Here is a 69887-nt window from a genome sequence, read left to right as displayed (position 1 = left end):
CGGAAAAATCGATCGTTTGGCTACGACTGGTTCTCTCAACTGTGCATTATTAATTATTGGCAGTCTCAGAGGTCGGACCCTGGGGGGTAGGGTGGGTGATGGGGCGTGCTGTAACATTTCGAGGAACTGGGCACATTAATAGGTCCTCTGTGGATTCTTTCAACTGATTGGCTTTTTTTTCTCATTCCAACTAGTGCATCACAACTGAAGAAAGGCCGTGGTATGTGCTTTCCTGTCTGTGTCTCTCAAAATATCTATGTGGTCGTTAACCATATGTCCGACGCCATATAACCGTAAATAAAATGTGTTGAGTGCGCCGTTAAATAAAACATCTTCCTTCCTTCGGTTAATCAGTCATTTTCTACCGCCCCAATCAATGTCCCACGATTGGTACACATAAAGACCATAGTATGTCCTATTTTGTCTACAGAAAATTATATCTAAAATAAATATATGACTGATATCCGGTAAAAGGTATATTAAAATAACGCACCAAATGGTCGTAATTTAAAATATGGAGGGGCAGAGAGACTGGCCTTTCAGGGGTGTTTGTGCGCGCGCACGTGTGTGTATGTGTGTGTGGTTGTGTGTGTGTGTGTGTTCGCGGGCGCGTGCGTGCGTGTATGTATGCGTATGATAATTATTATTTACACACACATATACACGTTTTTCTATAAAATCGTAGAAATGCTCACAAAATAACATGTCTGTTCAAAACAGTCCTTTATTACAGAAGTCATGGCACTGACTTAAAGACAAGCGTTGTTTTCATTTTTTAGAAATAAATCAGTATTACTATCAATCAATTAAATCATCAAACGTTTGTAAATTTACATTTAATATATTCTATTTATAATTATTTTGTCAGCAGTGACACAAATTGAAACTTGAACAAAAATTATTATAATTCAAATCAATATGAATGTAGACAACTATTTTAACATGTACACCTTTGTGCACATTGTGCATACGCAGTGAGAAACAGTCCAACACATTTTGGTAATCTATACAGATTAGTTAATTGTTTCTAATATAAACACAACGGTGTAAGTGTCCCATCGTGCCTTAACGAACTACTTTTCCATGAATGCGTATGGAAACCTGCCCATTATAGAACGTTGAAGACGTGTGGGGACAGAGCACGCAACACACGTGCGTCCATATTGCCTTCAAGGGAGACAATATATCAATGTGAACAGCTGCTGAAACATCAGCTATTGGACAGAGCACAAGACGCATTTGTGTACATGTTGCTGCTAAGGGAGGCAATACGTAAGTCTTAACAACGGCTGGAAAATCATCACTGATAAAAGGTTGGATAATGTTTTGTCAGATCTCTTCACACACTTGTGTAACTGTTGGTTCCAAGGAAGGAAATACGTAAGTCTTAACAGTGGCAGCAAAATCATCACTAATAAAGGGTTGGATAATGTTTTATCAGAGCACTTCACAAACTTGTGTCCATGTTGCTTCAATTGGAGACAATTCTTGAGTCTTAACAGCAGCTGGAAACCAGTCTATGATAAAGATTTGGAGAATTGTTGGACAGAGCATTCTAAAGTAGTGCGTCCATGTTGCTTTCCAAGCGAGCCAATTATACATCAATGCTAACTAAGTCCACATGATTGTAAGCAGACAGATGCACGTTTAAAAGATAATCTTCGCATGATCGAGCGGAATGTTGCTGACTATTTGTACCACGTTCACGGTGGTGATGTCGACCTCGTGGCTGTACCGGTAGCGAGCCACGGGGTCGGAACCCACCTGGATCTGAAACCCAGAATGATATATGTTGACGGTAATGCTGAAATCCTGCTGACTGACACCAAAAAACGTCTTGTGCTGTTCCCGTACCCAAGATTTTTTCTTGCTCTTGAATGTGCACATCACTTTTTTCCCGTCGTTTAGGAAAACAGTATCAAACAACAAGGCAATGTACTGGTTTGTGCATTTTAGATAGATACCGAGTTGCTCACGGAATTGTGACGATCCCGACACGTGAATGGATGATCCAGCGCTTAAAATACTCTGCAGCTCAAACAACATTGAACTGGACGAGAGTTTCCAGAACCTTCCACTACAGCCATGCATGTCGCCAGTCCAGAGTCCCATGTTGTAGCAAACAGAAGCGGGACTACCGCCGTTCCACAATAAGTAACTTCCACAAGACATGTATCCAAGTTTCGAAGGATTGGGAATAAAATCATCCTTTATTTTTTTCGGAGCTGGGCATTGCTTCGGTATTGCTGGATATGAAGATTTTTTAAAAATGCCGGTCCTTATGTTGTCCGTCATTTGAAACCCACCGTTTTCTAGGAAGAGGCATGTCAAATTATCATTAGAATTACTCTTCTTCTTCTTCCAACAGTGTATGGTTCTGCGGTAGTCGCAAGCGAGAGTACTCGAATTGAAAACGAAAAAGATGCAACTGTTTCGTACCATACAGCCAGCAACACATGACCTGATTTCAGGGTAACTCGTTCCTTTCAAACAAGAAGCAGGTGGCGTTGTGAGAATAGAAAATAACGCCATTAATACTAACATAAAATATATCCGTTTTCCGGCAAGCAGAGTAGATGCCACCATGGTCGGTTGTTTGCGGTGATTCTGGCAGAATGTCGGTAGCACGAGATAATCACAGAAAAATAGAATATAGGCGGGATTTTTATATACTGAACCAAAAAAGAAACTTTTTTTTTTCCATTTTAATTTAGGAATTCCTGGCATCTCAGTACAAAAAAAGTAATGGCAAATTGTAATCTTAATTAGCCTCGGTGGTTAATCCGCCGCCTTTAAAGCTGGTAGATTCTGGGTTCGTATCCCAATACCGCCTCCCACTATAACCTGAACGACAAACCCATTATCCGCAATCAAGACCGTATCTCTGCACAATTCAGAGTCGAATGGGCATTTGGCAAAATAGTGGATGATTCCATGGATCTTTAATGCGAAATAGCCCAATGGGCCCACGGACGGAGATTGTTCATCGATTGGCGTGAGATACCGAACCAGTAGGACTGAAATAACTGACTGGCTGTCTGGTTTTCAATGTTTTGTCATTAAAGTTTGTTTTGTGTAACGACACCACTAGAGCACATTGATTTATTAATCATGGGCTATTGGATGTCAAACATTTGATAGGAAACCCGCTGCACGTTTCCTAATGCAGCAAGGGATCTTTTGTATGCACTTTTCCACAGACAGGAACACACATACCACGGCCTTTGATCAGTTCTGATGTACTGGTTGGAACGAAAAACAACAACTCAGTTAGTTGAATGGATCTATAGAGGTGTGTGACGGTACATGCTCTTAATTTATTTTCGCCTGTGGCGATATTAATTGTTTTAGAAGGCCGTGTGCAGTTCCAAATGCACTTAGCCCAGATGGGCAATTTGTTACGTAATACCTTCGCGCGACCGTGCATTCCAATATGCACTTAGTCCAGCTGTGGAGGCCATGTGACCAGTAGTTACGTAATAACTCCGCTAGTGCTGTTTATGACCAGGGGATTGCTCGCGGAAGGGCGACAGCCAGTCTGACGATCAGAGAAAGACATGTCGTCTTGGTCGCTGTGGAAATTCACTTGATACGTGAGGTACCGCCTTGTACCCCCAGGCGATATTCGCTGTCTCTGAGAGTTTTGAATAAATAGCTAGGATTTTAGATATATCGAGGAGAAACATAGGCTGCAGGGGAAACGGACGTCGTCCACTGAACGAAATATATAAGTTCAGTCCGGGCGTGGTAAATATATTTTTCTGCTCTGTGTATAACCTTGATGTGATTGATGTGACTTTAAATATGTTAATACTGTATTATACCAATAGTATTTAGACGGTGCTGCCGGTCATCTGACGCAGTAATCTGTAGGCTCACTGTCCTAAATAATTATATATAAAGCTTATCCAGTCATCCTAGAGGACCTAGGTAAACTGTAGGTTATTGTCTTTATTGTGATAGGTACCAGTATTAAGTCTGTATTACAAGGTTATACCAGTTAAAATTAACCAGTTAGGAATAGAGTTGTAATTCCGTTATTAATTAAGTTCCCCTGGAAGCGTTTCTCAATTATCACACGTGTGGTTGTTGTGTCACGGTGAAGTGATTAGCATATTGTGTAAACTAGACACCTAGAGATTAACTAATTAAGTGATCAGTTCTGGGTTGTTATTACTTGTTGTTGTTAATTAATTACTGCGGCAGTACATTTGTCAGCGTAGGTTAATACAGATTCCAAAGTGTATTGTGTTTTTGTTGTGTTTTCTAGTGAACTAAACGTGCTATAATAATATATACTTTATATAAGATCTTATCTCTGATCATACCTAGACGAGCCAGCGGGTATAACTGCCTGTTACAGAGAGATCTAATAGATATACAGTTAGGAGAGATATTTGGACAATCGTGTTTCATTCAGTTACGGGTATTATAGGATCCCCGTGACAAGGTGGTTCGATCCTGTGACAGAAACACCTCAAGCGAGAACACAACTGACTGAACTAAATCCAGCCTCTGTTTTGTCATATACATGTTAATAAGAGTAACGGTGGTTGTTTGGCAGGTTATATGTTGCGAACAGGGGCGGATTATGGGGGTCGATTTCCCAGTTGCACGGAACCCCCCCCCCCCCCCCCCCCCGGCTAAAAAACCCAACCCCACCACGTAGATCTAAATTGATGTCCACGTAAAATTTATAATTTCAAATTATAAACATTTACATATTGTTTTGAAAACCCCCCTTACCTAAAGCATAATCCGCCCCTGGTGAACCAAGGTCCTGACTAATGTACACATGACCCCACCCCGTCCCACCCTTAAAATACCCAAACAAAACAAAACAAGAAAATTAAACCGCCATTTAAAAGTTGTTTAGTGTGTTCATTTCTTATTTAGTTCAATATATATATACACTTATTACTTATTGAAAATGACCAATCCCATAAAAAGTATATAAAATGTGGGGGTTTTCATGCTTTGTTATTAAATTAAATATTCTGAACAACCATCAAATATGAATGAAGCTTAATAGCTCTTCAGTTGGAGATTACAAATATATACAATAGTTTTTGTCTTCGATTCAGATGCGCAATTAAATGTGTTTTTAATACCGACTGACTTTCACTATTATTATGGTCGTCTAATTCGATGATGTCTTTTTGTTTTGTTAAATTATGACTAAAAATATATATTAAAAAAGTATACGACTTTTATTCGTACCATCTTCATTTATATTTCAGTATTATAATTGTTATTCAAAATGCTCTTGACTTAAGTGTCCTTGTTAATCTTTAGGCTCCATTTTCAGTGCCAATCTAAATGTTACTGTAATTTTGTACTTAGTATTATTCTATTTCATTCTGTTTCCAGAACCTATACTAAATTTTGTATCGAAACATGTTCAAACGAAAGATTTAGACTCTTTACTTCATTCAAATTCATACCACGTTTGAGTTTGAATCCAGGCACGGAATCAAGGTTGTTTTTTTAGCAGGTGGGGTGAGGGGATCCCAAAATAATAATACATGAGAACAAATACAAATATATGTTTTGCGCTTTGGATTCAGTACTTTAAAATGAGCAAAGAAAACAAATCGGAAGAATTGGATGAGGCGAAACCTCCGGAACCTCCTGGATCCGTGCTTGGAATCCACTCGTTAAAACACGGATTAACTTTTTGTTAATGCTGGGATGGGATGGGAACTCGTTTAACGTGCCCATATCCACAGAGGTTCAGGCACGCCCATCGCGGATTTAGCCTCTGACTTCGCCAGTGACCAATTCCGGGACAGGAGTGGGGTGGTGGGGGGGGGGGGGGGGGGGATTGACTTTGAGGTGGGCGGAATTTGGAATGAAACCATTTAGTAAAGTCCAGCGAGAGCGCGGACCGATTAGCAGACACCAAGTGATAGCCGTGCTGTGATTGGCTGAAGTTCGATTCCTTGGCAAAACCTGTCAGGTAGCTAAGTCTACTGAGAATAACTGCGTCCAAAACATGTCTGGACCTATTGTTAAGCCAAAAATTGATTAAGACTGCTCGGCCGAAAAGGTTTTATGGTGATTTTGAGCACTTGATCGGGCGCCAAAGTAAAATGCGTCAGACTATTTATAAAAAAATAAACATAAGAATTTTGAACTCGATCGAAAAATTTAAAGTCCAACTAGCCCCCAAAAAAGGAGGTTGTTACCTGTCCTAGCAAAGGTTGGCGTCTAAGGTGATCCGATGAAGTCGGTGGGGTCAAGGTGCGGGAGGTAGGGCCGGTAAGCGGAGTTCGCTAGACTTCTGGCGATGGCTCGGTAGTCTGCCCCCGCGACAGTTTTCAGGACGCGATGTAATGTCGGGTTGTCCATCTCCGAGAGTAGCATTCCTTGGTTGTAGCTTCCGGCCCGGCGGATGGTAATGCACACTGCGTTGTGTCCCTCCCGCATCTTGACTCGATGGACGGCGAAGTCCCCTTCATCTTTGCTGGCTGGTAGTGGGTGGTAGGCCTGATGTTTCGGCGTGCTGATGAGTTGCCGTACGTCCTCGAGGTTAGTCTTAACCAGTTGTTGGTAACGCTGTGGGAGACGGCCAGCCTGTAGTGACCACTGCTCCACTGGTTGTATATCTGGTTCCGGCGGTTGTGAGGGGCGACGTGGCTTGTCTGGAGTGTCTCTCGGAGGAGTGGTCGCCTTTCTCTTTACAATAGCCGTCTTCCGGGCCTGCGTCTCGACGGGTGTCGCCTGTAAAATCGGCGACACATCCGGAAACGCTGAAGTAGAGGCACGTATAGGTTGCATAGTACCAAAGAAGAGAGTACCGTGTCAAAGTTCGACGCGCACCGTCAAATATTTACGGAGTAAAAGCAGCTGTGGGTGTGATTGGTAGTAATATGTGACATTGATTATTTGTGCAAATACTATTATCCATTGACAATAAATAAATACACTTTTATTTGTTATACAATTGTTATGCAGTATATACCAGAGGTTGAAACTAATGCGGGGTACCCCCAAAAATGGAACTGCAATTTTCAGCAAAAATGACGGTTGCTATTAAAAACATAAATTAAATCTCTTAAATGATACATGACCCCCCATTTTCTTGCAGCTAGATTAGATGTGAGGTGCCACACTTTCTATTGCTGTACTTCCTGGGTGTGTTGAAACGCTGCTTATATCAGTTTTATTAGTAAACGTTAACATTATCGGCAATAGGAATTGATTTGGTCTAATGGAACCTGGAGTAGGTCTGTCGATCGATGTGTCACAGATGGCTGTGTCGAACACGTCCAACTCGTCCTGTTCCGTTGAATAGACTGCAACAGTTGAGGCCGGGGCCACTTCCGTCATCGTCTTCTTTCTCGGGTGAGAGGCGTTGGGCGGTCTAACAGATGGAGCCGCTGCCGGTGGTTTAGCCGAAGGGTTTGGCTCCCCCTGCGCCGCCGCTGGCGCACGTCTCCTCTTCCTCCACCTTCCTTTCTTCGCAACCCGGTGTACGAGACGCGGCATTCAATAAGCGTCCCATAAGTCGCAATTAATCCCCCCAGGTGGAGGGGGGGGGGGGGGTAATTGCACAGCGCACTCGACAACGACTGGTTGGTTCGGCTGCATAATGGAACTGTTTGTTAATGCTTCACATTTTGTTTGTTTGTTTGTTTGTTTTGTTTGTTGTTTTTTGTTGTTGTTTTTTTTTTTTTTTTTTTTTGGTCTTCTACAGTGTCCAGATTATATTCTTTGGTTTAATCATCCTGCTCATAATTCTGATCTTCAGGTTTTAATTTTTTTAAAATTATTATTATTATTTTTTTGTTAATGAACCTCAACATTCGAACGTTGGTTTCATCCTCCTCCTCCTCATTATTATTATTATTATTATTATTGTTATTATTATTATTTTTTTGTTGTTGTTAATGAACCTCAACATTCGAACGTTGGTTTATCCTCCTCCTCATTATTATTATTATTTTTGTTGTTGTTAATGAACCTCAACATTCGAACGTTGGTTTCATCCTCCTCCTCATTATTATTATTATTGTTGTTGTTATTGTTATTATTATTATTATTGTTATTGTTATTGTTATTATTATTATTATTATTATTATTATTATTATTATCAGCATCAGAAGCAGCATCAGCAGCAATATCTTCAGAACCATCATCATCATCATCATCATCATCACTTAACTGTCAACATCATAACCATCTCCACACAATCAATTGTATTACCGTTTCGACAAGCCCTTTTCATTAAAATGATTGATTTGTTGTTTGTCACCTGGACTGCATTTCATACTGTTAATCCTGAAGCTGGTATATATCGGTTAAAAACTGTTCTGTACCAGTTCCTGCCGGGAAACTCTTATTAAAAAGTAATTGTAGTGGATAGTGCAGCACGTTTAGAAGACATGACGGCGATCATAACAGTGTCGTCACTAGTTAGCTCCTGACTCACACCAAGGTAATTGTGTAAAGTGCCTAAAACTGATCTACGTCGGGTCAGTATGATTCATTTAACACAAAAATGCACACGGTTCAAATCTTCTTCTGGTAGACTTCCCATAACATAATGCTTATATTAGTTAAAAGTATGTTTTATTTAATGGCATCATTAGAGCACATTGATTCACTAATCATCGGCTATTTGATGTCAAACACTTGTAATTCTGACATAGTCTTAGAGAGAAAACCCGCTACATTTTTTTTTTTCATTAGTAGCAAGGGATCTTTTATATGCACCATCCCACAGACAGGAAAGCACATACCACGGCCTTTGGCCAGTTGTGGTGTGCCTCAAAACAGGTCCAATGGGAGATGGGGTGGGGGCGTTTGGTGGGTGGCTGGGGATGACTGATCATACGATATTTTATACATACCATCCTACAGACAGGACAGCACACACCACGGTCTTAGAGACCACGACCTAACCTAAATCATCAGCTTCTTCAGAATGGATTTTTGCATTTGTTTTGTTGAAGCATTCTGTTATTCAGTGCCGGTTCTCTGCCTCACTGCATTGAGATTGGTATAGCTCTTTATGTATGAAACTGGGGGAAGAACGTAGTCCAGTGATAAAGCGCTCGCTTGGTGCACGATCGGTCTAGGATCGATCCCCGTCATTCGGCTATTTCTCGTCTCTAAAAATCTGTGTCAAAATTACCAAATTCTTGACATCCAATAGCTGATGATTAATAAATCAATGTGCTCTAGTGGTGTCGTTTAACAAAACAAACTTTAACATTACAAATGAAAAACATAAAATTCTCCAGTTTTATATTTAGTCCAAATGTAATCTTTTTTCTTGAACTTGTGATACAGTTTGAAATGCCATTAGGATCTGAAACAGGAAATAATAATCAAAATGTATTAATATGTAGTGGAATGAAAATCAGGATGAGTAGCATAACATTAAAGGGACATTCCTGAGTTTGCTCCAATGTTTAAGATGTTATCGACTAACAGAGAATTTTTAACGATTGTAATTACATATCAAGTATATTTTTCTGCATAAAATATTAGTGTTTTTGATCATTAAATATATTTAAAGGGACGTTCCCGAGTTTGCTGCATTCTAAGATGTTTCCGACTAATAAAATATTTCTACGATTAAACTTACATTTTAAATATATTTTCTTGTTTAGAATATCAGTGTCTGTATATTCAATGTGTTTCTGGTCGTCTTAATATTTGTAAGAAGCCCAAACTGGATATTGTCTTCAAATAATTTCGTACGTACGAAAAAATATTTTTTAGGAAATAAAATGAAAATTAACCTAGTACAAATATTAAAACGATCAGAAACACGTTTAATATACTGCCACTAATATTCTAAATAAGAAAATATATTTAATATGTAAGTTTAATCGTACAAATATTTTATTAGTCAATAACATCTTTAAAAATTGCAGCAAACTCAGGAATGTCCCTTTAATATGTAAGTTTAATCGTAGAAATATTTTATTAGTCGGAAACATCTTACAATGCAGCAAACTCGGGAACGTCCCTTTAAATGTACTAAATAAAATATGGATTGAAAGAAGCATTCACATGTGAACATATGTGGGATAGGGCTATTCCACCCAAGAGCACAACATTTGTTGTCATGGATTATTTCTTTCCCATCCAAATGAACAAAAACATATTTTTTTTCGTACAAGTTATATTAAATTTTTATCTAATACTATACTATTACATTGTGTTTTCTTTATTTTGAAATAAATAAACTAATCCTATGCCAAAATATTATTTGGCCAAGAAGGTCACGTGGTCATGCAAAACCGCTTTATTCCGTTTGGGCTGACGTCATGGAATGGGTTAATCTTCCATAGCTATGAATGGGTGACTTTTTGTCCATAGCAATAACAGAAAGAAAAAAAAAAATTTAACGACGCACTCAACAGATATGGTTAAGGACCACACAAATATTGAGAGAGGAAACTCGCTGTCGCCACTTCATGGCCTACTCTTTTCGATTAGCAGCAAGGGATCATGTATATGCACTATGTGGTGCACTGGCTGGAACGAGAAATAGCCAAATGGGTCCACCGACGGGGATCGATCCCAGACCGACCGCGCATCGAGCGAGCGCTTTACCACTGGGCTACGTCCCGCCCTCCCATAGCAATAAGAACGAAATTCTAACTTGTAGCGGCTGTTAACATACACGGATGTTTGTCATAATAATAAATATTTTAACATCGATGCATTTTTTCAATCCCAATGGCCCACTGCCTGTCTATGTCTATAAATTTAATAAACTCTGTTTTTATTTAAATGCAATAAATTTATTTAAATGAAATTGTAAGGATACGTTGTTAACAATGTAATTGTGTAAAAAAAACAACATTTTTGACGTCGACGTATCCAAAAGGGCGAGCGCTCGCGAACAATTCGACTGATTGCCCTATCATATCACATTCATTTAACGTTAGGCGCCACAACACAGTCTAGCGAATGACCGCAAGCACTCTCGTTGCTAAACAAGCCTCGGGTGTATAGTACGGTAAACACAGACAGAATATAGAAAATAACTGGTTATGGGGCGATCACACTGGCCCGAATGAGCTTCCGTTTGTTTTCCGTATACGAAAGTGGTGTGATTTTTTAAACTGGCCGAATGTCCCTCCGAATGTGTTTTCCCCAATGTATCACCGAATGCTTTCCGTTTGTTTTCCGAATGTTTTCAGTATGGTTTCAGAATGCTTTCAGAATAGACCGAATACTTCCCGCATGTTGAATTCGAAAGGTTTCCTTTCCGAACGCTTTCCGTATGCTTTCCGAATGCTTTCCGAACACGGCGAATCGACCTGGAATGGACCGAACTCTTTCCGCATGCTTTCCGCAAGGGTTCGGATAGCGTTCGGAAAGGGTTCGTCATGTTCTATGACCATTCGGGGTGTTCGGAAAGCATACGGAACATACTGTGCATTCTGGAAGTGTACAAGCAGTTCGGAAAATGTTAGGAAAGAATACTGGAAGGGTTCTGGCTATTCGTTATACATTCGGCGGCATAAATGAAAAAAATCCGGAAAGGATACTGAAACGTTCGGAAAGCATTCGTCATGTTCTAGGTCCATTCGGGGTGTCCGGAAAGCATACGGAACCCAGCACCTCCAAATTTTCATTCCGAATGCACCAAGAACTAGACGCATACTTCCCGAACGTTTTCCGTACACGCCGTATTCTCCTAGAATGCTTCCCAAATACTTCCCGAATACACATGGACGCCACATTCGGATGGTCGATGAAAATTATTTTGAACATGCACAACAAATTTTTGGAGCTACCGAATGCCGTTCCGTATGCATCCGTACGGAGCCGAACAGCCAGTAAGCTCCTAGAACACACCGAATGCTTCCCGAATATGATCCGTTCGCTCCCCAAACACCCAAATTCCTATTCGGAAAACAAACGGAATGGCATTCGGGCCAGTGTGATCGGGCCATTACTGTCTCACAATATCGGCTTTATCCTGCGAAGGTTTGAATGGCGAATGCCGTGAGGCTCAGTCGAGCGGCATTTGCCTTTTGATCTGAATAGGAGAAAGCCTTTATCTTAAGAAAGTAACCTTTATTTTATGTATCCTGTAATCCAAATAAAACGAAACATTTATGAAATGAACCGTTTTATTTCACAACTTTACCGTTTCCCCATGTCCGCATGCCTTGTCGCCTACAGTATCTTTACACCAAAACAAAATAGTTCTTAAATAACAAAGATTTATTAAATATATTTAAAAAAAATGTCTTCAAAACTTCAGAACTGTTTTTAACAATCAATTGGAAATGAAAGAAAAAGTAATTTTGAACAATACAACATTTATTTACTGACCATAACTAGTGTAAAGGTAGTTCCGGCCTGGAAACCTATATTTTTGGTCAGTGACCGAGAATATGAAATTTATCAAGTCATGATATTTTGACGATACCGCTTTCACATCCAGGACAGTGGGTTAGTGGTTAGTGGTTAACGAGAGAGAAGTCGGTATAGTAACTTTGTGTGGGAGCCGGTGCCGGTGCCGGTATGCGAACTCAGTACCTACCGGTTTAAAGTCCGTTGGCTTAACCACTACACAGCCGAGGCGGGTGGAGCGAATGATGAAGACTTTATCTCTTATGTCAAAGCAGTCAAGGTTTGGGTCATGTCCTGACAGCTAGATTCTTTTTGTGAAAAACGAAATTGTCGAAAAACAAAACAAAACCCCCACAAACAATATTGTACTACTCCAATCAGAGGGGCAGATCACCATCTGGGGCAGTACAAATTTGGTACAAACGCCACATTTACCCCCATTTTAAATTAGTTACTTTTGGGTTATAATCTAACAATAAAGTTAATCTTGTAACAACTGTTTTACAAACATAAATTGGGGAAAATATAAATATTTCTAATTTACATTTATGACAGTTTTAGGATAGGCTGACTTATCTAGGGACTGAAAATGGCTTATATATCTGACTAATCTCATCATATATTATCTTTTGTGACAAGCTGCGACCAGCATATCAGTAAATGTTTCAGCAACAAAAGATACCAAGACACAATGTTATGACAGAAAGAAAGAAATGTTTTATTTAACGACACACTCAACACATTTTATTTACGGTTATATGGCGTCAGACATATGGTTAAGGACCACACGGATTTTGAGAGGAAACCCGCTGTCGCCACTACATGGGCTACTCTTCCGATTAGCAGCAAGGGATCTTTTATTTGCACTTCCCACAGGCAGGATAGCAGAAACCATGGCCTTTGTTGAACCAGTTATGGATCACTGGTCGGTGCAAATGGTTTACATCTACCCATTGAGCCTTGCGGAGCACTCACTCAGGGTTTGGAGTCGGTATCTGGATTAAAAATCCCATGCCTCGACTGGGATCTGAACCCAGTACCTACCGGCCTGTAGACCGATGGCCTACCACGACGCCACCGAGGCCGGTCAGTGTTATGACAGAGTCACCGTGACTGTCCGGCATACAACTGTAAACGATTTATTTATTGCGCGGTGACATTAATGCATAAAAAAACCCCATGAAATCCTTCCATCCAAACAGAAAACCAGCTTATTAATACAGTAAAGTACGCTTATAACGAACATGCTTTGAACGAACTACTGCATAGAACGAACTAATGTTAAAGTACGCCCCTTTAATCTCCCTATACATTAATAACAACTTGTACAGCGAATTATAGCTATAACGAACTAACTATCACTGTACCTCCCGGTTCGTTATAAGAGTACTTGACTGTAATCGGTTCGTTATAAGAGTACTTGACTGTAATCGGTTCGTTATAAGAGTACTTTACTGTAATCGGTTCGTTATAAGAGTACTTTACTGTAATCGGTTCGTTATAAGAGTACTTTACTGTAATCGGTTCGTTATAAGAGTACTTTACTGTAATTAATATACACATATGTTGATTTAAAAAAAAAACCCCATTCTTTCAAATTATGTACCATTAAAAAAGATAGTTTATCCATTAATAAATAGTAATTTCAGTATCATACAAACACGTATATTGGAATTAAAGTGAGAAATATGACTAACACTAATTGCATTAATCCCCTGGGTACGGAACTCCGATGGTTTCCGACATCGCATTCAGGGCAGGGATGACGAACTCTGTGTGCGTCCCTCTGGAAGCGTGGACCTCGAGGCGTTCGATTGTATGGCCGAATAGCGCCACTGTGATGCGTGGGTCGAGTTCTCTTCCAAATAACACAGTCAGGGGTCTCTGCCATGATCTGGAAAATATAGCATGTAATGAAAATTTGTTTTGTTTAACGACACCACTAGAGCACATTGATTTATTAATAATCGGCTGTTGGATGTCAAACATTTGGTAATTTTGACATATAGTTTTAGAGAGGAAATCCGCTACATTTTTTTTTTAATTAGTAGCAAGGGATCTTTTATATACACCATCCGATAGATAGGACAGCACATACCACGACCTTTGATATACCAGTCGTGGTGCACTGGCTGGGAATAGAAATAGCCCAAAGGTCCCACAGACGGGGATTGATCCCAGACCGACCGCGCATCAAGCGAGCACTGTACCACTGTGCAATGTCCCGTCCCAGCATGTAATGACATTACGAAATACTGTTTTAAAAAAATAAAAATTATTACAGCTAGTTTGGGCAACATATGGCAGCGATACTGGGGCGGATCCAGCTTTCCTGATCAGTGGGGGAGGGGGGGGGGGGGTGTCCAAGACAAAAAGGGCACCATAACATTATGAAAAGGCACTATTGAAAAATTACACACGGTTCACATGGACCATAATATAACAGTGCTACAACAGGGACGCTGGCAGACGTATTCTACAGTGTCCTATACATTGACAGAATAAATAAATTGGTAAAAAACCTAAAAATCCTAAATAAAAGGGGCACTTCTCAAATTTGAGGGGGTGCCCCCCCCCCCCCCCCCCCCCCCCCCCCCGATCCGCCCCAGCGATATACTAAATGGGCTGTTACAAGTGATTGATGAAATATATTTTTGGTGGTTATTAATTTTATTTTTATTATTTATTTATTTATTAATTTTAAAGCCGCACACCCTAGTTCCATCCAGCGAAAATAAATTATAATTTGGTTAATCTACAAACCTGTAACACACTTAGATCACGTTTTTATCAAATGGAGTGAAAAAGCAGGTTTTATATCGATAAATATCGTGGGAATCCCCATGTCCCAATTGCTTGAAATAATTTTGAAAGTTTGTATTCTGATGTCACCGGTAGATGTCGCTCGAAGCACAACAATGCCTACATCACGACAAATTTCACAGACTTGGGGTGCGTTCTTTTCACCTCTCCTGGACATGTTCCAACTGTTCTGTCCTGATTGTATCCTCTCTCCAGATATCGTAGGATTTAGCAAAATTATTGGTTTTAAGGGTTTGTAATGTTTTGAATTGAGATACTTACAAATGTCTGAACTTTATCGTTACTGAAAATGTTCACGAACTGTGCAAGAAAAAAACAAACCGAACAACAACAAATCGAATGTTGATTGCGCGAACCGTGCACGAGAAAACAAACCGAACCAAAATTATAACTTGTCTGTCACGTGGTATACCAACGTCTGTGACATTGAAATGGAAATATCCCGTCTAAAAATAGATTAGACCTTGTCTGCTCAACGGTGAATGGAAATTTATATTCTAAATAATAAACGGTAAGTAAAGTGCAATTTTATTTGTGAAAAAATGGGTTTAATAGCGAAAAACAACGCGTAATGGTTAACAAATAGCAGTAACTAGGGTGTGTCCCTTTAAATTAAATTAAATTAAATTAAATTTTTATTTAGTTTGATTTTATTTTATTTTACGTTTCGTTTCGTATTGATTAGCTTTGTTTCATTTTATTTTATTTTATTTTACTTAATTTAATTTTATATTAATTAATTTCATTTCATATTCTTATTTGTTATGTTATGTTGTGGGTTTTTTGTTGTTGTTTGTTGGGTTGGGTTTTATTTTTTTGGGTGGGGGGGGGGGTGTGTGTTTTTTTTCTTTCATTTTATTATATCTCTATTTAGTGTTTATTCTATGGCTTTAAACCAGTAACTGATTTGTTTTTTCAGGTAAGGCTATAAGTCTGAATGATCCATTCCTTTAAAGACCATAACAACCTGGAACATAGTGGATTTGTCCAAAACCGAATTTGTCCAAGATTTCAGCAAGAAATTACCGGCCTCGGTGGCGTCGTGGCAGGCCATCGGTCTACAGGCTGGTAGGTACTGGGTTCGGATCCCAGTCGAGGAATGGGATTTATAATCCAGATACCGACTCCAAACCCCGAGTGAGTGCTCCGCAAGGCTCAGTGGGTAGGTGTAAACCACTTGCACCGACCAGTGATCCATAACTGGTTCAACAAAGGCCATGGTTTGTGCTATCCTGCCTGTGGGAAGCGCAAATAAAAGATCCCTTGCTGCCTATCGGAAGAGTAGCCCATGTAGTGGCGACAGCGGGTTTCCTCTCAAAACCTGTGTGGTCCTGAACCATATGTCTGACGCCATATAACCGTAAATAAAATGTGTTGAGTGCGTCGTTAAATAAAACACTTCTTTCTTTCAGCAAGAAATTATAAAAGTAGTATTTTAATAACTTTCATTTCAAATAGTCCAAATATGACTGAACTGAACTGAACTGAACTGAACTGAACTGAACTGAACTGAACTTTATTTACACTCAGGCCGTATTCTACGGCATATGAGGACATGTTTACACAGAACAATTAATACATTGTGACAAGATGGTGAAAGTACAATAACATACATAAATATAAAAACACACAGAAATTCAGCGAGGGTTTGAAAGTATCCATAACTAAGTTACAAAATATAAAAAGTTTTCTAAGGACACCTGCTTTTTTTTAGTTAAATAATTTATAAAATTTATATACATTTGGTTTTGATTGACAGAAAGAGGGTAAATAGCGATTTCTTTCATTCTTAAAAAACATACATGTAAATATATAATGAAACTCATCTCCGATGTCGTAATTTTTACATAATGGACATATTCGACTGTGTAGTGATTAATTTTTCCATCTGCCAGTTTCAATAAGAATATTATGATTTGAAAATCTGAATCGTAATAATGGACACCAGTGTTTTTTTCTCTGTAAGTGTTAGATATGTCTCAAATGCAACAGTATTTTTTAATAATTTATAATTTGAAGCTTTGGATGAGTTATTAACGTGGGTATACCATGATTGTAAGTATTGATCAGTAAGCCTTGTGGAAATAGATCTTTTCAACAAGGAACAAATAGTAATACCATTGCACTGTGAGGACCATATATATATACAACTAAACTCATCTAAAATTGATTTTACAAACATAATCCATTTGTGATTAAAAACATTATTGTTCACATCATTTAGTAATAATTTATAGACTAGTAATGATAACTTGGGACTGTTTTCCAGTGATTAATCGATACCAGAAAGAAATCATTCTTAATTTTACAGTGATATAAACTGGATAACGTCCAAGTTCTCCATATAGCATGTACAATGGTGTTGATTTTCTTACAGATAATAACAATTTTAAAAACTGGTTACATAATTTTTCCATTAATGACAGAGTTTCAAAACCTCAAATTTCGCTACCATATAAAAGGATTGGTAAAACCATGCAATCAAATAATTTTAGCTGACACTAAATAAATGTATTCTAGTGGTGTCGTTAAACAAAACAAACTTTAACTTTTAATGGAAAACTATAGCGGGTTTCCTCTCTAAGACTAAATTGCAAAATTGCAAAATGTTTGACATTCAGTAGCTGATGGTTAATAAAGTTTGTTTTGTCGATCCCAGACCGACCGCACATCAAACGAGCGCTTTACCACTGGGCTACGTCCCGCCCCTCCTGATGATTAATAAAGTTTGTTTTGTCGATCCCAGACCGACCGCACATCAAAAGAGCGCTTTACCACTGGGCTACGTCCCACCCCTCCTGGTGGTTAATAAAGTTTGTTTTGTCGATCCCAGACCGACCGCACATCAAACGAGCGCTTTACCACTGGGCTACATCCCGCCCCTCCTGGTGGTTAATACAGTTTGGCTTGTCGATCTCAGACCGACCGCACATCAAACGAGCGCTTTACCACTGGGCTACGTCCCACCCCTCCTGGTGGTTAATAAAGTTTGTTTTGTCGATCCCAGACCGACCGCACATCAAACGAGCGCTTTACCACTGGGCTACATCCCGCCCCTCCTGATGGTTAATACAGTTTGGCTTGTCGATCCCAGACCGACCGCACATCAAACGAGCGCTTTACCACTGGGCTACGTCCCACCCCTCCTGGTGGTTAATACAGTTTGGCTTGTCGATCTCAGACCGACCGCACATCAAACGAGCGCTTTACCACTGGGCTACGTCCCGCCCCTCCTGATGATTAATAAAGTTTGTTTTGTCGATCCCAGACCGACCGCACATCAAACGAGCGCTTTACCACTGGGCTACGTCCCGCCCCTCCTGATGATTAATAAAGTTTGGCTTGTCGATCCCAGACCGACCGCACATCAAACGAGCGCTTTACCACTGGGCTACGTCCCACCCCTCCTGGTGGTTAATACAGTTTGGCTTGTCGATCTCAGACCGACCGCACATCAAACGAGCGCTTTACCACTGGGCTACGTCCCGTCCCGTCCCTCCTGATGGTTAATAAAGTTTGGCTTGTCGATCCCAGACCGACCGCACATCAAACGAGCGCTTTACCACTTCCCCGCCCCTCCTGGTGGTTAATAAAGTTTGTTTTGTCGATCCCAGACCGACCGCACATCAAACGAGCGCTTTACCACTGGGCTACATCCCGTCCCCCCTCCTGGTGGTTAATACAGTTTGGCTTGTCGATCTCAGACCGACCGCACATCAAACGAGCGCTTTACCACTGGGCTACGTCCCGCCCCTCCTGGTGGTTAATACAGTTTGTTTTGTCGATCCCAGACCGACCGCACATCAAACGAGCGCTTTACCACTGGGCTACATCCCGCCCCTCCTGATGGTTAATACAGTTTGGCTTGTCGATCTCAGACCGACCGCACATCAAACGAGCGCTTTACCACTGGGCTACGTCCCACCCCTCCTGGTGGTTAATAAAGTTTGTTTTGTCGATCCCAGACCGACCGCACATCAAACGAGCGCTTTACCACTGGGCTACGTCCCGTCCCGTCCCTCCTGATGGTTAATAAAGTTTGGCTTGTCGATCCCAGACCGACCGCACATCAAACGAGCGCTTTACCACTGGGCTACGTCCCGCCCCTCCTGGTGGTTAATAAAGTTTGGCTTGTCGATCCCAGACCGACCGCACATCAAACGAGCGCTTTACCACTGGGCTACGTCCCGTCCCGTCCCTCCTGATGGTTAATAAAGTTTGTTTTGTCGATCCCAGACCGACCGCACATCAAACGAGCGCTTTACCACTGGGCTACGTCCCGCCCCTCCTGATGGTTAATAAAGTTTGTTTTGTCGATCTCAGACTGACCGCACATCAAACGAGCGCTTTACCACTGGGCTACGTCCCACCCCTCCTGGTGGTTAATAAAGTTTGTTTTGTCGATTCCAGACCGACCGCACATCAAAAGAGCGCTTTACCACTGGGCTACGTCCCGCTCCTCCTGATAATTAATAAAGCAATGTGCTCAAATGGTGTCGTTAAACAAAACAAACTTGAACTTTATAGGGTGTATACCACCAAATCAAATCCCATAGACGACAATAGTAACATATGTGGCTAAAACTCCTACCTGCAGCGTATCAATCGACATAAACGCCACGAATATAAATACTACCACCCCTCACCCTTAAAGTGAATCAGAAAAAAAACTGGGGGTCAAGCTGCTCATTTCTGAGATAACGGGTAGCATCTATGACTACTTTTGAGTACTTTTTTACAGGTACCCCATACATGACTCAAGCATAAGGCTACTTGACACAGTGGTATTGGAAGAAATAAAATTGAATACATTTTTTACCCAGATGAAACTATTTTTTTTCACAACCAACTCACTCACATTTATCACCAATCACAGGACTTGTGGTGTTCACTTCTCTATCAAAAGTTTGGTACACCTCCAACTTTGACCCAGCCGGAAGTTATTTGGTTTAGTACTACCGAAAACGAAATAATGTGTACCTCCTCACAGCACCGTCTGCTGACAATAGCGCTGTAGTTCATCCTCTTGAAAAGCTTGTCTCTTTCTCGTAGGAAATCAGGATAGCTTTTTCTCCAGTCCTTACCGATAGCCCATGGAAATATCCCATCTTTCAACTCTTCGTCGTCTTCCTCAATATCATGAGCAATGTACCTTAATGCAAAGGCAAAACCAGTGAGGTTTGTTGTTGTGTTTTTTTAAAATAAATATCTATTGTCCTAGATCATATAGCAGTGTCGAGGTTGGGAGCCCCGAATCACTGCTTTACATATATATTCATGTAATGTTCTAAGAAACAACAAAATATGTTAAAATAATAAAACTAATAGAAACTGATTGAGACTACAGTTCAACCCATGCATACAGTTCAACATGGACAATGATCTATAATATAACTATATATTTTTATGATCCGAGATTTAAACGATAAACCGAGACAATAGCGAATAAGGGGGAAGTGAACCAGAAGAGAGAAGAATAGAAGACAGAGATAGATGGCATAAGAAGAAGAAAAATGTTGTTTTGAATTAAATAAAACGTGAAACCCTGCGATCTCCAAACTAGCTATGCACTAAATCAGTCTTAATATATATTGCTACATGTATATGTACATATTATATTTTCATAATAACAATATATATATATATATATCTATATCAGTCATTAGAGAGGTTGAGCAATGGGGCCCATTGTAATATATGATATTATGGCTTTTGATTCTGTACCATGGTCATTCACAGATCAAGTACTTGATATTTTGTATGTTAAATCATGTATTAAAAACTGGAATGAAACGTTTTATAACAATTGTTTTCTAAGGTAATACAAAATGGATTCTTATCCGAACCAATTCTGTTAGAAAGAGGCTGCAGGCAGGGTGATCCGTTGTCGCCATATATCTTCATAATATGTGCTGAACTCTTTGCAATTATTATTAGAAATAATCCAACTATTAAAGTCATAAATATAGATGGTGAGGAATATCTAATATCGTAATACGCAGATGATACCATTTTTATTTTAGAAGGATCCCCCGAGTCCCTGTACAGTACACGTACGGTATTAGATTATTATGAACATATTTCAGGTCTAAACATAAACTACTAGTCAAAAGCTATCTCGATAGGCAGTAAAACGTGTTTTAAAGGTTGTTATTACCATACACGATGGAAGATAGAATGGGGCGCTACTCAATTCAGTTTACTTGGTATCAACTTTGCAGTCAACTTGGAAAATATTAACGAACTTAATTTTAACTCTGAGCTACTAGGAATTAAAAATTCATTGAAAAGACTGAGATTACGTTTGGGTGTATACCACCAAATCAAATCCCATATAATAGACGCAGGGACAAAACTTCGTGCAGTTTAGACGATGAATTGTATATAAAACCTGTCTGGGTTTGGGTTTATTTTCATGCAAATGTAAAGAAAACAAGGATTGAATAGGAATTAAACGTAACCTTTACAAAAAACTTAGGGTTTAAACAATTGAACAGAACTATAGTTCAAATTAAATTACAGAAATTTACTGACCAGATGAAACGACATTTTATGACAACGAGTCAAGTCGCATATCTCACCAATGGCAGGCATAGTTTAAAACAACATTCAAAGTTATATTTGGTATATCGTTGTGAATACCTTGTACTATAAAACAAGAATGGGTATGTTAGTTTGACGACAAACTTCACATTTTCACATGCAGCTATTATATAAACTAACTGCTTGCTTTTAAATTTGAACGACAAAACAGTTACCGCATTCCAAATCATAGCTCTGCATAAGACAGTTCAAATGATGTTTTTGACAAAGTCGTGACTACTTCCATCAATCATTGTCAGATACTTCGGCTGAGCTATTTCTACCATTTAGCTAAACATGTTTTATATGCCTAGTCTAGAGACGGGAGAACACACACACACACATTACGACCTTTGATATACCTGTCGTTGAGCATAGTTGCATTGGAATAACTCAAATACAAAGTAGTTATATCCACCTAATGGGTTCAACGTATAGCACCTCATAAAAACACTTACCACCCATTTCAAAGTTCTGAACCCTGGACTTCATTCAGCCAATATTCGACAAATTGAGATAATTAATATGATGCTATGAAAATGAATCGTATTTAATATTATTAAAAACAATAAATATTTAACGGATGTGAAAATACATACAGGGCAAGAAAAAAGTTGGTTGATGTATATTCTTCTAAAGTGAAATCTGCTTTCTTGAAATAAGCGAACACCATTGCCAGGAGATACTGAAATTATAAATACATATTTATAGGATATTAAACGAGCTTTCATTTTGTATTATGTTCATGTCCCGAATGAAATAATTTTCAATTGTCACGAGCTTTAGCGAGTGACAATGAAAATTATTTCACGAAGGACATAAACATGATACAAAATGGTAGCGAGTTTAATATCCTATTTATTACCCATAATCGATCTTAATTTATATCACTCATCTCGTTTTGTCGACGTTCCTGTAAGGTTGTAGTACGCCAATCGATGACGTCATCATGTGACGTCACAAATGTTAAGTCCCACTTGGCATTTAATATAAACTATTGTTAATTGAAACTACAGTAAAGTACACTTACTTATAACGAACATGCTTAGAACCAACTACTGTATAGAACAAACTGATCATAAAGTCCCGTTTTATCTCCCTATACATTAATAACCAACTTATGCAAATGTGTACAACGAACTACTGCTATAACGAACTGTCATGGTCCCTTCCGGTTCGTTATAAGAGTACTTTATTGTACTTCAGTAGCGGCGAGTAGGATGTAAAAGGCGCGCGTTATACATTCATTATAAAGGTATTCAAACATTCTCTTTCGCGTACATGTATATCTAGTTAATGACCATTTCTTACTAAGCTAAAGTATTTGTGGTAGGTGTCTTTACATTTTTGTCACTTGCAAGCAGGTAAATATATAGAGAATAATACATGAGTGGCCGTTGGACACCATTTATCTAACAAACCAGTTGTTTTAAAATGTATCTAACGAGCGAAAGCGAGTTTAATACGTTTTAAAACAACGAGTTGTGAGATAACCGATATCTAATGGACACGAGTATATTATTCTATTTCTTGCATATCCTCAAAAACCAGGTTTTAAACAAATTTTAACATCTTTTTCGACTAAAAGATATTTACAGCAGTTGCACTTGTAGTTGACTTACGCGTCACAGACACATGTATGTCAGGTTAACTATAAGTCACAGTCTAATCGATTTCCATTGTGTAGTTTCACATTGGATGTGTAGCATTGGTAACCTGGTCATCACCCAGGAGCAGCCAGTCGTATGTCTTAAAATTGTTAACACGCGTACATGTGTTAACAACCATGTGTAACCAAAATTAACGTATGGTGTTCTCACCAACGGTTGTGTAAGAAATACCGATTAACATCTTACGAATACGAATATTGTCCCACGCATAAACAAATTATAGTGCACATTTTCAAAATTAATACCCATTTAATTACTCAACAGTGATGATAAAAGTAATGTTAAAATTAAGTGGAGCAAAATCAATGACAACTGTTTTACAGCCACACAAACACACATACATTATGTTAAATAATCACCAGTAATATTACTCGGTCCACAATTTATTTTTCAAATTAAATTTCTGTTCCTTTTAGACGCTTTGACACAAATATAGTTTCGGCAAAAGGGAGAGTGATATAAACTTTTTCAGACCTCTGTTAGTGAGAACAGTGTTTGAAATTCGTGATATCACTCATCGATTTAAAGACTATTGGGTCCAGACGCCAAAACCGTGTACACAGTTCAATGAAATTAACACTACCGAAACTAATTGATCGCTGACATATAAGTCGAACGTTTCAGTGCAAGTGCCGTAAATAATTTTAGTTGTTTTTTGAAGGTATATAAGAAAACGAATACAGAATACACCATATGTTACCATATGAGATCGTAAAATTATTAACGGCGCCAGTTGAAGATATATAAGAAACAGAATACAGAACCCACCATATGTTACAATGTTGGATAATAAAATGATCAACGGCACTGGGGCTAACACGTTCAACGTATATGTCACAGAGCAATTAGTTTCGGTAGTGTTAAGTTCATTGGACTGTATGCACGATTTTGGCATCTGGATCCAAACGGGTTTTATGAAGATATATAAGAAATAGAATACAGAAAGAAAGAAAGAAATAGTTCATATAACGACGCACTCAACACATTTTATTTACGGTTATATGGGGTCAGACATATGGTTAGGGACCACACAGATATTGAGAGAGGAAAACCGCTGTGTTCACTTCATGGGCTACTCTTTTCGATTAGCAGCAAGGGATCTTTTATATGCACCATCCCACAGACAGGGTAGTACATACCACGGCCTTTGATATACCAGTCGTGGTGCACTGGCTGGAACGAGAAATAGCCCAACGGGCCCACCGACCGCGCATCGAGCGAGCGCTTTACCACTGGGCTACGTCTCGCGCCTCTAGAATACAGAATCCACCATATGTGAGAATGTGGGATAGTAATCATACATCCGAGGTAGATGAACGTTCAACTTGGGACGAGGCTTGCCGAATGAAAGTATCGAAATTTGTACCGCCCATTGTGTACTTTTTCTGTCCAAGATGGCTGTGTACGATGGATTTGTTTCACATCCTTTCAGTAAATAAACAATTATTTTATACGAACAGTAAACGATGACTGATAAAGTGACTTAAAATTTAAAATGAAACGGAAGAATTTATTTTGCTCTATACAATTTCTCATTTAGGACCGGGGCGGGAAGTAACCCAGTAGTAAAGCGCTCGTTCGATGCGCGGTCGGTCTGGGATCGATCCCCGTCGGTGGGCCTATTGGGCTATTTCTCGTTCCATCCAGTGCACCACGACTGGTCAATCAAAGGCTGTGGTATGTACTACCCTGTCTGTGGGATGATGTATATAAAAGATCCCTTGCTGCTAATCGAAGAGAGTAGCCCATAAAGTGGCGACAGCGGGTTTCCTCTCTCAATATCTGTGTGGTCCTTAACCATATGTCTGACGCCATATAACCGTAAATAAAATGTGTTGAGTGCGTCATTAAATAAAATACTTCCTTTCATTTCATAAAATAACCCAGAGCGGTTTCTCAGGTGATCTTAAAAAACACGAAATACCTTATCAGCAATCTGTCTACAGCTATCTGCATGGAGAAAGTTCTGGATATGCTCATCAGCTAAAAAAGATAATAGAGCAGTATTTTACTTTACAGAGCTAATAGCTTAAAATGGTGAATACATATATTTCAAAGCGTTCACTTGTAAACAAATAAGAAATAAACAAACAAACAAACAAACAAACAAACAAATAAATTACAATTAATATAATAAAATAGATAAATAAAATAAATAATTAAAAAGTAAATATAAATTTAATATTAAGAAAAAACCCCACAAAAATAATATGTAAAATAAAGACAATAAGTCACAAACTTATCCATTCTACAAATACACATTTAAATAAACATTTAATAAGAAATAAAGTAAAAATTAATAAAATAAATGAAATAAATAAAATAAATTTTAAAAATATATAAAACAAAAAATGAAACAAAATAAAATTAAATTAAATAAAATTAAATTAAACAAAACAAAACAAAACAAATTAAATTAAACAAAACAAAACAAAACAAAACAAAACAAAACAAAACAAAACAAAACAAAACAAAACAAAACTAAATTTAATTTAATTTAATTTAAAATAATAATAATAATTTAAAAAATTAAAAATCTTTAAAAAGATTTCAATTTACCTAACAAATTAAAAAAACCTTGAATATCATTTGACTTCACCGTGAGACAACATCGCTTCACACGTGGCACTGTCGCCATGCCACTGGGAGTACCGGGCAAGTCATCGTGTAAGTTTAGTCCACATATATTTGACAGGTTTGTCGAGTCTCTGTTCTTCAAAGTTATTTGTGAATCATAGGGAGTTAGAAAACTGGTAATTAATTCATTATCGGTGTCCTGGTTTTCATTGTTCCACCACAAGAAATCATTTCCGATTGATGACACTTGGAAATCGTCGCAGAAAGCGTCTTTAAAATCGGGAAGTGCCACGTACATCTGCCAACATAAACAATAATAACAAAAACAAAAGATACTGATTAAATATGAGATATGCGTACACAGTTAAAGGTTGTTTTGTTTAACGACACCACTAGAGCACATTGATTTATTCATAATCGGCTATTGGATGTCAAACATTTGATAATTTTTACACAATATTATAATCTTAGAGAGGCAACTCGTTACATGTTTACATTAGTAGCAAGGGATCTTTTATATGCACCATCCCATATACAGGAAAGCACATACAACGGCCTTTTATATACCAGTCATGGTGCACTGGCTGGAACGAATACATATGCTGTGACGTTTAATTAGAAGAAAAAAAAAAACCCAGGCTTCGTAAATATATGACATCCAGTAGCCAATTTCAAACTTTTTTTAAAAACTGTATTAAATTTTGTAAAATCATACATACATAGTGTGAGTCCCCCCACCAAATATGGGTCCCCCTCCCCGATATAAAATCCTCACTATGCCAGTAACAATAGCCGATTATTAATAAATCATTGTGCTCTAGTGGTGTCGTTAAACAAAACAAACGTTAACTTTATAAAATTACAGCATTACGGATGAAGCATGGTAAGGACGATATTCTTCAAATTATATCATCAGTCGTAATGTTAGCAGTAAACTATGGTTTAGTCGTAGATTTACATTTACGTGCATACTTATGCTTACGATGTTTCGTGATTTTGTGAAAGGGGCTTTAGGGGCGTATGCTGACTGGAATTCTGGTACTAGCATCTTTACGTAATTGGACGCACACTGGTCGTTAGTGAAAGAGAAGCTAGCATACACGCATTACATCTCGTTGCTCTATACCGAGTCAAATTAAAAACTTCACAACCGTTTCATCTTTGCTAATTAGTAAATATGACAGAATAACATGTTAAATACAGTATTTTTTTTTATTGTATGACGTCCAAAGAAAGAACAGGAATAAATGTTGAGTCACAAATCTGTTCGATGCGCCCACAGCATTTGTCAAAACCACAAACAGTGAACATGGTAATTCACAAGCTGGGTCGTCTGATGAAATCACATGTTCAGTAGTGCGTATGCCCTCCATGTGTACCCACAACTGCAAGGCAACGCCTCCTCATTGACGCCTGATGTGTGGAAAGACTGCATTAGGGATATAGTGCCATTGTTCCACTAATGAGGCACCAAGCTGCTGCAAAAAGTCTGTGGAGGGTTCCTGAGAGTGCGCAGGCGTCTTCCCAGCATATCCCTGACGTGCTCGATGGGATTCAGGTCGGGAGACCTTGAAGGCCAATCCATGACATTGATGCCCGCGTTCCTCAGGTAATCCCTTGCCAATATGGTCGTGTGTGGTCTGACGTTGTCATGCTGAAAGATCAGAACTGGGCCATGAGCTGCTATGAAGGGCACAAGTTCCTAGGCCAGCACCTTGTCGGTGTATGCAGCATCGTTGAGGTTGCCACGGATGACAAGAAGTCGAGAACGGCCATTTCCACAGAAAGCACCCCAAACCATTACACTTCTGCCTCCGAATCTGTCAACTTCACTGACACAACACTGAGTATGACTTTCACCATCATCTCCAAACCCTCTGCCTTCCATTGACAAATCGCAGTGTGTATCTTGATTCATCGCTAAACACCACTCTATTTCCTCTGAATCCATCGCAAGTGGCGTTGTGCCCACAGCTGACGTTGACGTCGATGGAATTAGGTCAAAATGGTTCCAACATATGGGCGCCGTGCGTGGACGTCAGCGGTTCACAGCCGATTTCGGATTGTTTGCGCGGACACCCGACATCTGAACAGTTCATTACTGGTTGATGTAGCTGTCATGAAACGGTTGCGGGGTTGACGTAAAACAATGTGACGGACATCTGTTTGTGGCGTCACACGTGATCTACCCGGTCGGGGGCGATCAGCTGTGGTGCCCGTTTATTGTACTCGTGTCCGCAGATAATAAATTGCCCGTCGACTGCAACCCAACGCCCATGCAACGTCAGCAACATGCCGACGGCACGTTCACGCTGCACATTTGTGAGGCGTGGCATCGAAACAGGTCGTAACAAATATCGTTTTAATGTGTTTTTTCATTGTGTCACACTACTGTGACCAGTGACACGTGCAAAACCACTTTTGCCTCAATGGTTCTGTGCACGTGCTAAGGATCGGGTCACGTGGACTGTGACGGGCTTCAAATGGAGTGTCGACATTGCCATTACAATATTTAATCCTGCTTTCAACACTCATTGACTTTATTCAAATTTTAGATTGTGAAGTTTTTAATTTGACTCAGTATATATTACTCACGTGGCGCTTAGCATCTATTTTTATACATACAATATTTTAACGATACAATTCTACCTTATGCAGCATTTACAACTACATTGTATTACATGAACATGTGGATAAATAAGTACTTCACAATCTAAAAAAATAATAACCCCAACAAACCCCCACCCCAGACCCATAAATAACTCAGTTAAAAGGAATAGTTAGAAGCAGTTTTATTACACACCCGTTGGTGAGAACATCGGGTGTTATGTTTGATAACACACAGTTGTTTGCACATGTACGTGTGTTAACGATTTCAAGACATACGACTGGCTGCTCCTAGGTGATGACCAGGTCACCAAGGCCATACATCCAATAAAAAAAAAAAAAAACACGATGAAAATCGATTACACTGTAACGTATAGTTAATCTGACAATCTTGTGTCTGTGACGCGTAAGTCAGCAACAAGTGCAACGGCTGTAAATAACGTTTAGTCGAAAAAGATGTTACAATTTGCTTAAAACTTTGTTTTTGAGGATATGTAAGAAATAGAATAATACATTCGTGTCCGTTAGATACTATTTATCTCACAACTCGTTGTTTAAAAACGTATCAAACTCGCTTTCGTTCGTTAGATACATTTTAAAACAACTTGTAGTAAGATAAATGGTATCTAATGGCCACTCAACTATTATGCTCTATGTAAATGTGCAAATTTGGGTTTTCTAAATTAGTCTTGAGAGTGGCGGTGCTCATAAGGACGAGCACATGGTAGTGAATCATGGAAAGCAATCACGACTTTGGCGAAAACTTCCTTCGACTCTGCCTTGTGCAGAGATACGATTTTGATCAAGGAATGTGGTTTTGTCATTCAGATTTGAGAACAAAAATTACAAATTAAATACATTTTTGTTTGTTTGTTTGGAATGTCAGTGTCCGTATAAACAAGAAGTTTTGTTGGCATCCTAATAATTTCATACGTATGAAAAAAAGATATGTTTCGAAGCAAAATTAAAATTTAGTGCTACAAACATCAGCACACGACCGCAAACACATTGGATATACAGACACTGATATTATCAACAAGAAAATGTAATGAATATGTAATCTTAGTCGCCAAAAAGGCCTTGTTAGTCCGAAACATCAGCACAGTCAGGATAGTCCATTTAAAGGGACATACCTTAGTTTTTAAACACTACGACGTATTTTTCACTATTAAAGAGGTTTTTAATATTTTAAATTAGAAGTACTTACATTTTATTATTTAGAATATTAATTTTCATACACCTGAAGTGGTTCTAGTCATCCAGATTTTTGTAATAACCCAAAATGCAATTTTCATAATTCTAAAAACGCACGTTCGCCTGAGAAGTAATGTATATCGAGACTGGCTCTAGTCTATTTTTAGACAATGTGTTCAGGTTTAAACATCACAAACTTCAGCTTTTCTCTGTTATAACCGTATCCAAATGTTTTGCAGGTGTGTAGATTAACTAAACGTACCGTCCATTTTCACAGGCTAAAACTAGGATCTGCGCTTTTAACTGTTCTATAACCATACCTTTTTATCGCCATCTCCAGATTTGTGACTATCTCTGTCTCCTGATTCATATTTGGATTCTGTTTTCAAATCTAATTCTTTCTTTTGAGTCTGTAAAATCACGAATTTATATTGTTAACAGATACACATTTTATTTTATTGTATTTATTTCACAAAGATTTGATACCCTACATTGTAAACTGATGGCGAGTGTTTTCTATGCTATGATTGGTTAATTACATTCTTGTCTTACACACTCGTTGGCGAGAACACCATGCATTATTTTTGATAACACATGGGTTGTTAATACACGTAAGTTCAATGAAAGTAACACTACTAAAACTGATTTCTGTCTATGAATACGTTAACTGTGAACACGCTTTAGTTGAAAAAGACATTTGAGATTATTATGCGAGTTAGATATATACATTTTGAAACATCTTATTGTAAGGTAAATGGTAGTTACAAGCCACTCATATTGTATGTAATAATACTTCTTGCAATATACGTTATGATACTTACATCTCCGTACGAGTTTCTTCCGCTTGTGGTGGGACATGGGGAGATCCTGAAATGCATTTATCTTGTATTTTGTATTAAAAAGAACGTCACGGAATTATGTGCATCAGTATGTACCCTAATGCCGAAATGTTATAAAAAATAGTAGTAGTAGTAGTAGTAGTAGTAGTAGTAGTAGTAGTAGTAGTAGTAGTAGAAGTAGTAGTATTAGTTGTAGTAGTAGTAGTGGTAGTGGTAGTGGTAGTAGCTGTAGCTGTAGTAGTGGTAGTGGTAGTGGTAGTAGTGGTGGTAGAAGTAGTAGTAGTAGTAGTAGTAGGGTAGTGGTGGTGGTGGTGGTGGTGGTAGTAGTAGTGGTAATGGTAATGGTAATGGTAGTGGTAGTGGTAGTAGTAGTAGTAGTGGTAGTGGTAGTGGTAGTCGTAGGATAGTGGTAGTGGTAGTGGTAGTAATAGTTGTAGTAGTGGTAGTGGTAGTGATAGTGGTAGTGGTAGTGGTAGTAGTAGTTGTGATAGTGGTAGTGGTAGTAGTGGTAATAGTAGTAGTAGTAGTAGTAGTAGTAGTAGTAGTAGTAGTAGTAGCATTAGTAGTAGTAGTTGTAGTTGTAGTAGTAGTAGTAGTAGTAGTAGTAGAAGTATTAGTATTAGTTGTAGTAGTAGTAGTGGTAGTGGTAGTGGTAGTAGTTGTAGTTGTAGTAGTGGTAGTGGTAGTGGTAGTGGTAGTGGTAGTAGTAGTAGTAGTAGTGGTGGTAGTAGTAGTAGTAGTAGTAGTAGTAGTAGTAGTAGTAGTAGTAGTAGGGTAGTTTTGTTGTTGTTGTGGTGGTGGTGGTGGTAGTGGTAGTGGTAGTGGTAGTAGTAGTAGTGGTAGTGGTAGTGGTAGTGGTATGATAGTGGTAGTGGTAGTGGTAGTGGTAGTGGTAGTAGTAGTTGTAGTAGTTGTAGTGGTAGTGGTAGTGATAGTGGTAGTGGTAGTAGTGGTAGTGGTAGTAGTAGTTGTGATAGTGGTAGTGGTAGTAGTGGTAATAGTAGTAGTAGTAGTAGTAGTAGGGTAGTGGTGGTGGTGGTAGTGGTAGTGGTAATGGTAGTGGTAGTGGTAATGGTAGTGGTAGTGGTAATGGTAGTGGTAGTGGTAGTGGTAGTGGTAGTGGTAGTGGTAGTAGTAGTAGTAGTAGTAGTAGTAGTAGGGTAGCGGTAGTGATGGTAGTAGTGGTAGCTGTAGTGGTGGTAGTGGGGGTAGTGGTAGTGGTAGCAGTAGTAGTAGTAGTAGTGGTGGTGGTGATACTAATAGTAGTAATAGTTGAAGTAGCAATAGTAATAGTAATAGTAGTAGAAGTAACAACAACAACAACAACAACAACAACAACAACAACAACAACAATAATAATAATAATAATAATAATAATAATACAGACTAACTATGGTGTCACTACACAGTCCACTTCCGGGTGAGAGTTCATTCATCACGGTACACTATAGTACCTAATTGTGACATATGTTGTGGTTCACATATTCACTTCTAGTAATTGGTAAACCCTCTGGCTGTATTTTACCCAAGTTATTTTGTAATATTGTGCATTGATTTTTGGGACATAGGTATACAGCGGTACAAGTGGCCGGTGTAAATAGGTTCATGCTCGCCTGATGCGCTGTCGGTCTAGGATCGATCCCCAGTGGTGGGTCCATTAGGCTATTTTTGTTTCGTAAAATTTGTTTGTATTTATTTATTTATTTATTTATTATTACAACGCAAATCATAAACCATATATGAGGTCGTTACATAGCCCAGTGATAAAGCGCTCGCCTGGGGCTTTTAACTCGAAGCAGTCGTAAATATTTTGGTGTTACATTTCGACAGTCGCAGGAAAAGTTTAATAGTATAACTCAAAACAAACGTAGTTTTGGCTTGTTAACACGTACTGACAACAGACGAGTGGATGTAGTTCAGTGGTAGAGTGCTGCTCGCTTGAAGAACGATGGGTCGACGCAGAATCGATCGCCCTCTGTGTACTTTAATCTTTTGCTTCCCATTTTGTGCTCCACGACTTATATGTCAAAGACTGTGGTATATACTGCCCTATCTACGAGAAATTGCATATAAAAATCGCGTGCTTACTTTTGAAAGAGTAGGCTGTGTGGCAGTAACGCCCAGTGGGACCCCTCACTCTCTCTCCCTCCGCCACCTCGCGCCCCAAAGTGTCAAAATAATTAGACATCAAATAGTAGTAGTTTATCAAATGTGTTGAGGTGTCGTTAAATAAATTACAAATCACATAATTAACGTAAGACTATAATTACAGATGCAGAGGCACATAGCAATTGCGATCAATGCATGTGTTGTCTAAGATCATCTTTTAGTATAGCAAACAACTCATTAATGCTTGGCCTATATAAAACAATAATCTAGTTAACATTAGGGTTAGCAGACCAACATTGAGAACAGAAATTATCGTCTAGACATGGAGGTCCTTTTAAGGGCCATTATAAACAGTCATTTTAAGGACTTTCAACGATACTCCCATAGGGCGACTCCCACCAATCTACAGCGCTTTTCTCCGGACACTCTCAAAAACGGTTCCCTAACGACCGAGTCCTTCTAAGGACTAAAAGAAGGCATCTATGGAAGTGAAACCACCACAGCCTCCATGGAGGCAAGGTTCCAGCAACGAGCTAGCATTTGACGAACTAAGTCAAAACAAACTAACTAGCTCCATGTTAATTTCGGTGAACCGTTATATATTATACGTCCGGATTACCTTCACGAAATTACGCAACAGTTTCTATTTGTCTATAATCCCATGGGACATTTACAAATTCAATAGCATCAAAACCACCACCCTCGCCCGCTTCCAACCCTGGCCGGGCTGCTTGTACTCCCTTGAACATGCCAGCGCGGGCGATCCCCTCTCCCCACCCCCACAACACTTTCCTGTCATGGACGGAGGAGCAGGCGAGAGCCAACACCTGCGCCCATGACAGGCGTGTGCTACAACAGCTTTTTTCTAAATGTGCACGATATTTAATCCTATTACCTAACCTGATTAGAATCATACCGCCCTTCGCCATTTTAATCACACAAACTAATGTTACGTCTATGCTACGATTGGTCTGGAGTAGAACTAAATTTTGTCGTAAATCTGGAAATTTACGCCTGTCCTAGGTGAGGAGTAAAATTACGAGAGGTTCGTGTTAAACACCTAACTTTTTAGTATTGCTCTCCGACTACCGCTTAGTAGGCCCTTCCGACTGCTTCGAGTTACAAATACCTGATGTGCAGTCGGTCTAGGATCGATCCCCGTTGGTAGGCTCTTTGGACTATTTCTCGTTTCAGCCAATGCGCCACGACTTGTATATTAAAGGCCGTGATATGTGCTATCCTGTGTGTGGGATGGTGCATATAAAAGATCCCTTGCTACTAATGGAAACATGTAGCTGGTTTCCTCTTTAAGACTGTCAAAATTACCAATTTCCAATAGCGATGATTAATAAAGCAATGTGCTCTAGTGGTGTCGTTAAACAAAACAAACTTTATCTGTATACGCACATCTCATATTTAATCTGTATCTTTTGTTTTTGTTATTATTGTTCATGTTCGCAGATGCACATGGCACTGTGTTCTAATGTACTCAATATGTATATAAGGCCTAAACAAATTGTATACAAATATATAATTCGGAAATAGAAATATATACTTTGTATTGAAGGTTATATCTCACTATACATTTTTCTTCCAGTTCGAGATGAAGTATTGCGACGGTTAAATACGAAAGCATGCCCTGTTTTATTTACTTATTGCGACAGTTAAATACGAAAGAATGCCCTGTTTTATTTACTGAGACGTGACATACCTGTCTCCTTTTGCCATAGATTCGGAATAGGCTTTAGTGGTTGACGATGCTAGAAAAGACATTCATACGGATATTGTTATAAACGTAAACTAAGTACATGTGTATTGAGTTTGCCTTACATCTATATGGCTACGTTTAATTTATTGAAAAATATCGAACTTTCATATAATAATAATAATAATAATAATAATAATAATAATAATAATAATAAAAATAATAATAGTAATAGTAATAGTAATAATAAAAATAATAATAATAATAACACCATTAATAATAATAATAACTATTAAATTAATGAATAAATGATTTAAATAAATAAATAAATAAATAAATAAATAAATAAATAAAATAAAATAAAATAAAATAAAACAAAATAAAATAAATAAATAAATAGGCCTACTTACACATGTTCATTCTTTGCGACGCACTTCTGTCTTTCAGTAAATTGTGTCTTGGAAGGTCCGACGTCACAGACGAATAGCGTCACCATTGTCCTAGAACGTCATGGCAACACGTGCATACTGTGTGCCCTTCAGCTGTTTGCAAACGCAGTTTAGAATACATGAGTGATAGTGTGCCCGCCCGGGGCGAGGTAAGCCTAGGTAAGTGTTGTCCTGTCTAAGAAAATGTAATATGTGGCGTTCCTACTAAGCGTCTTTCCTTCCTCCCTCACATTCTCTCACATTCTCTCTCTCTCTCTCTCTCTCTCTCTCTCTCTCTCTCTCTCTCTCTCTCTCTCTCTCTCTCTCTCTCTCTCTCTCTCCCTCTCTCTCTCTCTCTCTCCCTCCCTCTCTCTCTCTCTCTCTCTCTCTCTCTCTCTCTCTCTCTCTCTCTCTCTCTCTCTCTCTCTCTCTCTCTCTCTCTCTCTCTCTCTCTCTCTCTCTCTCTCTCTCTCTCTCTCTCTCTCTCTCTCTCTCTCATATTAAGTTTAAAAAAAGAGTTCATTTAGTAATTATCAGCTATTGGATGTCATACATATAGTAATTTTGACATGTATACATGTAGTCTTAGAGAAGAAACCCACTACTCACAAATTAGTGAGCGATCTCAGAGGGGCAAACGTACCAGGTGGCCACACCTTTATGTAATTCTTGTACAAACGTAACCACTTCAGTTCGGTTAAATTCGTAGTTACGTTAGGTATAGTCTGAAAGCCACAGTTCCCAAGTCCCAGAATTGTTAAATGTTTTAGAGGTTCAAACATAGAATACATGAGTGATAGTGTGACCACCCGGGGCGAGGTAAGCCTAGGTAAGTGTTGTCCTGTCTAAGAAAATGTAATATGTGGCGTTCCTACTAAGCGTGTTTCCTTCCTCCCTCACATTCTCTCACATTCTCTCACAAAAGGTCACTTCTCTCTATCTCTTCTCTTCTCTCTCTCTCTCTCTCTCTCTTCTTTGTTTCTCTCTCTCTCTCTCTCTATCTCTCCTCTCTCTCTTGTGTTCTCTCTCTCTCTCTCTCTCTCTCTCTCTCTCTCTCTCTGTCTCTCTCTCTCTCTCTCTCTCTCTCTCTCTCTCTCTCTCTCTCTCTCTCTCTCTCTCTCTCTCTCTCTCTCTCTCTCTCTCTCTCTCTCTCTCTCTCTCTCTCTCATATTAAGTTAAAAAAAAGAGTTCATTTAGCAATTATCAGCTATTGAATGTCATACATATAGTAATTTTCACATGTATACATGTAGTCTTAGAGAAGAAACCCACTACCTTTTTCCATTAGTGGAAAGGTATCTTTTATATGCACCATCCGACAGACAGGATAGCACATACCACGGCCTTTGATATACCATTCGTGGTGCACTGATTGGAACGAGAAATGAGCCCGATGAGCCTGCTGACAGGGGTCGATCTTAAACCGACAGCTCATCAGGCGAGCGCTTTTCCGGCCCCTCGTTAACTTTAAATTCGATCTGCCAAATATTATATTTGCAGCAATATAATCTTATATTGTGTTAATACCCTGAAACAACGACATATTATATTATTTTTACATGTGTATTATTATTATTATTATTATTATTATTATTATTATTATTTGCTATTATTATTATTGTTATTAGGCCTATTATTATTGATTATTAAAAATTAATAATGAGTTGTTATTGTCTCTCCCTCTTCAAATATAAAATAGTCGTCGTTTGAAATCTGCCGAAGTTTTGTTTGCAACTAACGGGACATAAGCGTGTCAGAAAACAACGGTTGCATTGTTTGCTGTTATCTCCCTTTGTACATTATACAGTAAGGGCAATGCGTCTGTTCACGTCCCGTATAATTATAACGTCTATTGATTAAAATATAATTTTATAGGATCCACAAAAGTTCAAGCTTACAATGCAGAATTACGAGAGACAATCTGTTTTAGCAGAAACGATCTAAGAAATCAACATGGTACCCAGACGTACACAACAAGTGGCTGTATTGGTGGAGGGTTAGACGGTTACCACCGGCCTTGGTAGTCTCGTGGTTAAGCCATAGGACATAAGGCTGGTAGCGAGTTTTTAACGACTCAGTGGGTAGGTCTAAGACCACTACACACTCTTTTCTCTCACTAATAACCACTAACAATTAACAACTAACCCACTACCCTGTGCAGACAACCCAGATAATTGGAGGGGGGGGGGGGGGGGGGGAGGGGGTGCCTAGGACAGTGTGCTTGAATCGTAATTAGATATAAGCACAAAAATAAGTTAAAGAAGAAGAAAGGAAATGTTTTTATTTAACGAGGCACTCAACACATTTTATTTACAGTTATATGGCGTCAGACATATGGTTATGAACCACACAGATAGAGAGTGGAATCCCGCTGTCGCCAGTGTGGAGGCCTCTGTGAATAAAGCCTACGAATAAATTCAGGTAACCCGTTTCGTTTTTACGTAACCCGTCATGACCATGCGCGAACGAAACATGGGTTTAGCAAAACTATATTTACGCAAGCGACGCGCGAACGAAACTGTTGCTCTCGCAATTTTCAGAGACCTGAGGAACCGTTATCGAATGACATGTATGATTCAGTGTATGTCTGTTCCAAATGCATGCTTTTATTTTATACACCACCCACCCCTCAAAAACCCCCACAACCCCCCAAAACAACAACAACAACAACAACAACAACAAAACAAACAACAACAAAACAAACAACAAAACAAACAAACAAACAAACAAACAAACAAAACAAAACAAAACCCAAAACCCCCCAAAACAAAATAAATAGTGGCTCGGTTGGTTGGACGTTTTATTTATTTATTTTAATTTTAATAAAATAAAATAAAAAATTGGGGGGGGGGGGGTAGGGGGGGGGTGGGGGTTGGGGGTAGGCCTATGTGTTTGTTTTATATTGTTTTTGTTTCTCTTGTTTGTTTGTTTTTGTTTTGTAATGTTTGTTGTTTTGTTTTGTTTTGTAGAATTTATATGGGTGGTTTTGTTTTTAGTTGGTTTTTGCTGGTTTTTATTTCTTCCTTCTTTTTTTCTTTTTTTTTCTTTTGTTGTTATTCTTTTGCGTCTACGGTTTAAAACTATGTTGCTACAATTTCTTTTCCAGATATTAAATAAACATAACTTCTCGAATGTCGCGTTTGCGGATCACGTTTTCTGAAAACGTTTCTATATAGGTTGTTTTTCCAAAAAACTATTTTTATCACATTTGGATAACACGCCATTTGAGTTCATATTTATCAGCCCATTAGCTGATGATGATGTTTTAATCAAAGAACACATCTTATCGACTAGCAGCAATGTTATGAGTTGATTTTTTACTTCTATCTTAATGCAGTATTCCATAAACGCAGTGAATTGAAACAAAATTGATGTTTCCCGTATGTCATACAAAAATAGAAGATACAGATTAGTTATGGGAATCGACCCCACAGACCTCTAGCATGCCAGATAGAAAATCTGTCACTCTTGGAAAGTTATGCTGTATTAAACATTTAAAACTGCTAAATCAAGTTATGAGGCAGCGTAAAATGTGTTGACCTATAGTTTTTTGTTCTTTCTTTCTCTACATTCACATTACGTGCATTTGTTTAGCTGGACTTATCTTTAAACTCTTTGAAGTTTAAAATATGGTTATTTTGACACAGGAAAGAGTGAGCGTGAGCGTGAGCGTGAGCGAGAGCGAGAGCGAGAGCGAGAGAGAGAGCGAGAAAAGAGAGACGAGAGAGAGAGAGAGATGAGCGAGAGAGGAAGAGGTAGAGAGAGTTGGGGAGAGAGACAGACCAGGACATAGAGAGCCGAGAGAGACAGACATACAGACAGACAGACATATATACAGGGAGAGACAGAGATGTACAGACAGAGATAGAGAGAATGAAAAAGAAAAAGAGATACAACAGATATCCAGAGAGAGAGACAGAGAGAGAGACAGAGAGAGAGAGAGAGAGAGAGAGAGAGAGAGAGAGAGAGAGAGAGAGAGAGAGAGAGAGAGAGAGAGAGAAGAGAGAGAGAGAGAGAGAGGGAGGAGAGAGAGAGAGAGAGAGAGAGATGAGAGAGGAGAGAGAGGGAGGGAGGGAGGGAGGGAGGATACCACGGTATTTGATATACCAGTCGTAGAGCACTGGTTAAAACGGGATCGAATACGGTTTGCATAATAAATTCATGCACTCAAGTAATGTACACGTGACAAGTTGAAAAAAACAAACCCACCCACCTATTAATGCGTACGTTAGTTGGTGTATACAATTTATAAGTACACATTAAATTATAATTTTCCCTAGAATATACCAATGCTAATTATAACTAATATGTGACCAAGTGATCAACTTATTTTGTTACAAAAGTTAAAGTTTGTTTTGTTCAACGACGCCACTGGAGCACATTGATTAATTAATCATCGGCTATTGAAACCCGCAACATGTTTCCTAATGCAGCAAGGGATCTTTTATGTGCACTTTTCCGCAGACAGGAAAGCACATACCACGACCTTTGATCAGTTGTGGTGCAATGGTTGGAACGAGAAAAATGTTTTGTAACAGAACATAATATGAAACACATGGATTATAGTGCACAACACTAATAATGCAAGCACAGAATGGCGAAAGAACCCGGAAGAAGGAGCTGGGAGAGAAGAGGAGACAAAAATAATAGTTAAAGGATGAGAGGAACACCCCCACCCCCGAAAATAGAGCATACCCCCCAAAGCTGAAAAAGAACAAAAACAACTGCAAGAGAGAGAGAGAGAGAGAGAGAGAGAGAGAGAGAGAGAGAGAGAGAGAGAGAGAGAGAGAGAGAGAGAGAGAGAGAGGGGGGGGGGGAATATGTATCACTTTTAATCGGGCATTAAAGAAGAATAAGTTTGTTTTGTTCAACGACACCACTAGAGCACATTGATTTATTAATCATCGGCTATTGGATATCAAACATTTGGCAATTTTGACATATAGTCTTAGGGGTGGGGGGCCGCTACATTATTCCATCAGTACCAAGAGATATTTTATATGCACCATCCTACAGACAGGATGAAACATACCACGGCCTTTGATATACTGGTTGGAATGAGAAGTAGCCCAGTGTGCCCACCGACTGGAATCGATCCTAGACCGACCGCGCATCAGGCGTGCGCTTTACATCTGGGCTACGTTCCGCCCCACTTGGACGAGAAGAGATTAAAAATAAAATAAAAATGAAGAGAGGGACTACCGAGCGAGAGAACCCCATGTAATTCGTACACGTTGAGAATGGGAATATCCTTATTATAAAACAAATAAGTATAAATGGAAAATGACTGAATCTGTTATGAGAGAGAGATAGTAAAATATCTATCTCTTTGAATCGGACATTAAAAGTATATTAGCAAGATTGTACAAAGTTCACATAAACACATGTACTTGTTCACTCACTAAATTATTGAGCTAATCAAACACATCTGTGGGGAAAATACTCCAAACAAAATCTACTTGAACATTTTCTGGTAAACAAACTGTAGCAAGAAGTCAATATATAACTGCATTCAGTATTTTGTTTCCCAAAGATAAATCGTGTTATATCAATTTTACGTAGACGATAAGCTAAAGAAATAAACATCGCGTGCCGTATGATCAAAGAAGACGCGTTATAAAAACTGTGCAAAATTAAATTCTTTATCATAGTGCAAACAGAATCTTGCAGTTCTATTATCAGTTTAAGGTATTTTTAAAGCCGTGTTTCGAAAGAAAGACGACCTTGGAAAGAGTACAAACAGGGAGGAATAATACAGATCATCTTCAAAAGCCAAAGAAGAAAGGAAGGAAATGTTTTATTTAACGACGCACTCAACACATTTTATTTACGGTTATATGACATCAGACATATGGTTAAGGACCACAGAGATATCGAGAGAGGAATCCCGCTGTCGCCACTTCATTGGCTACTCTTTTTCGATTAGCAGCAAGGGATATTTTATTTGCACCATCCCACAGACAGGGTAGTACATGCCACGACCTTTGATATGCCAGTTGTGGTGCACTGACTGGAACGAGAAATAGCCCAATAGTCGAAAGCCAAGCTACCGTTCCTTATGAAGTACCACGAAATGCAGTATCCCAATCGGATTAGTTTACCTCGGCTTGAGAAGAGGAATATAGATCATGTAGAACGCAATATCCTTGCTATCGCAATAAAAGGAAATCGATCTTCTGAACAGGAGAACAAATATTGACACTGTAGAGGACAGCATGACATGACTTCAGGCATTTATCATTTTCGATTTACAAAAGGAAAATATTGAATATGTATGTAAAGAATAGAGAACAATACATGAATGGGCAAAACATACCATTTACCTTACAACAAGCTTTTTTAAAGCCTATTCAACTTTTTTTTTTTCCATTTCAACTTAGTTTGAATGCATATAATGTATATAGAAGAATTTCAACCCCACGTACTAATCTTGTGCACACAGCTGATTCAACTTTTCCTTTTTGAAAATGTTAAAGGGACATTCCCGAGTTTGCTGCATTGTAAGATGTTTCCGACTAATAAAATATTTCTACGATTAAAATTACATATTAAATATATTTTCTTGTTTAGAATATCAAAGTCTGTATAGTCAATGTGTTTCTGGTCATCTTAATATTTGTAAAATATTTGTAAAATATGTTTTAAGAAATAAAATGAAATTTAACCTAGTTCAAATATTAGAACGACCAGAAACACGTTTAACATACAGCCACTAATATTTTATGCAGAAAAATATATTTGATATGTAATTACAGTCGTCAAAAAGTCTCTGTTAGTCGATAACATCTTAAAAATTACAGCAAACTCGGGAATGTCCCTTTAAATTTACCGCCACGAATACCAAGAACACGTTTATGCGATAACTGACTTGCACCATGCCCCTTTTAGAACTGACGTTGCATAACGCTGGTAAGCAAGTATGGCACAGTGAAAGTTGGGGTCTAAAAAACGAGTGCGGTTATTCAGATTTATTGCACAGTTTTGTCAATGGCCAAACAAGTTAAGCGTGATACAATTACTGAGTGACGCGAAGACATTTTCCTCAGTATGCTCACTCAAAAAATATAATTCCATAGATACACGGCTGCCAATTAAAGAGTTTGTTTTATTTAACGACGCCGCTAGAGCACATTGATTTTTTATCTTATCATCGGCTATTGGACGTCAAACATATGGTAATTCTGACACTGTTTTTAGAGGAAACCCGCTGTCGCCACATAGGCTACTCTTTTTACGACAGGCAGCAAGGGATCTTTTATTTGCGCTTCCCACAGGCAGGATAGCACAAACCATGGCCTTTGTTGAACCAGTTATGGATCACTGGTCGGTGCAAGTGGTTTACACCTACCCATTGAGCCTTGCGGAGCACTCACTCAGGGTTTGGAGTCGGTATCTCGATTAAAAATCCCATGCCTCGACTGGGATCCGAACCCAGTGCCTACCAGCCTGTAGACCGATGGCCTGCCACGACGCCACCGAGGCCGGTGGCTGCCAATTAAGACACGTCTTTCTTTTTTCACTCTAAACTCGTCAGATTTTACGCTCGAATTAGTTCAGAATTTATACTATATGCTTTTGTACAGATCTTGTATGTGCCGGATTTAATCGCGTGATATGGGATCCAGATCCAGATCCCGATCGCGATCTGCATATTCACATTGAATCCATTGTAAAAACTCGTTGGCATGTTATATTTTATAACTGAGGATCGAAGGTGCTTAAGACATCGAAATGAGAAATTTAATTAAAAACATGTATTTGTAAAGGATCTTTTTAACTTTTTTTTTTTTTTTACATATAAATGCGCGACATGAAATCAAAAAGAAGCTTGCAACTCAGGAATGATTAGGCGTACGAAAATAGCAGTATGCAGATCCGACAAATAAATGGCTACGTCAAAATATTAACGCCAGCGATTCAAAAGTTTTATTTAAATGCACCGGCCTCGGTCGCGCAGTGGTTAAGCCATCGGACTACAGACTGGTAGGTACAGGGTTCGCAGCCTGGTACCGGCTCTAACCCAGAGCGAGTTTTTAAGGGCTCAGTGGGTAGGTGTAAGGCCACTACATCATCTTCTCTCTCACAAACAACTAACCCACTGTCCTGGACAGACAGCCCAGATAGCTGAGGTGTGTGCCCAGAACAGCGTGCTTGAACCTTAATTAGATATAAGCACGAATATAAGTTGAAATGAAATGAATTTAAATGCACAGTGTTGTCGGAAAGGAAAAGATGTTAGTTCGAAAAAACACTACCAGCCAGGCCTCAAACTTTAACGGTAGCCGGGTGTGTTTTGGCTACTGGAATCCAATCGGGCCACCAGATTCCCAAAGTGTATAATCCGACGGGCTACTAAATTTTTCCACCTGTTTTTTCCACACGAATTCAGATATATGCAAATTGCGATATTTTGATGAAAGAAGACTTTTGCTACCACTGCTTTATTTGTTTGTTTGCTTTGCTTTTTTGTGGGTGTGTTTTTTTGGGGGGGGTCGTTGTTTTTTGTTTTTGATTTTTTACAAGCATCATATGATTTTTTTTACGCTGTTCCATACACTTAGAACAGAACACTCCACCACTTTGGATACACCAGAAGACCTGGTTTAAGCCAGAACTAATTCAATGAATCCATTGAAGGTCGGTCTCACGAACTCTAGCATGCCGAGCGAACCGAATGACATTTCATTCCCATGACCCTATAATCGTGGTTTCTATATTTGTTACTATTAAATGCAGCTTAATCGTACAAGACAGCGAGAGCTGGAAATTATCGAGTTTTCAGCAATTTGCTGCTATTCTTGCCTTCACTTTTAAATGTTATTACCAAACAACTCTCTTTGAAGACCATAAATTGTTGCTCGCCGTCCCAAAAATAAATCCACAAATTAATTTCTTCTCCAGGAGGACATACCGACCGTTTTAATTGGTGATGCTGAAATGTTAAGAGGCAACCTAAAAGTACACTTGCCTCCAAACAAAGCGTGTTTTGTTTAACGACACCACAAGAGCACGTCGATTTATTAATCATCGGCTATTGGATGTCGAACGTTTGTTAATTTTGACATATAGTTTTAGAGAGAAAGGAAAGGAAGGATATGTTTTATTTAACGACGCTCTCAACACATTTTATTTACGGTTATATGGCGTCAGCTTTTAAAGAGGAGACCCGGTACATTTTTTTTTCTCCATTAGTAGCAAGGGATCTTTTATATGCACCATCCCACAGACAGGATAGCACATACCACGGCCTTTGATATAGCAGTCGTGGTGCACTGGCTAGAATGACGGCTGCTGAATGTCAAACATTTGGTAATTCTGACACATAGTCTTAGAGAAGAAACCCGTTACATTTTTTCATTAGTAGTAAGGAATCTTTTATATGCACCATCCCACAGACAGGAAAGGACATACCACGGCCTTTGGCCAGTTATGGCGTGCCTCAAAACAGGTCCAATGGGAGATGGGGTGGGGAGGGGGGTGTCTGGTGGGTGGCTAGGGATGACTGATCATACGATCTACCACACACCAAGCGGGAGGTGATGTGTGCGGGTTGGGGTATTTTTTCTTTGAATTCTTGAAGAAATGTCTACTGACTTCATTGTTAATTCCTTATCGTTTTCATACTCAGTTTTTGTTTAATCAGAATATTCTATCAGACACGTACCTCAGTTATCTGTCAAATTGCAACAAGACTTATTTTATATACACTTTTCGAATATCATGAGTTTTGAGTTCGCGAGGGTCGAAAATGGCTAGAATTTCTACCGGACAATCGGTTTGACAAGCTACAAATTCTGTATTTACGAATGAAAACCTGCCGGATCAAACAGGATGGACTCAAACTAAAATGAATGAATATAAAAGTCAACTAATTGCCAGTCCCACAGGACGACAGGCAAAAAAAAAAAGAAAAAGAAAAAAAAAAGCTACCGCCCATGGTCATACCTATAGTGTTTCGACCACTGGTAGATCATTTATCTCTTTAATCACCGGCGAGACGTAGCCCAGAGGTAAAGCGCTCGCTTGATGCGCAGTCGGTTTGGGATCGATCCGCCTCGGTGGGCCCATTGGGCTATTTCTCGTTCCAGCCAGTGCACCACGACTGGTATACCAAAGGCCGTGGTATGTGCTATTCTGTCTGTGGGATGGTTCATACAAAAGATCCCTTGCCACTAATGGCAAAATGTAGCGTGTTTTCTCTCGGAGACTATATGTTAAATATACCAAATGTTTGACATCCAATAGCCGATGATTAATAAATCAATGTGCTCTAATGGTGTCGTTAAACATAACAAACAAACAATATTATTGATTATCTTCGTAATCGTCATCATCGTCGTCATCGTTATCATTTTCATCATCACCACCACCATTACAATCATCATCTTCACCACCGTCGCCAATGTGACCACCACCACCATCATCATCATCATCATAATCATCATCATTATCATCATCATCAAAAATAACCACAACAACATAATCATCATCAGTAACAACAACAACAACAACAACAACAACAACAACAACATCATCAACATCAACATCAACAAAACAACAACACTAGGCCTATATATTCCCTTTCTGTTTACAGAAACTGCGTATCCGTCTCTGGGAATGTAATTATAGTACTGGACAAACTATTAATCGACAAACGTTCTCTCATAACTATCAAGAGGACTGGAAGGATTTGATAGTCATACAAGCGTAAATGTTGATGGCTTTACCATCACTAAAGTACGTAACTAAAGCGCACGACAATTACAGGATCTTATCAAGATGTTGATGCTATACTCTGGAGAAATGCTTGTATATGTTTTAGTATGTTTTAAAGTCACTGATAATACATGTAGTTTCCAAGTACGAACTTTTTTTCTTTTTCACGTAAATGCACTTGGAACCACTGTAAACAACATGACGATCGGAAACACGTTTAATGTGCCAAAATTGATAGCTTTAAGCAAGCCGTTGTATGTAATGTGCTGTAACTAAAGCGCACAACAATTACAGGATCTTATCAAGATTTTGATGCTATACTCTGGAGAAATGGTTTTATATGTTGTAGTATGTTTTAAAGTCACTGATAATACATGTAGTTTCCGAAGTACGAACTTTTTTTCTTTTTCACGTAAATGCACTTGGAACCACTGTAAACAACATGACGATCGGAAACACATTAAATGTGCCAAAATTGATAGCTTTAAACAAGCTGTTGTATGTAATGTGCAGTTTAAAAGTGCCTCCTGTAACTATAAGCGCATGACGTCTTTTTAGGAGGTAATTTGTGTCTATTACGTCATTAATATATATATACTTTCAACCTAATAATGTTCAGTCGTTTTGGTTAGTGCTTACCGTTTAACTATAATTTAAAAAACATTTTTTTCAGGTGTATTAGAAATAGGATAGTACACGAGTGTTTGCTGGAAACGAGTTACCTTACAATTCGTCGTTTCGCTCGTTAGTTACACTTGGGGACCAGTCGTTGCAAGATACATTGTCCCCAACTGTAAATTCTTGAATAATAATATAGCTTAACGTCAGAAAGGAAACCAGCAACCGCCACATAAAAAAATATATTGCAAGTATTATTTCGAACATTCTAAAGTTAAATAGTTTAAAAGTACACAGTTCCAAAAAATTATTGGTAGTAAATCATAAGGCCGATATGAATTTTACTTGTAGAATGCAGAAAATTGCATTTCAGGATTCTAGTTTTAAAAATTGTAAACGAGGAGCATACCCCCGAACTCTCCTAGAAATTGTGCTTTGCGCTCTCGATTTCAGTCATTTTACAAACAACCGAGTTTTTGGAGTTAAATAAATAAAGATATGAAATATCTTCAAAATGGTATCTGTTGATGCCAACGAAAACCTGTTCTACTAGCAATATTCATTTGACATTTCAAGCACAGAACACACCGGATCTAGGTCTAGGTCTGGCGAGTATGGCACCAGTCGAGAATAAAACACAGCGCTAAGCTCACCTTAAATGCATATAGTAGCTATGCACGTAAGGTGGTCGTAGCGTTAAGATCGTTTCATAAAACGGGGACCTTGCAACCTGCACCATGTTTTTACAGTGCCAGACTGGCAGCTACACAATATTCGAACCTTATACTTTATTTGTTTTCATAAACAACAGGAAAATGTGTTTATTAATCAATGTCGATTTATCATACTTAGTTTAGGTGTTTATAGAAACAAATGTATCTAAATATATGAACTCTATTAAAGGGACATTCCCGAGTTTGCTGCATTGTAAAATGTTTCCAAAATATAAAATATTTCTACGATTAAAGTTACATAATAAATATATTTTCTGGTCCAGAATATCAGTGTTTGTATATTCAATGTGTTTCTGGCCGTTCTAATATTTGTAAGAAGTCCAAACTGGATGTCGTCTTCAAATAATTTCGTACGTACGAAAAAACTATATTTTAGGAAATAAAAAGGAACTTTAACTTAGTACAAATATTAGAACGATTAGAAACACGTTAATATACAGCCACTAATATTTTATGCAGAAAAATATATTTGATACGTAATTACAATCGTTAAAAAGTATCTGTTAGTCGATAACATCTTAAAAGTTGCAGCAAACTCAGGAATGTCCCTTTAACATATATTGATAACACGCAAGTTACAGACTCAGACGTCAAACAACACCTGACATGGCGTCTTTGCCATACTCGCCAGACCCAGACCCAAATCTGATGCGTTTTTTGCCTAAGGTGTTTTTAATTGGCAGACCATATCTATGTCTTCTTCTTTTCGTTCCTTCTGGTAATATCACAAGGAGATGTTTTCTGCCTGGCACCATAAATATTATGTATGTAATAAGACCATAAGTACAGGTCATGACCTGTATTATGACGTCATCACTATAACGTGTTGCAGTTGAACATAAAACTATTGTTTGCATATTTCTATACTGCACCATCACATTATCCTATAAAATAACAAAACTCTTTTGTGAAAAATGAAATTTATTATTCAGAAAAAAATAAAAATAAAACAGGGTGTACTACAATATCCTGTCACGCTAATACAGCATGTGACAGTATGACTCTATGTACATTAATATGTTTCAATAAATACATTGTGCTGTACATAATGCATAATTCAGTTGGCTCAGAAAGAAATCACTCAGTATGACAAAAAAGGCGTTCCACGTGGGAAGAACTATAAGATAGAAACTGTTCTGCTTAATTACTATAAGATTAGATCAATAAAGTAATAGGCGTAAGCATGGAGTCATGCCCACCTACCAAACCCCCAATCACACTTCTTGTTTTCCCAACCATCTCTTTTATATTTACACATATTAAAGCGGGAATTAACAGAATTATAGACAGCGTGGTGCCCTCTCCCCCCATTGTGGGTGCCCCCCCCACCCCCCCATATAAAATCCTGGCTATGCCAATGGTTCAGACTGGACTGAAACAAATGTTTTTATTAATCACACTGTGTTAAGATATAACCGAACCTTTTTGGACTTCTTGACGAGCATGTTTATGATTTATCGTAGCCACCCACACATATACAAACACACACACACACACACACACACACACACACACACACACACACACACACACACACACACACACACACACACACACACACACACACACACAACACACACACATACAAACACACACACACACACACACACACAAACACACACACACACACACATACAAACACACATACACACACACACACACACACACACACACACACACACACACACACACACACACACACACACACACACACACACACACACACGTACACGCGCGGGTTCAAATCCATGTACGTCTATTTATTATGTGTGTTTGATTTACGAGCTTCTTCTCGGAATTTGTTTCAGTATGATATTAAACAAGATCAATCGCACGCAGCATAAGCCGGTTTAGTCCCCCGCAGTCTTGGGATATACATGTTTCGCTAAATTGCCATGACTAAGTGGACACAAGGGATCCCTAATAGTCAACAGAGTCATTCTAAATCTTAATTCCGACCGAAACATTCATTTTAATAACTAGTTTTGTAGCTCGGCTGTAGTGTGTGGGTTGTAGGATCGAAACTCCTTGGCTGACCCATTGCTTCTTTTTTTTTTCGTCCAAACTAGTACTTCACGACTGATATGTCAAATACCGTCGTATGTGCTGTCCTGTCTGTGGGGAAAGGGCATATCAAATATTCTTTGCTGCTAATGATAAAAATATATAACGAGTGTCCCCTGAAGACTATCAGAATTATTAAATGTTCAACATCCAACAGCCGATGATCAATTAGTTGAAATGCTCTAGGGGTGTCGTTAAACTAAACTTTAATTTAACTAGTTTAGTGTTTTTCTTAGATGTCAGATTACAATTATTAACTCAGATGCCATAAGCATAAGAAAAAAGAAGCAGCAAATGTTTTATTAACGACGCATTCAACACATTTTATTTTCGGTTATATGGCGTCGGACACAAGGTTAAGGATCACACAGATATTGAAAGAACGAACCCGCTGTCGCCACTTCATAGGCTACTCTTTTTCGATTAGCAGCAAGGGATCTTTTATATGCACCATCCCAAGGACAGGATAGCACATACCACGGCCTTTGATATACCAGTCATGGTGCACTGGCTGGAACGAGAAATGGCCCAATGGGCCCACCGACGGGGATCGATCCTAGACCGACCGCGCATCAAGCGAGCGCTTTACCACTGGGCTACGTCCCGCTCCAATAAGAAAAAAAAAAGGTGGAGTCTGTTTTTAGGTATGTTTTATATTCATGACAAAAGCCTAAATCAGTTTATTATTCACTGTAAATTATTGTCGAATGTGTCAGCGATACAAAACTATTCTGAGAAAATATCCCCAAAGTATTAACGATGGTAATTCATCCTCAGAGCAGATGCGATCTGACATCCGGAAATATAGTTTTAGTGCAGTCATTTGTAAGAAGAGCTCAATAATAACTGCCAACAGAAAACAATCTATTTTTGGCATATTAAAAATCCCAAATTTATATGCTTCCAGAGGCGGATCTACGGGGGAGGGGGGGGGCTAGGGGTCCACCCATCCCTAAATAATAATAAAGTTATAATTTTATTATATATTATTTATTTTTTTACGATGCCTCTCCAAGCCTCCCCAAAAGTTCCCTTGGCATTCCGCCTCATGTCATTGCGCCCCTCCCCCTTAAATGGATTTTCTGGATCCGCCACTGGCTTCAAACAATGGCAAGAAACCCCAAAACTTCCCAGTGGCTTTTTCAAGACAGTAAAGCTATACAATACCATAATCCCAAATATAAATATCACAGTACATTTTACCGTAAGAGCAGTCTCTGCTTTAAAGCTTACCCTTCCATTTGCCTAATTCAGATATCACTCCCGCTCTCCATCACTCCCTTGAGATTAGTTCCAGAAGAGTGATTTTTAGCTCCTCTTGGCATTTTTAATTTAAATTTATGGTAAAATCTTAAATGACTACCCATAATCGGAGGTAGGGGAGCAATTAATTACTCTCCTCAATTGTTTTCACGTCAAGGTCTGCTAATTGGTAAATTTAACTAGTAATTGTTAACATTATCCGAGTGTAATAAAGTTCTGTTTTATTGTGTTCTGCTCTGTTCGGGTAACCTGTTATACATGTACAGCTAATGGCACTGAACATAAATCACCATTAAATGACAAATTTTGTCAATAAGTAACAAAACACACGTGAAATGTGTGAACATTAGCTAATTCGAGATAATTTCCGGTGTGAACCTTGGACAGATCTGCAGCACTAACAGGATAAATAAATCACGTTACGCATGCGTGTGTGTGGTGCAGATGTCAGTGCAGACGATCTATTCTAATCACAGAAAGATGAGTCCATTGGCGTGTTCTGGAGGCCGAGTGCTCGCGAACTTGACTGGTACCATTGCCTTCTGTCAAATACGCAAATACCAGCCTAAGAAGACCGCGATCGCTCTCTGCTCAACAGGCTTTTTGTGGAGGTCGAGAGCTCGCGAACAATTACACTGGTCTCTGTCCTATCCTAACAGAACCTTCATTTACTGTAAGCCTCCCACAAAAAAAAAAAAAAAAAAAAAAAAAAAAAAAAAAAAAAAGAAAGAAAGAAAAAAAGAAAAGAAACCCCAAACAAGCGATTGAGCTCATACCTCCATGATTAGAATGAATCGTCTGCACTGTTTGTTGTGACAGGGATTGAAAATGCACATAAACTTAATATGATTTACAAAACATTACAGTACACTGCATTGGCATATAATTATAATTAGGCCTAAGTATTGCAGCATACTGCATGTGCTTATAATTAAGCATACACTATATTGTGTATACCTATAATGGAGCATTACAGTATACGGTGTATGTCTATAATTAAGCAGTACAGTATACTGCGTATACCTACAAGAAAACATTACTGTATGCTGAGAATAGTCAATCAACCATTACGGTATACTATCGAGGATTTTCTGTGTGTTTTTTAAATAACTGTAACTAGCAAATGTTTTTTCTTTGGAAATTAGGATCTTCACAAACCGCTTTGTACCTTATTACTACGGATATACTGTACGTCATGTTGATGCTCTATATACCCATATAGTTATGTACAAACCATTACTTGTTTTGCTCTAGTTGCCTAACGATGCACGGAAATGACGTGTATGCGTGTTTTCCCACTACAAACAAACACACCAGTCACAGTTGATTCGGTAATGAACTTAAACCGACACCAAGACAGATGCGTACCCTAATTACACATTCGAGTCAGTTCCATTCCATACAATTATTTATAATTAGAGATGCAACAATTCTATTTAAAACAGTATATATTGACAACAGTGTTTTCCATAAATCTGTCATCTACACAGTTACGTTTAAAAGATAAATGCCGAACATTTGTGCGATATATTTCAGGCAACTGATTTTTACTTCTATAAGGAACGTCCGTTCAAACGTCGTCCATGAAAGCATCATTCTTGAAACTGTGTTCTCTGCCGGAGTCAATACATCCGTACATAGTAACGTAGTTTAACGGCCTGACTGCCGCTTTTATGAACTGAGACTACACGTAATATTCACCGTAATGTCTTCCATAAAACTGTTATTCCTGAAATTGTTTTCCACGAAAGGTGTATTTTTATGTAACACATTACAAGAACATATTTCTGATAGCGAGACCACGGATAATATGCACGATAATATCTTCCATAAAACTGCCAATCGTTAATCCTTCAGTTATTTTCGAAGAAAGATCCACCTGTATAAAATAATTAACTGAACATAATTCTGATCATTAGGAGTAAGATCACGTTTAATATTAAAAGTAGTAGCTTCTATAAAACGGTTATACATGACGTTATCCTCCAAGAAAACGCTATTACGCTTTGTAGCACATTTAAGTGAAGATACTGCCGCTTGTATGGTAGGGAAAAACGAAAAATATTTTCATAACAAGGTCTTCCACAAAACTGTAATTCGTAAAATGTATCCACCACAGAGATTCAGCTATAATATGCAATAGGATTCACTGTCCACAGATGATACTATCTACAAAACTGATTTGAAGTATTCAATCGAATCCACCGTTGATTCCTAACAGAGCATGCATGCATACACATAAATATGCCTTAAAGACAGAGTTTAATTTGATATATTCCATTCGAATTTCAGTCGAGTTACTGACCAATATGACCTGTAATTGAAGAAAGAACCCTTGATAATATACAAGGTAGAAACAAGTAAAAGTATCGTAAATGAAAGATGTGAATCGTCATAGCACAAAAGTCGTTAAGATAAAATAACAATATAACACGTATGCACATGTAAATTTAAACCAAACAATTGCCGTTTGTATCTTGCGATATATAAACAACTCAGAGTTGTCTGCGTTTAGTATAGAGTCGTCTTTCCCTGAAGTACTCTCTACCATTGCAAATGGCGTATGCATAACAGTCGTGGAGGTGTATAATTCAATCCAACAGTTACTAATGGCATCTTATGGCGGCCAAAACAAACAAACAAAAACACGTAGTTATCATTCCTTTGCACAGAGTTCTCATCCCTCCATAGTGTGTATGGACGTCACATATTTGTTTCCAGGAACTTACGTATGGACGAAACATATTAATTCTATGAACATATATAGAAGATGATTTTCACTTAAACAAGTGTAAACGCTGTGATGATTGCCACGAATATGAGTAGCTCCAAGCTCAGCCAGCAAACGTTTCGCTGACGTTCGCGAACTATTTGACTGGTTCAGTGGTTCCCGATGTGGCCATTTAGTTTACTGTGAAGCGCATAAACCAGTCTAGCGGACGTCTTTCCTGCTCGGTCTGGCAGAATGCAGATCAGGCTTCACACTAGTATCCACGAATAGCTGTTACAATGATTTCCACGAATGTGTAAAGATGTTATCATGATTTCCATGAAATGTAGTTGACATTACATTTAACTTCCACACATATATGCGTGAACGTTACAGTTGACTTCCACGAAAATATGTGTTACAGTGTTACACGGCATAATAATCAATTAAACCAATTGTATGTAATTATTGTCTTGAAACTCTTTGTTTTTTTTTAATAAAAAGTATATACAAAACAGATATACACTAAGTTAAAGGTGCATATAACTAAATTACATAAATATATAAATGTACATATATTACATGAACAGATATATTAGTTATGCAAAACATGTCCGTATAACAGCACATGATTTTGTAGAACATGAATATATATATATATATTAAATATCATATTCGCAATCTGTTAATTTACTGTGAAATACAAATCTCTTTAATATCTTTCTAGATTTACACATTTTCGCACAAAATCACTTTGAAAACAATTCCAGCAGCATCGACTAATACGGTATGGCAGAATTTCGTTTCAGTTAACTCTCCCAGCATGCGACCACTTGGGTCATCTGCACCTTTACAGTATGCACACAAGGTTTCCACCTCGCATTAGACCTGACCATAGCATATGGTCTCATAAAAGAAATGAGTTAATGCCTTTGAATGATCACACAGTCCACAAACTAAATCTGCACGTACGAAGGTTCACATCGCGGCAGCAGCAATTAATGTTATGTCATCATCGTGCAGTTTATGTTAATGGAAAACAAACACACACTGGCCTTGAATGTAGCGAAGGTAGGGTCCGCTACCTTGTGTTTTTTACTTCTTTGGATACATTTGTAAACTTAATTTTGTGGGGTTTTGTTATGTTTTAAAAATTAATAATTTTCCTAACGACTGATACATTAAAACAAATCAACACTCATATCATGAACACGATCTAGAAAGCAGACATTTCTTAATAAACCATTGCAAGGTAAGGGTCTAATTGTTTATCTCATTGCCAGAACTCTATATCCTGTAATACCTCAAACCCCCAACCCCCCACTAACACCAACAAATAACCAATCAACCAGGGACTTAAATTTTACTGTCTGTAACTTCTAGCAAATGGCTTTTCACCGAGTGTCGATAAACTGAAAGCAATGGAAATTGCCATACTATGCTATAAACTCTCATACAGCATATTTTGCCCTCAACTGTAAACTTCTCGCATGTCGAGGTGTTGCGTTGCTATTCCTTTCACAGCATGGTATAATAAATCCAGTAGCACAAGATAAAGAGGAAAAAGGCGGCGGGAAAACATATCCTAGAAGCGACATCCATGTACATTGCGATAACTATTCCTCTTCTGCCCCGTCTCCTGGACGGGGAGAAAGAGTCCACTTTGTCTGGTCGATCTGATGGACTTCCTTCTAGCGGTAACTGGACCTAGAAATAACAACAAAGCCTGTAAATATCACTGACTTAGCCCTTGTCTTGATGTTCTGATGGAATTCCTTCTGGAGGTAACTGGATCTAGAAAACAACAAAAATCTATATATACCACCGACTTAACCCTTGTTTAGATGTTCTTGTGGACTTCCTTCTAGAGGTAACTGGACCTAGTAATAACAATAAAACCTATAAATATCACTGACTTAACCCCATGGCCGTAACAATAATAAAAACAAAAACCCCACAAATATTATTGGATTAGACTTCAACCCTATGAACTATTTTTAAATCTTAATTATGTCTCGACAATATTAAAAGCGCAGACCCTAGTTTCAACTCGTAAAAATGGACACTAAGTTTAGTTAATCTACAAACCTGTAACTCATTTAGATAAAGATACCAACAGAGTGATGTTAAAACCAGAAAATATCCTTAAATAATAGACTAGAACTCGAATCAATAACCGCTAAATCTCAGACGCACGTGCGGTTTTTTAAATATGAAAAATGCATTTTGTGATATTAGAAACAACAGAATGACCAGAAACACTTCGGTTCTACAGAAATTGATAATCTAAACAATAAAATATAAGTAATGTTTGATTTCAGTGATCGTAAACAGATCTAATAGTGGGGGAAATGCTATAGTCTTTAAAAACTAGGGTCTGTTCCTTTAATTCTCGAAACGTCGGTCGGTCTGATGTAAGTATTTTGAATGGAAATAATACCGAATTACCTGGACCGTACTTAGCGTGTGACAAAAATTGGAACACAATTTGGTTTGAAAAAGCCATTTTGATTTACTAAAGAACAACCTATTCCACGATTAGTTTTACTACCGTACTTCCCCGCTAGTTATTAAATGCTAGACACAGCCCTGGTTATCCTCAAATTCTCCAAATGACCGTTTCCTTTGGCACAGAACACACATTGTGGTTTTAACTTTTTTGTTTACAAATACGTTTCCAAGTAATGCGTATATAAAACTAATGGAAATCGATTTCAAATACGAGAATGTGAGTGTAACCATGTATAAATTGAACATTATCTTTCATCCTCAATTCCCCGAATGACGATGTTTCTTGGCACAGAATATACATTCTTTTTTAAACCTTTTTTTTGTGTGTGTGCGGCAATAATGCTTCCCGGCAATTCACATATAGAAGTAGTGGCCATCATTTTAAGTACACTCATGTCACCTTAGTCTGCGCGGCACAAATTACGTTACATTACGTCTTGAAACAAGAGTTGGGGTATGTTTGTAACGAAACAAACAACGTTAATTTAATTCATAAAACCATTGTTAAAACAACACATCTTGATTATGAATATATATATATATATATATATATATATATATATATATATATATATATATATATATATATATATATATATACAACTGGTAGATAACAATCTGATTGAAAAAACTCTGAATTAACACGTCTGTTACCGCTGTAATGATCAACTTTGTATATTAATTTACACAAGTTTACATAGAAGCTTCAATACATACCTTATTGTAATTTATGAATCCATAAATGAAATCAATATTTTATTTTATCTGTTAACGTAAACATCCAAGCATACTTTGAATTTCCCTCCGATTGACACAACATAACAAATATGGCTGCCCAGACGATATAAAGCTTACAACTTACAGCAGGGCTATTTTAGCTATAGTCTGTTTCAAAATTATCATAGATTGTCCTATATTTATAACGAACACTATTTGTGCTCATTTGCACAGTTAATAACAGACAACTTTTGTTGAATAATGATCATAAATTTTGACATTGACTTTTTTTATTATCATTTTGTGTTATCCAAATTAAGGAGCATGGAACACCATTTATATTTATCTTATTTGCATAATAAAAATTTCCTGAAACAAACTATAATAGGAAATGTTTGTTGTCTAGAACTTACAACAATTCTGATCCATCATGCCGTCATGCAGGCCAGTAAATACAGGGGGTGCCACCAAAAGTGTGCTCATAACTTCAGTTTAAAAAAACCTAAAAACTTTCAGTAGTAACAAGTTTATTGTTCCATTGTACTCTAGCGGTGAAACAAATATTTTTAAAGAAATATTTTAACTTTAAAATATAACACAAATGCTTAGGTGTGCAGACTTAGATGCCACCAGTGTATACGATTATGAAGTTAACTATATATTTATGCTTAAACGTGTATCTGTATAATGTGCGTCAGTTTCATACTTCGAATATGACCTTTATATCAAGACACAAACATAACCATCCTGAATTCAGATTAATCCTAAAAAAGGTTGTAAAAAAAACCCAACTCCAGCAATAAAATGCATCGCCCTTACTGTTATAATCTTATTTACGCTCCTGTCTATGGAAAAGTGGATATCACCCACCCAACCCAACTTCACTGCTAATATGTGGATAGTGCTTTAATCACTATATAGACCACGGTGAATTACTGCTACAAAGTTAGTTGTATATATGTTTCCTTCTGAGACAGGGCAGCCCATACCACAGCATTTAATAATCCTCCATATTCTACTCACCTCTGTTAAATTTCCATTCTCTACATCTCTAGGAATAGTGAACAAGTTTCTTACCGAGAATCATGGTAGAGTGTCTCTCCTGCTTAGACAGGACAACACATACCATGGACTTTCAGAACCTGTTATGTTCTACTCACCTCTGTTCAATTTCCATTATCTGCATTTCTAAGAATTGTGAACAAGTTTCTTATATTTAATCCTAATAGAGTGTCTGTCCTGCTTAGACAGGGCAGCACATACCACAGACTTTCAGAACCTGTTATGTTCTACTCACCTCTGTTAAATTTCCATTCTCTATATCTCTAGGAATAGTGAATAAGTTTCTTATAGAGAATCCCGAAAGAGTGTCTTTCCTGCTGAGAACGTTCACGATGGCGAACTCAAGCAGCGCCGCGAACACGAACACGAGGCACGTGGACATCCACACGTCAATGGCCTTGGTGTAGGACACGCGCGGGAGCGAGGCGTTGACCCCTGAACTCTGGGTCGTCATGGTGAGCACCGTGAGGACGCCCAATGAGATTCGACCTGGCACCGAGTTGACCGTCAGCCAGAAGGATATCCACGACAACGTCACGATGAGGATGCTGGGAATGTACATCTGAACGACGTAGTAGCCGATGTTCCGGGACAGAAAGAAGTTGGCTTGGAGGCAGCTGTGTTTTCCTGTAAGATAAAACGGTGGGTTTTTTTTTTTTTTCAATTTTTAAAGTGACATGTCCTAGTTTTTAGACATGGCAGATTTTGTTTAAGCCGTTCTTTTTATGACTAAAATCATACATTACTTAGATTTTATTGTTTAGATTATCCATTTCGATATGTTTCTGGTGATCCTGATCTTTGCAATACCACAAACTGCCTTAAAGAAGAAGAAGTTTGTTTGTTTTACGACACCACTAGAGCACATGGATTTATTAATCATCAACTATTTAATGTCAAACATATGGTCAATTTGACACCTTAAATCTGCAGTGTCTGGTTTCAATCGTATACAGTCAAGTTTTAAGTTCAAATACAAACATAACTTCACTTTTAATTCACTCGCGAGTTGTCGTCATTAACGCATATCATCAAATGCTTACTCAATCTAATTAAAATTAGCTCCACTATTACATGTGGATCTAACACCAGCCAGTTAGAGCTCATGTCCACCAATCAAAACCTTACTTGCAGAATCCTGCCAGTGATTTAAAACTAACAACACTGCGTAGTCCCCAATGTCTAGGTAACATTTCCGTCTGTAAATAATAATTTAAATATTGACCAATCACACTTCGCCTTTTATAACGTTATTTGGGAGCATACAAATTCTAAAAATATCGGGCGAGTCTATTTTAGTGGCCGCAGTACAGCGAACCATACCAGTACGTACGGGGTGGGTTATCAGTCTTCAATTTTACATTAAAAATTATTTATTTATTTATAAAAAAACCCAACTAAATCAGTCTTCAGTTTTACATTACAAATTATTTATTTTATAAAATAAAACATGTTTTAAGGCATTCGTAATTCACACGAAACATGCCGTATACCCTCAGAATAATTCGGAATGTTTTCAAGTAAGGTTTTGATTGGTGGACATGAGCTCCAACTGGCTGGTGTTAGATCCACATGTAATAGTAGAGCTAATTTTAATTAGATTGATGCTTATTACACAGTTTGAACAATTCTCGCCATTTTGTAATACTGAGCGGATTCTAGCAGCCAATTTCTAGCAGCCAATTACGCTAGTAGACAATTTCAGCCGACACGCATGGCGACGTTCTAAACACCGGACTCATACGCCTTTTATAATGTGTGTTGTGGTGTGGTCTATACGAAACTAGTTGGACATCCTATATCACCGTAGTAAAGAAGGAGTTTTAAAGTGATACTTCAGATATTATAAAAATGCTTAATAAAACGGTTAAGTTGTATTTATACGGATATTAGTAACAATAAGACTGTGAAAATTAGTCTTCGTTGTTATTTTGTTTTTGTGTTGTTTTTATATAAAGATACTCTTTAAAGCTCTAAAATTCTTAAGTTGTAGTGAATAATAAAAATTGGCTGCTAGGAAGTGGCTGGTAGAATCCGCTCGGTTTTTGTAATGCAACAGTGACTATTTTTAGCCCGGTGCACGCCCGCCAAAAGTGTCCCACTTTCAAAATACTGGGTTTATTTTTAACTTGGAAAAGCCAGCGTAGTGAAACCAATGCGGAGTGTGGCGTCTTATATGCATCAAACGTAATGGGATTTTCTGTTCTAAATGCTTAAATAATAAAAATATTCCAGACACTGCAGCTGTAATAGAAAGTGAACCCGCTATATTTGTTCATTAGTAGCAAGGGATCTTTTATATGCACCATCCCACAGACAGGATAGCACATACAGCGGTCTTTGATATACCAGTCATGGTGCACTGGCTGGAACTAGAAATAGCCCAAATGTGTCCACCGACAGGGGTCGATCCCAGACCATCAAGCGGGCTACATCCCGTCCCACTTTAAATGTAAAACTTGCCTGTATTTTGATGGTACATTATATGACAGAAATTTGGTTCCTGGCCGTTTACTTCAAACTGTGGTAGCTCCACCATTTTGTTGACGATCACTGGGCTGTTTCCGGAGCTATTCATCCAGTTGAACTTCAGCTTGTCTTCTGTATAACCAACTGGAGATTGAAACAATGTACCAGTATAAAAGACACAATATATATATATATATATATATATATATATATATATATATATATATATATATATATATATATATATATACTGAACAAAATAAGAAACTTCCGCTAACTTTGCTTGAACATAACTTGATGAAAACAAACCGGGGGAATAATTGTTATATATGCTCTTAAAGAGTGTTCCATGATGCATCGTTTGGGGCAAAAATCATGGCCATAGGTTAACAGAAACTGGGAGAAATTTTGACCAAGTGTGGTAGGGGTTAAAAAAAACCCACACACATAATAACGGGTATGACCACCTCTTGAATTGACCACTGCAGTGCATCACAGGCGCATAGAATTGACCAAAGTGTTGATTTCTGCCTGTGGAATATTGTTCCATTCTTGAATGAGCGCTTGACGAAGTTCGTTGACGTTAGCGGGTGGGTTGGGACCACGCCTCAATCGTCTGTCCAGATTATCCCAGACATGCTCGATGGGGTTGAGATCAGGACTTTTAGCGGGACAGTCATCAATGAAATCAATGTTATTTGTCCTAAGAAAATTTACAGTGTCTCTAGCTGTATGAGAGGTAGCATTATCATGCTGAAAAATCGAGATGTTGGCGTTGTTATGGAACAGAGGAATGACGTGATGAGAGAGAATGTCATCGCGGTAACGTTGAGCATTTAAATTGCCATCAGTGACGACTAGTGGTGAACGATAACCATGGGCAATGGCTTCCCAGACCATGACACAACCCCCACCCCCGAAACGATCTCGTTCAAGAACACAACAGTCAGCATAGCGTTCATTTCTCCTACGGTAGACGCGCACCCTGCCATCACCACGTTGTAAAGAAAATCTGGATTCATCCGAAAAAAGAACGGTATTCCAGCGTCGCCGTATCCAAAGAGTGTGTACACGTGCCCAATTAAGACGATTTAGACGATGACGTTGCGTTAAAACGCATCCGACGTAAGGACGTCGTGCATGTAAACCGTTCTCCCGCAGACGATTACGAACAGTTTGCCCACTGATTCGGTTATTATGAAGCCCAGGTGTGTTAGCAGCAGTAGCAGTGGCAGTTTGGAATCGATTGCGCAAATGCGTGTTCATGATATAGCGGTCTTGACCACGCGTTGTAATACGCGGACGTCCACGACGTGGCAAGTCGTTGGTGCTTCCTGTCGTTCGAAATCTTACGCGAAGATTTCGTATCGCTCGACTAGAACTCCCAACATGCCTTGCAACGTCTTCTGTCGACATGCCAGCATCAAGCATGCCAGTCGCCCGTTCGTGTAAATTATTGGGTATTCTTGGCATACTAAAAATGCTACAATGTAAAAAACGTTAATTCTTTTACAAATTTTGAAGCGTTTTCGTTCACTTGATAACAATGTCAGTAAGACAAGTAAAACAAATTGACCGAATACTACACAGGACCTGTCAAACCATGCATGCACGTGCAAATTGAATTTCACGTTGTCGACGATTAACAGTGTAAAAATAATCGATAAAATTCATGAATCCTGATAATACAGCTCAAGGCTAATACTACCTATATAATTTCATTACACAATGAATTCTTTAACACAACAAATACTATATGTACAAATCGGAAGTTTCATATATATATATATATATATATATAAACTCTTCAAAAGAAGAAACGCAAAACCACATTGTCGTAACATTTGGAGAATTGATTTAATTATTGAATGGTGAGTCCGATAATTACCAAATGTTGCAGGATTGTTCACAATTCACTCTAGTCCATTGTGAGTAAGTGATAGGACACACCACCAAGGTCAAGGTCATCTGGAGTCAATACCGGGTGTGGCCTCCGCGTGTGTTGATAACTGCCTGGCACCGCCTGCCCATTGAAGCAACCAGAGTACGGATGACGTCCCGGGGGATGGTGGCCCACTCGGCCTGCAAGGCTGCTGCCAGCTCGGGCAGGGTCTGGGGCTGTGGTTGTCGCTGTCGGAGGCGTCGGTCCAACTCGTCCCATAGATGCTCAATTGGGTTCAAATCCGGTGATGTCGATGGCCAAGGAAGGACATTAATGTTGTTGTTCTGTAGGAAAGCCGTTGTGAGACGTGCTGTGTGAGGCCTGGCGTTGTCATGTTGGAACACTGCGTTGGCGTTGGCCATAACTGGAACGATGTGTGGCCGGAGGATCTGGTCAATGTAGCCCTGTGCATTCAGGTTTCCCTGCACGTGGACCAGGTCAGTTCTGCCAGTGTGTGAGATGGCTGCCCACACCATGACACTACCCCCGCCGAATCTGTCCACTTCCTGCACGCAGTTTGCCGCATAACGTTCACCACGACGCCTATACACGCGACATCTTCCATCATGACGTCGGAGCAGAAATCGGGACTCGTCACTGAACCACACCTGTCTCCATCGCAGTTGAGGCCATTGTCGATGAATCTGGCACCACTGCAGTCGGAGTCGACGGTGTTGTGGTGTTAAGATGACACCTCGAACTGGACGTCTGGCACGAATTCCTACCTCACGTAGGCGGTTCCGTACGGTCTGGTCGGATATCCTGCGCAAACCTGGTATTGCTGCGGCTGTGGAGGTGGCAGTAGTCAATCGTTCCCGAAGGCGGCGTACCCGGATGTAGCGGTCCTGCCCGGGGGTAGTGACCCGTGGTCGACCGGATCTAGGGAGGTCACGTGTTGATCCATGTTGCTGGTAACGGTCCCACAGTCTGGAGATGGTGCTTGGGGACACATGGAATGCCCTGGCAACGGCCGTTCTGGATTCGCCTGCGTCTAGTCGGCCGATGGCATTGTTTCTCTGCGGTTCACTGAGACGTGGCATGTCCTGGATTGTCAACTGTCGGCCAGATACAGAGGCCAGGCAAGCGAACACCCTGCACTTTTATACTGTCGGTGTTCATGTTGCACGTGCAGACAACGCACGTGCAGTGGTGACATGGTTTGCACGTGGCTGCGTTTTATCGAATGTAACCGTGGGAATGTGTTTGGGACATGCAATGGCCTTATATTCACAAAGCATGAACCGGTAGGAAACATAAAATCGGAGTTATAACCCATTTGTACCCTTTTGCGTTTCTTTTTTTGAAGAGTATATATATATATAGAGAAACAATGCCATCGGCCGACTAGACGCAGGCGAATCCAGAACGAATCCAGAACGGCCGTTGCCAGGGCATTCCATGTGTCCCCAAGCACCATCTCCAGACTGTGGGACCGTTACCAGCAACATGGATCAACACGTGACCTCCCTAGATCCGGTCGACCACGGGTCACTACCCCCGGGCAGGACCGCTACATCCGGGTACGCCACCTTCGGGAACGATTGACTACTGCCACCTCCACAGCCGCAGCAATACCAGGTTTGCGCAGGATATCCGACCAGACCGTACGGAACCGCCTACGTGAGGTAGGAATTCGTGCCAGACGTCCAGTTCGAGGTGTCATCTTAACACCACAACACCGTCGACTCCGACTGCAGTGGTGCCAGATTCATCGACAATGGCCTCAACTGCGATGGAGACAGGTGTGGTTCAGTGACGAGTCCCGATTTCTGCTCCGACGTCATGATGGAAGATGTCGCGTGTATAGGCGTCGTGGTGAACGTTATGCGGCAAACTGCGTGCAGGAAGTGGACAGATTCGGCGGGGGTAGTGTCATGGTGTGGGCAGCCATCTCACACACTGGCAGAACTGACCTGGTCCACGTGCAGGGCAACCTGAATGCACAGGGCTACATTGACCAGATCCCCCGGCCACACATCGTTCCAGTTATGGCCAACGCCAACGCAGTGTTCCAACATGACAACGCCAGGCCTCACACAGCACGTCTCACAACGGCTTTCCTACAGAACAACAACAACATTAATGTCCTTCCTTGGCCATCGATATCACCGGATTTGAACCCAATTGAGCATCTATGGGACGAGTTGGACCGACGCCTCCGACAGCGACAACCACAGCCCCAGACCCTGCCCGAGCTGGCAGCAGCCTTGCAGGCCGAGTGGGCCACCATCCCCCGGGACGTCATCCGTACTCTGGTTGCTTCAATGGGCAGGCGGTGCCAGGCAGTTGTCAACACACGCGGAGGCCACACCCGGTATTGACTCCAGATGACCTTGACCTTGGTGGTGTGTCCTATCACTTACTCACAATGGACTAGAGTGAATTGTGAACAATCCTGCAACATTTGGTAATTATCGGACTCACCATTCAATAATTAAATCAATTCTCCAAATGTTACGACAATGTGGTTTTGCGTTTCTTCTTTTGAAGAGTATATATTACTTGCCTGCAAATCTGAACTACAAAACAGTTATCTTATTCAAAATGGTATATCTGCATCCAAAGGACTTTCTTTACAGAATAAATATTTCGCCCTTTTATTAAAAATGTCCTGTTCTGGACGGAGGAGCCGGCATAGGTTGACATCTGCGCCCATGACAGGCGTGCATTACAACAGATTGCTCTAAATATGCACGTTAAGCCCTATATGACCTGACCTGGCCTATTTTGTAAGAGGAAGGTAAAGCGTTAACCTGCACAAAACAGAGCTCATTGTGTAACGGATGGTACATATGTTGGTGTGTTTTACAATCGCTTGTTCGTGTATGTTTAGATTTTTTATGCATTCTGTGTAGTTTGGGGCGGGACGTAGCTCAGTGATACAGCGCTCGCTTGATGCGCGATCGGTTTGGGATCGATCCCCGTTGGTGGGCCCATTGGGCTATCTCTCCTTCCAGCCAGTGCATCACGACTGGAATATCAAAGGCCGTGGTATGTTCTATCCTGTCTGTGGGATGGTGCATATAAAAGATTCCTTGCTGCTAATCGAAAAGAGTAGCCCATGACGTGGCAACAGCGGGTTTCCTCTCTCAATATCTGTGTGGTCCTTAACCATATGTCTGACGCCATATAACCGTAAATAAAATGTGTGCCTTTGTTACACCAGTTGTGGAGAACTGGCTGGAACGAGAAATAGCCCAATGAGTCCACCGACAGGGATCGATCCTAGACCGACCGCGCATCAAGCGAACGCTTTACCACTAGGCTATGTCCCGCCCCATCTTCACTAGAGTCGAACTGAACTAACTGGAGCGGGGAAGCCCTCCTTAACTCCTATCAGCCGGAGCACAATATGCTTCCCTTTAATTGAATCTACATTTCAGAATTGTAGATCAATGACAGTTTAACTATTATAATGTTCTGGCCAAGTAATATTTGTATTGTTATTTTAAGTCCAGATCCTATGCATGCGTGCTTATAAAACTTTTAAAGTCTAGACTCAAGACTCTAATAGTAAAAAAAAAGTTTGTTTTATTTAACGACGCCACTAGAGCACATTGATTTTTAATCCTATCATCGGCTATTGGACGTCAAACATATGGTCATTCTGACACTGTTTTTAGAGGAAACCCACTGTCGCCACATATGCTACTCTTTTTTACGACAGGCAGCAAGGGATCTTTTATTTGCGCTTCCCACAGGCAGGATAGCACAAACCATGGCCTTTGTTGAACCAGTTATGGATCACTGGTCGGTGCAAGTGGTTTACACCTACCCACTGAGCCTGGCGGAGCACTCACTCAGGGTTTGGAGTCGGTATCTGGATTAAAAATCCCATGCCTCGACTGGGATCCGAACCCAGTACCTACCAGCCTGTAGACCGATGGCCTGCCACGACGCCACCGAGGCCGGTAAAGACTCTAATAGAGTCTGAGACAATAATACCATGACAACGCCATACAAATTGTATGCGTGTGACGTCATTAGAGATTGAGTCTGGACCCTAAAAGTTTTATAAGCACGGGCCCTGAGCCCCGTTTTACAAAACAATCTCAGTGCTAAGACTGCCTTATTTGCATAAGAAAGTTATGCACTTAAGACGATCTTAGCTCTAAGATCGCTTCACAAAATGGAGCCCAGGTTAATACATATCCACAGACAGGATTTGAACTCGAGATTGTCTGTACTACAACGCAATCTCTTAACAACCAATATCTACTGAGGGGATTGGATCTTGAGACCCTATGTGTAGCAGTCCAGCGTTCAACAACAAATTGACCTAAACAAGATCCCACTATCTACAGCCAGTAGGAACACTCTACACAATCACTACTGTTCCCGGACAGCTGTGTTCGATCTATGAACCATTAGCGCGAACCGTTTTGGTTCGTGTGGCATTAGTTTATAACATGTTTGGTTCTAGTAGCTTTGGTTGGAACCCTGCTGATACTCACAGCTCATGATCTGCAAGGAACACATCTGCTTGTCAAATGGGTAATTCCTCAAGTTCATCGGACAGCTCAACGTCACGGACAATCTGCAGTGGAAGATGTTATCAAGGGGTAAAGGTACATGTCTAATATATATACTTATCGCCAGCACAGAGTCTCATTTAAAACTATTCCTGGTACCAAATGTAAATACTGTAGGGTCAAAACAACAATAAACATATTTCATGTCCAGTATAACATATGAATGTTCAGAGTTCAATTGCTGAGATCAATATAAATCATACTAGACAGAAACATAAGAAGGAAAAAAGAGCATAAATCATATTTGACTAAAACATAAGCAGGAGAAAAGCAAATTTAATATTTATTACAGTTATAACTTTCATTATTTGACCTTTTTTGTTCAAACACATACTACATGTTCATTGAACAATTAGTGTAGAACATGTAACCTACCAGTGTCTTTCACTATGTAGAGTGAAAACACCTTTAATTCTATTGTGGCAATACAGGATGAGTTAAAAACAAATGTTGCCTGCATGGTTTACAACAAACGGTTACATAAATATCGTATTATATAAAGCTATTTTATGGTATGTCCCATGTGTGCCATAACAACGTTATATAGATATAGTTGTGACGTCATTAGTTGATAAGTACGTGTTTGTGGTTTGTAATATTAAGCTTTGCGTTCAACTGATAAGCTAAAACAAGATACATGGCATATGGATTTGTGCTTTATTTTTATAAAAATAAAAAGGAGAACTGTTATTTACACGTGCAATAGTATAGAGGTAATCCGGCAACCTTATATATATACTCTTCAAAAAAGTAGGGGAACCTGAAATATTAATATCAACTATTAGACCACAGACATCCTAGTAAAGAACGTTCAGGTCTGTTTATCAACACACCAAAACACATTCCATAGTTTGCACATGCATCATGCAGTTGCCCCGTACACGTGCGTAGGGTGTCATTCTCGATTTTAACAATTTCCAGGAAGGTCCATTAATCACTGTGGAACATTATTTCTGTCAATATTTTTCATTCTGTTGATCATACAGTTGTTATTGTTTTGTTTTTAGTCATTTTTATTGTTTGAATTTGCGATTTACTGATAAAAAAACGTCAGCTTTCAAATTTCACTTCTGACCCCAATCGTCCTTCAAGATCTTTGGTGGTCATAAAACCTACTGTAATACTGAACTACCTGTTGTAATGTTTGCCCAATTAATTCACTATTATCATATAACCATTCCCCACAGCTAATATACCTTACAATTTTGCCAATTGTAAATTCGTATTAGAGTTCTCCTACTTTTTTGAAGAGTATATATAGGTTATTAGCAGAGTGTTTTTCGGTATTGCAATAAAAATTAATACAACTCTGTTATGTTGTGTTATATTTGAATATCCCCTACTTATTTCGAACAGATAGCAAGAGAAGAAACCCGCTGCTGCGACATACATGTAGGCTCCTACCGCCGAATTCCAGTAAGGGATCTTTTAAAGAGGGACCAGTATACCATCATGGTTATCATCATCATAATCATCATCATCATTATCATCATCATCATTATCGTCAATAGTGATTGGCTACTCCTACCAATAAAGCTACATCCCGATCCGACTGGTGATGAAATACTTACCTTGAAATATACATTATCTTGCCATCGCGGTAGAGACGCATCATCTGATTGGCCATCATGACGTCATGGAATGAAGCTTTCTTTTCATTGGGAAAGAAAACGTCCGGGACCCAAATCCTTTTTATATTCTGAGAGTCAAATTCTAAAAACGTTAAATTTCCAAAGAACTTTTTTAAATTGAATTTCACAAGGCGATCATCATGCCACTGCAAATGCAACAAAAGGCCAATGGTGAAATCCTGAAATGAAAAAAATGAAAGAAGCTATTTGGAAGTGAGTATATCTGAGACATTCCTTTGAAAAGAAAATAGATTAATAAAAGGTTATATGGGTTGGCAAACCAAGGTACCATGTAAAGAAACTACGATAAATAATAAAATACATTTCAATATTATGGCATTATACATGTATAAAGATTGAAATAAAATGTCGTGTGTGTTCTGAATTGAAGTCTAAACTAATTACTGTTCGGTGAAGAAAATTAGATTCATGAGCAATTGATATTTAAAGCATTGCATGTAATCTTGTCAAAGAGAGATTGCTTTCAGTGTCTGGGCTTTAAAAATGATTTATACCACCACAAGAATTATTTAAAACAAATTCTACAGGGCTGATTAAAACAAAATAAACTGTTCTAATTAGTACATGTTAATGCCACAGAACAAAGGTTTGTAGAGAAATTCATTTAAAGCTACACTCTTGCCTCGCCATATTATAACATCATTTATTAATGCCAAAAAACCCTACAATTGTAATAAACGTATGTGATATCACTATCAACGGTTCTGCCATTATACAACATATTATACTCGAGTTTGTAGCCATATTTCTGTAATAATGCTAGCATGTAACACAAAAGATTGGAATAGCGCACCAAATATGAATGTTAAATGGAGAACATTACATTTTTATATGACATAGATCAGTACTTGTCTGTGGCTAAAGGGTATCGAAGAATGGTGTGTGATGGTAAGAAAGTGAATGTGGAAGATCTGGGCCCTTGTTTATACAACTTGAGTCCAGGCTCAATTTTTAATGACATCACGTGCATACAATTTCTATGGCGTTGTCATGACGTTAAAGTCTCAGAGTCTATTGGTCTTGAGTCTAGACTCGAAAAGTACCAGACCAGTTCTAAGTGATCGAATAATGAAACCATACTCGAGACTACAACTTTAAATTAACCCAGTACTTACCATTTCTGCTTCGTTGACAGAATCGATACTGTCTACATATAACATGACCTCAATAATTGTGGCATTATCTGTAGAATTAGAAGAAACAAAATCACAAAATTATATTGTTAATAAATTGGTCGTTTTGGGATATGAAATGACATGTACGGCGCGATGAGAAATGAAAAGCGAATACAATGTCCCAATTAAGTTTATTTTCATTGCTTTGCCTGCACACCCCTTCGGTGGGCACACTGGCTAATTCTCGTTCCAGCCAGTGCACTACGACAGGTATATCAAAGGCCGTGGTATATGCTTTTCTGTCTGTGGAATGGTGCATATAAAAGATCCCTTGCTACTAATGGAAAAAATGTAGCGGGTTTTCTCTCTAAGACGGTGTCAAAATGACCATATGTTTGACACCCAATAGCCGATGATTAATAAATGAATGTGCTCTAGTGGTGTCGTTAAACAAAAACCAGGCTGCATACCACCATGCACTTCTGCATGCATTTCATTGTAAGTTCTATATTAAAATACATTCTGTAAAAAACCCCAACACATTACTGCTATTTTAAGTAACCACATTAAAAAATATCAATATAGATTCACCACAAAAATGTTCAATTATCTACCCTTAAGCCATAGTACAGCCACATGTTTTTTCTCTTAATATGTAAGTTGTAACATACATACAGAGCTGTTATAATTTAGTAATAAAAATAACAAATAACTTAAAACCACCGAGTTAGGTCAGCCTACTTGCAATCATCAAAGAAAGATTAGAGAAAACCCCCAAACATTTCTGTATTTTATATTAATTTGTTCCTTCACGGATAGGGCATATGTTGAAGCCCAAAATGTCCCCACTGCCCAAGATGTCGCAATTGGGACATTTTGGGCAGTTGAGGCATAGCGAAGAAATTTTTTAATGTGTGT

General features: G+C 38.9%; 2 protein-coding genes across 2 annotated transcripts in view; both read right to left on the bottom strand.

Annotated features, from left to right (window-relative positions):
• Positions 1 to 9237: 9237 nt before the first annotated feature.
• LOC121376564 (speedy protein 1-B-like) lies at positions 9238 to 34937 on the bottom strand. Its single transcript, XM_041504478.1, has 10 exons — positions 34847 to 34937; positions 34443 to 34491; positions 30605 to 30650; positions 30104 to 30193; positions 25965 to 26280; positions 25330 to 25388; positions 22335 to 22420; positions 20134 to 20305; positions 14028 to 14224; positions 9238 to 9316 (listed from the first exon to the last, which is right to left on the bottom strand). Exons 1-10 carry the CDS (start codon positions 34854 to 34856, stop codon positions 9310 to 9312), a joined length of 1032 nt encoding a protein of 343 aa, XP_041360412.1. The 5' UTR covers positions 34857 to 34937; the 3' UTR covers positions 9238 to 9309.
• Positions 34938 to 49506: 14569 nt separating this feature from the next.
• Positions 49507 to 69887, bottom strand: part of LOC121374627 (glycine receptor subunit alpha-2-like) — a 25251-nt gene continuing 4870 nt past the window's right edge. Inside the window, exons 3-8 of the mRNA XM_041501733.1 lie at positions 68970 to 69037; positions 67774 to 68012; positions 66125 to 66207; positions 59723 to 59872; positions 57495 to 57886; positions 49507 to 54676 (exon numbers count right to left, since the gene is read on the bottom strand). Coding sequence (XP_041357667.1) covers positions 54488 to 54676; positions 57495 to 57886; positions 59723 to 59872; positions 66125 to 66207; positions 67774 to 68012; positions 68970 to 69037 — 1121 coding nt within the window. The 3' untranslated portion in view covers positions 49507 to 54487. The remainder of the gene's footprint in view (positions 54677 to 57494; positions 57887 to 59722; positions 59873 to 66124; positions 66208 to 67773; positions 68013 to 68969; positions 69038 to 69887) is intronic.

Source organism: Gigantopelta aegis, chromosome 6 (genome assembly GCF_016097555.1).
Source record: "Gigantopelta aegis isolate Gae_Host chromosome 6, Gae_host_genome, whole genome shotgun sequence".
NCBI lineage: Eukaryota > Metazoa > Mollusca > Gastropoda > Neomphalida > Peltospiridae > Gigantopelta > Gigantopelta aegis.
Note: the sequence above shows the minus strand (reverse complement) of the source record. Positions and strands in the feature narration are given on the sequence as shown.

Coding starts and splice junctions, on each gene's coding strand:
- LOC121376564 (XM_041504478.1), bottom strand. Junction 25,389..25,964: donor AGGTTTTTTTAATTTGTTAG/GTAAATTGAAAT, acceptor TATCTTTTTTAG/CTGATGAGCATATCCAGAAC. Junction 20,306..22,334: donor ACCAACTTTTTTCTTGCCCT/GTATGTATTTTC, acceptor CTTTGCATTAAG/GTACATTGCTCATGATATTG.